This window comes from Triticum urartu, chromosome 6A (genome assembly GCF_056163025.1).
Source record: "Triticum urartu cultivar PI428250 chromosome 6A, HENAU_Tu73, whole genome shotgun sequence".
Taxonomy (NCBI): Eukaryota; Viridiplantae; Streptophyta; class Magnoliopsida; order Poales; family Poaceae; genus Triticum; species Triticum urartu.
In genome coordinates, this window is record NC_141878.1 from 443,333,767 (window position 1) to 443,405,165 (window position 71,399).

A 71,399-nucleotide genomic window follows, 5' to 3' on the forward strand; every position below is an offset into this window, starting at 1 on the left:
TGTGTGCTGGTTTGCTTTATCTCTAAGTAATTTTTATTTGTTGTTCTCTATCTTTAGTTATGGGTAGGAAACGCAAAATACCAAAAAAAGTTGTACCTACTGAACCAATGATTGAAGAACCACTCAAAATCTATCACACTACTGAAGCTTTTTACTTGGATCATCTTCGATCCCTATGTGTTCGTGCTGAAATCCCAACTAGCTTAGTTGAGGGAAAATCTTTAGATGAGCATGCTTATTATGTGCGACACCGCATATCTGAAAAAGGGAAACTTTTACTGGATCAAATTCATCGTTTGCAATGCTATGCTTGGAATTTATGTGAAATATATGATGTTACTTGTTGTTCTGAAAACCCTAAGAAACACTTTCCCTACCAATGTGAGTTTAGTGATAATGGAATCATATCTTCTATGATAAGGGTATTTATAATTACTACGATGTTCAACAAATCGAAGAATTTGTTGCTTTTAAGGGTGCTTATGAAATTGCTTCTTTGATTCAGAAGTATGATGCTACTCTTTACAAATCTGAAATTTTTGCCATACTTAAATATTGTTATGATAATTATGCTTCTAATGCCTATGTTAAACCACATATTGAGGACTCCTCCGCTGTCCAAGAAGAGACTAATATTTTGCAGGAGTCTATGGAAGAAGAAATTGATGAAACTGTGAGCTCATTGGATGAAAAAGATGATGAGAAGAACAAAGAACAAAAGGAGGAAGAGCACATTAGCTACCCGTGCCCACCTTCTAATGAGAGTAACTCTTCAACTCATACATTGTTTAATTTCCCTTCGTGCTTACCGAAGGATGAATGCTATGATTGCTATGATCCCGTTGATTCATTTGAAATATCCCTTTTTGATGAACTTGATGCTTGCTATTCTTGTGGCCATGATGCCAATATGAATTATACTTATGGAGATGAACTTGCTATTGTTCCTTATGTTAAACATGAAATTGTTGCTATTTGCACCCACGCATTATAGTCCTATTATCTATTTGAATTCTCCCAACTACACTGTATTGAAGAAGTTTGCCTTATTAAGGATTATATTGATGGGTTGCGTTTCACTACTACACATGATGATTTTGATAGATACAATATGCATGTGCTTGCTGCTCCTACTTGCAAGTATTATGAGAGAGGAACTACATCTCCGCCTCTCCATGTTTCCAATATGATAAAATTGCAAGAAATTGTTTATATTATGCATTGGCCTTTACTATATATGCATGAATTGTTCTTTTATGACATGCCGATGCATAGGAAGAGAGTTAGACTTCGTCATTGCTTGATATATGTTGCTTTGTTCTTAGTACTAAATGACAAATCATTGCTAATACAAATTGGCTTTGATATACCTTGGGATCCGGGTGGATCCATTACTTGAGCACTATATGCCTAGCTTAATGGCTTTAAAGAAAGCGCTGCCAGGGAATCAACCCGGAAGTTTTAGAGAGTCATTTATTTCTGTTCTGTTCTTTTATAAGGTTTAACAATAAAAATAATGTGCCAAGGTTTGCCTTTAGGATGTTTACATTGCTTGTTGGTTTGTGCGGTGCAAGACAGAAACTTTGGTTGTAGTGCGTGATTTTACATTTTTTACTGGAACATCAAACGGTTCCGAAACTTTTTGCATTGTCTTTCTATACAAATTGTTTATTTGTAATAATTTTGATAGAATTTTTGGAGTACCATAAGTATGGTGAATGTTCAGATTACTACAGACTGTCATCCTGTTTTTGATGCATAGTTTGCTTGTTTTGATGAAACTATCGATTCCTATCAGTGGATTAAGCCATGGAAAAGTTATATTACAGTAGCTATAATGCAAAAACAAAATCTGAATTGGTTTGCAACAATACTTAGAGTAGTGATTTTCTTTATTATACTAACGGATCTTACCGAGCTTTCTGTTGAGTTTTGTGTGGATGAAGTGTTCGAAGATCGAGGATGTCTCGATGTGAGGAGAAGAAGGAGAGGCAAGAGCTCAAACTTGGGGATGTCCAAGGCACCCCAAGTAAATATTCAAGGAGACTCAAGCGTCTAAGCTTGGGGATGCCCCGGAAGGCATCCCATCTTTCTTCAACAAGTATCTGTAAGTTTTCTGATTCGTTTCGTTAATGCGATATGTGCAAATCTTGGAGCGTCTTTTGCATTTAGTTTTCACTTTTATTTGATGCACCATGCTGGTATGAGATAGTCCATGGTTGATTTATAGAATACTCTTTGCACTTCACTTATATCTTTTGAGTATGGCTTTATAGAATGCTTCATGTGCTTCGCTTATATCATTTGAAGTTTGGATTGCCTGTTTCCCTACATATAGAAACCCGCCATTTGTAGAATGCTCTTTTACTTCACTTATAGTTGTTAGAGGGTGGGCATATATTTTGTAGAAAGAATTAAACTCTCTTGCTTCACTTATATCCATTTAGAGAGTTGACAAGAATTGGTTATTCACATGGTTAGTCATAAAATCCTACATAAAACTTGTAGATCACTGAATATGATATGTTTGATTACTTGCAATAGTTTTGCGATATAAAGGTGGTGATATTAGAGTCGTGCTAGTTGAGTAATTGTGAAATTGAGAAATACTTGTGTTGAGGTTTGCAAGTCCCGTAGCATGCACGTATGGTGAACCGTTATATAACGAAGTTGGAGCATGAGGTATTTATTGATTGTCTTCCTTATGAGTGGCGGTTGGGGATGAGCGATGGTCTTTTCCTACCAATCTATCCCCTTAGGGGCATGCATAGTAGTACTTTGCTTCGAGGGCTAATAAACTTTTGCAATAAGTATATGAGTTCTTTATGACTAATGTGAGTCCATGGATTATACACACTCTCACCCTTCCATCATTGCTAGCCTCTTCGGTACCGTGCATTGCCCTTTCTCACCTAGAGAGTTGGTGCAAACTTTGCCAGTGCATCCAAACCCCGTGATACGATACGCTCTATCACACATAAACCTCCTTATATCTTCCTCAAAATAGCCACCATACCTACCTATCATGGAATTTCCATAGCCATTCCGAGATATATTGCCATGCAACTTCCATCATCATCATATACATGACTTGAGCATTTATTGTCATATTGCTTTGCACGATCGTAAGATAGCTAGCATGATGTTTTCATGGCTTGTCTGTTTTTGATGTCATTGCTGCGCTAGATCATTGCACATCCCGGTACACCACCGGAGGCATTCATATAGAGTCATATCTTTGTTCTAGTATCGAGTTGTAATATTGAGTTGCAAGTAAATAAAAGTGTGATGATCATCATTATTAGAGCATTGCCCCAGTGAGGAAAGGATAATGGAGACTATGATTCCCCCACAAGTCGGGATGAGACTCCGGACTTTAAAAATAAATAAAAGAGGCCAAAGAAGCCTACCAAAACAAAAAGATAAAGAAAAGAAAAAAGAAAAAAAGAAAAAAATGAGAGAAAAGAGAGAAGGGGCAATGTTACTATCCTTTTACCACAATTGTGCTTCAGAGTAGCACCATGTTCTTCATATAGAGAGTCTCTTGAGTAATCACTTTTGTATACTAGTGGGAATTTTCATTATAGAACTTGGCTTGTATATTTCGATGATGGGCTTCCTCAAATGCCCGAGGTCTTCATGAGCAAGCAAGTTGGATGCACACCCACTTAGTTTCCAGTTTGAGCTTTCATACACTTATAGCTCTTAGTGCATCCGTTGCATGGCAATCCCTACTCCTCACATTGACATCAATTGATGGGCATCTCCATAGCCCGTTGATTAGCCGCGTCAATGTGAGACTTTATCCTTTTTTGCCTTCTTCACACAAACCTCCATCATTATATTATATTCCACCCATAGTGCTATGTCCATGGCTTGTGCTCATGTATTGCGTGAGGGTTGAAAAGGCTGAAGCGCGTTAAAAAGTATGAACCAATTGCTCGGCTTGTCATCGGGGTTGTGCATGATTTGAATGCTTTGTGTGGTGAAGATGGAGCATAGCCAGACTATATGATTTTGTAGGGATGAGATTTCTTTGGCTATGTTATTTTGATAAGACATAATTGCTTGGTTAGTATGCTTGAAGTATTATTGTCTTAATGCCAAATGATAGACTATTGCTTTGAATCACTCGTGTCTTAATATTCATGCCATGATTAGATATATGATCAAGATTATGCTAGGTAGCATTCCACATCAAAAATTATCTTTTTTATCATTTACCTACTCGAGGACGAGCAGGAATTAAGCTTGGGGATGCTGATACGTCTTCGTCGTATCTATAATTTTTGATTATTCGATGCCAATATTATACAACTTTCATATACTTTTGGCAACTTTTTATACTATTTTTGGGACTAACATATTGATCTAGTGCCCACTGCCAGTTCCTGTTTGTTGCATGTTTTATGTTTCACAGAAACCCCATACCAAACAAAGTCCAAACGGAATAAAACTGGACGGAGAATATTTTTGGAATATTTGTGAAATATGGGAAGAAGAATCAACGCGAGAAGGTGCCCGAGGGGGCCACGAGGCAGGGGGTGCGCCTGCCCCCCTGGGCGCGCCCCTAACACTCATGGGCCCCCGTAAGGCGGTTGCTGCTCTTCTTTGGCCGCAAGAAAACTAATTTTCAGAGAAAAATCTGGGCAAAGGTTTCAATCCAAATGGAGTTACGGATCTCCGGATATATAAGAAATGGTGGAAGGGTAGAATCCCGAGAACGCAGAAACAGAGAGAGACAGAGAGACAAATCCAATCTCGGAGGGGCTCTCGCCCCTCCCATGCCATGGAGGCCATTGGCCCAGAGGGAGAAGGTCAAGGAAGAAGAATAAGAAGGGGGTCTCTCTCCCCCTCTCTTACGGTGGCGCCGGAACGCCGCCGGGGCCATCATCATCACCACAATCTACACCAACAACTTCATCACCATCATCACCAACTCTTCCCCCCTCTATGCAGCGGTGTAACCCCTCTTTTACCCGCTGTAATCTCTACTTAAACATGGTGCTCAATGCTATATATTATTTCCCAATGATGTATGGCTATCCTATGATGTTTGAGTAGATCCATTTTGTCCTATGGGTTAATTGATGATCGTGATTGGTTTGAGTTGCATGTTTTATTATTGGTGCTGTCCTATGGCGATCTTAGTGTCACGCAAGTGTGAGGGATTCCCGCTGTAGGGTGTTGAAATACATTCATGATTTACTTATGGTGGGTGGCGTGAGTGACAGAAGCACATACCCGAGTAAGTAGGTTGTTTGCATATGGGAGTAAAGAGGACTTGATACTTTAATGCTATGGTTGGGTTTTACCTTAATGATCTTTAGTAGTTGCGGACGCTTGCTAGAGTTCCAATCATAAGTGCATATGACCCAAGTAGAGAAAGTATGTTAGCTTATGCCTCTCCCTCAAATAAAATTGCAATGACGATTACCGGTCTAGTTATCGATTGCCTAGGGACAAATAAATTTCTTGTGACAAAAAGCTCTCTACTAAACCTAACTTAGTTGTGTCTTTATCCAAACAGCCCCTAATTTTTATTTACACGCTCTTTATTATATTGCAAACCTATCCAACAACACCTACAAAGTACTTCTAGTTTCATACTTGTTCTAGGTAAAGCAAACATTAAGCGTGCGTAGTCAGTAGAGTTGTATCGATGGTCGATAGAACTTGAGGGAATATTTGTTCTACCTTTAGATCCTCGTTGGGTTCGACACTCTTACTTATCGAAAGAGACTACAATTGATCCCCTATACTTGTGGGTTATCAAGAGTCCCCAGCAGTGGTAGAGACACGGCGGGTCAGGGAACTTCTTCAGATGGTCGTGGCTCAGCAGGCGGCTTATTCTTATAGTCATGAGCGGATCCACTCAACCCCTCGGCCAAGCCGGAGTTACAGCAGGCACATTAACGAACCAGCGGTCTCAAGCAGTGAATATCGCCGTAACCCGGCGCGGCGGTGCCAATGCTCAGACCGTGGTGGATCAGGGCAGGGCGCGTCGGGAGGCCGAGTTGGCGCTCAGCAAGCGGCTCATCAACAGTCTCCGGTTTACCCGACAACCTCAGTGGAAATAGGCGTAACCTCTAAGACCTTGGGTGTGCCCTGTTTAGTGCTGGCTCTGCGTAACGAGTGCTTACCCAAGGATTTCAAGGATCCTCGCAAGGTGCCTAATTACACAGCAGATCAGCCTCCTAAGGCTTGGGTTGAAAGTTATGAGATGGCCATGGAAATGTTGGATGTTAGTGAAGCTGCATGTTGATGTCTACTACACAACCTTCTTCTTGTAGACGTTGTTGGGCCTCCAAGTGCAGAGGTTTGTAGGACAGTAGCAAATTTGCCTCAAGTGGATGACCTAAGGTTTATCAATCCGTGGGAGGCATAGGATGAAGATGGTCTCTCTCAAACAACCCTGCAACCAAATAACAAAGAGTCTCTTGTGTCCCCAACACACCCAATACAATGGTAAATTGTATAGGTGCACTAGTTCGGCGAAGAGATGGTGATACAAGTGCAATATGGATGGTAGATATAAGTTTTTGTAATATGAAAATATAAAAACAGCAAGGTAGCAAGTGGTAAAAGTGAGCGTAAACGGTATTGCAATGCTAGGAAACAAGGCCTAGGGTTCATACTTTCACTAGTGCAAGTTCTCTCAACAATAATAACATAATTGGATCATATAACTATACCTCAACATGCAACAAAGAGTCACTCCAAAGTCACTAATAGCAGAGAACAAACGAACAGATTATTGTAGGGTACGAAACCACCTCAAAGTTACCCTTTCTGATCGATCTATTGAAGAGTCCGTAGTAAAATAACACGAAGCTATTCTTTCCGTTCAATCTATCCTAGAGTTTGTACTAGAATAACACCTTAAGACGCAAATCAACCAAAACCCTAATGTCACCTCAAGTATCCGTGGGTATGATTATACGATATGCATCACACAATCTCAGATTCATCTATTCAACCAACACAAAGAACTTCAAAGAGTGCCCCAAAGTTTCTACCGGAGAGTCAAGACAAAAATGTGTGCCAACCCCTATTCATAAGTTCACGAGGTCACGAAACTTGCAAGTTGATCACCAAAACATACATCAAGTGGATCACGTGATATCCCATTGTCACCACAGATAAGCACATGCAAGACATACATCAAGTGTTCTCAAATCCTTAAAGACTCAATCCGATAAGATAACTTCAAAGGGAAAACTCAATTCATCACAAGATAGTAGAGGGGGAGACACATCATAAGATCCAACTATAATAGCAAGGCTCGCGATACATCAAGATCGCACCACCTCAAGAACACAAGAGAGAGAGAGAGATATCAAACACATAGCTATTGGTACATACCCTCAGCCTCGAGGGTGAACTACTCCCTCCTCGTCATGGAGAGCACCGAGATGATGAAGATGGCCACCGGAGAGGGATTCCCCCCTCCAGCAGGGTGCCGGAATGGGTCTAGATTGGTTTTCGGTGGCTACGGAGACTTCTGGCGGTGGAACTCCTGATCTAGGTTTCTTTCTGAAAGTTTTGGGTTATATAAGAGGTGCTGGAGTCAGGGACAAGTCAGGGGGGTTCCCGAGGCAGCCACGAGGCAGGGGGTGCGCCCAGGGGGGGTATGGCGTGCCCCCCACCCTCGTGGTGGCCTCAGGACTCTTCTGGCCCACCTCCGGTACTCCGTGGACTTCTTCTGGTCGAAAAATGATCTCCGTGAAGTTTCAGGTCAATTGGACTCCGTTTGATTCATCATACGTGGCATCTCAATCCCATGATTTAGCTAATACTACATTTTTTTAATCCTCAAAATTCAAAGACCACCATTGTTTCTTTTTTACACAACATTTAAATATTCAATTGATCTTACATTCTCATTACACGTCAAAATATAATTGTATTTTCTGGAAAAGAGAAAACTTTATGAAGGGTATATTACCATTCAAATTCCTTTTTTTAAGAAAAATATTCAAAGATGTACGTAAAAAATCATGATACGTATATCAAAATATAATTGTATTCTCTGGCAAAAGAAAACTTACACAAAAGTGTATTACCATTTTCAGGCAGAGTATATACGCTTGTATGTTACGTCAAATTTCCTTTTTAGAAAAATATATTCGAAGATATATGTATCTTTTTTCTATTCGGAGCATACACATTTATGTTTGTATTCGTTCGTATGTCTAGCCTCCGCAAAAAGAAGAAGATATCATGTAGAATTTGTATCTTCAAAAGGCTATAGTATTTTTCTGCAAAAAATCAGATAGTATTATTTACCTATCATACACAAAGGGTTATACGTAGATGTGCTTCTTTGATTGCTTGTATAGCCGGCCGACAGTTTTTGGTCCTATTTTATTTCCTTTTCTACGTCCGCTTGTACACAATTATTAAACTAAGAGTCCGCAGTTAGAAAGAAAAGAAAAAAGCATACTTCGACTATACCTATTTGTGCATGATGAGTTCCAAATTAATACGATTGCTTCATACTTCTATCACCGTACTAATTAGATGCGTCCAACCGGCCGGCCGAAATGCCGATTGATTTGTTCTCACGTATCCAATACTAACCTATATATCTTTTTTTGTGGGTAATAGTATACCTTTTTTGACAACATAAACTTTTTTGCAAATCTGTCAATGATAAAAGTTGTACGTTCTACTGTTGAACGTAACTTTTTAGATCTTTTAATCTGAACCACTATATTGTTAATCAATGGAGTATACATTTTTAGCAACGTGGATAATTACCATCGTATGAAGCTATCCAAAATATTCAGAGATTAGTGAAAGATATTATAATTCCCAACATGACATTTTTTGAACTTATTCCATACGTATATTAATTTTGCTTTTGGTACTCCTCACGATAGTTCACTCAAGAAATTAAAGAAGAAGAAAAAGAGGCATATGTAGTCTGGTTGTATGTTGGTTTGCTTATGGAGACGTGGTGGCACCTAGTGTCCGGATGTCTTTTTTTTGAGGGAGTGTCCGGATGTCTATTGGTTTGCCCAAAAGTCAATGGTTTTGTTAGTTTTCAATATATGTACGTACGATTGAGGAATCCTTATGGTCGACGCCTTCTTTTTTTCTACTTCGGTGCAAGTTGTATCTTTTATTTTTGCATCTAACGTGACAACTTGAAAGTGCAATACTGCTGCATACATATATTATTCCATGTTACATAAAAATCTTTAAATCTCAGCCCTTGTTATTCTAATCAAACAGCTTAAAAAAGATTAGCATATGTGGACGAACGTGATGGCTTGTTTGACTCTTGTTTTAAGTATAAGTATATAATAGATAGCATGAATACTTCATAAATTATAGATACGTTGGAGACGTATCAACAGGTTCGTCTGGGTGTTGCACAGAAGCCTGAGATAACGGATTCTGCTGCTCCGGTTCAGGAATTTTGGGGTCTTCAGCCGGCTTAACCACCTTAGGCTTCTTACTAGGCTTTGCCTTTCCACTGCAAGGATTGTGGGAGGTTAGTACAGATATAAAAGTGTAAACCAGTAGGAAATAAAATAGTTGCCCAGGGGCAATCTTGAAAGCCAGAAGATTAGTCTGTGATGAGTCGCCAGAAGAGGAACGAGAAGTCCCCTAATAGTTTGAATTGAAAGAATTAAGTGGCTGACGAATAAGACCTGCCAAAGGATAAAAAGAGTTTAAGTTTGGGGGGACCTCATTTCGACGTTTCCGCGGTGCCGGAGTATTTGGTAAACCGGAGGAAATTCTCCACCTCCACTGGTCCGGGTTTGTCGCCGGTTCTCATGCTACTGTTGCTTCAAAAGAAAGTGGGGATCCAAATAAGCTAACGGGTGAGAAAAGCTTACTTTCCGGGTTACTCGTCGAAATTTCTGTCTTGGCAAAGGCTCTGAGTTGGAGGAAATAATAGTTACCTCTTGATCGCCCGCTTGACTGGCCCCGTGTCATCCTGATGATAATCAGTGTCAATAAGATAATTGAAAAAGGAGCCAAGGGAGTCAAGTGCTACCTCCGAATCAGTGTTGTTATCCAGGTCAAATAGCTCGGAAGTACTTGATTTCCTTTTATTCCTCTTGGCGGCTCTCTTGGTGGCTTTTGCTTTGGCCTTGGCTTTCTTGGCAGCTTCGTGATCATACTTTTTATTCCAAAAAGCGGATCCAGCCTGTGAAGATTATCAAGGCTAGGTTAGCAGAACATGTAATTAATAAAGTAAAATGAATGAATTGGAGACTCACGGCGGGTGGCGGGTTAAGTGCGCAGAAAGGATTTAATCCCACTTTGTTGCAGCTTTCCAGGCTCTCATTGAGAAGGGTTATTGTCATCTCATTGATTGCGTTATTAGTTAAACGCGTGGAACAGTAGCGCAGGGGATCTTTTGTATCACACATATAAGCACACATTAAGCCGAGCCGACGGCTCAAGGGTATGATCCGCCAGGCTACCCAGCACCGAACCAAGTCAATACAGGTTAACCCATTTCCTGGCAGGGCTCTGACCTTTGAAAAGGTAGGTGCAAGCTTTGCACGTTCGGCATTGGTAAGCCGTTCGGTAAGATGATGTTTGGGGTTGAGCCGCTGGTCGCGATAACCCGGCAGAGGATTCTCATCAGCTGGAGAAGCATCTTTATAGTAGAACCATATTTGGTTCCAATCTTTGGGGTGACTGGGCAAGTGAGCATAGTGACGGAAATATGCCCTAGAGGCAATAATAAAGTTATTATTTATTTCCTTATTTCATGATAAATGTTTATTATTCATGCTAGAATTGTATTAACCGGAAACTTAGTACATGTGTGAATACATAGACAAACAAAGTGTCACTAGTATGCCTCTACTTGACTAGCTCGTTGAATCAAAGATGGTTAAGTTTCCTAGCCATACACATGAGTTGTCATTTGATTAACATGATCACATCATTAGAGAATGATGTGATCGACTTGACCCAACCGTTAGCTTAGTACGATGATCGTTTAGTTTCCTGCTATTGCTTTCTCCATAACTTATACATGTTCCTATGACTATGAGATCATGCAACTCCCGAATGCCAGAGGAACACTTTGTGTGCTACCAAACGTCACAACGTAACTGGGTGATTATAAAGGTGCTCTACGGGTGTCTCCGATGGTACTTGTTGAGTTGGCATAGATCGAGATTAGGATTTGTCACTCCGATTGTCGGAGAGGTATCTCTGGGCCCTCTCGGTAATGCACATCACTTTAAGCCTTGCAAGCAATGCAACTAATGAGTTAGTTGTGGGATGATGTATTACGAAACGAGTAAAGAGACTTGCCGGTAACGAGATTGAAGTAGGTATTGAGATACCGACGATCGAATCTCGGGCAAGTAACATACCGATGACAAAGGGAACAACGTATGTTGTTATGCGGTTTGACCGATAAAGATCTTCGTAGAATATGTAGGGGCCAATATGAGCATACAGGTTCCGCTATTGGTTATTGACCGGAGACGAGTCTCGGTCATGTCTACATAGTTCTCGAACCCGTAGGGTCCGCACGCTTAACGTTCGGTGAGGATCGGTAATATGAGTTTATGTGTTTTGATGTACCGAAGGTAGTTCGGAGTCCCGGATGAGATCGGGGACATGGCGAGGAGTCTCAAAATGGTCGAGACATAAAGATCGATATATTGGATGACTATATTCGAACATCGGAAAGGTTCCGAGTGATTCGGGTATTTTTCGGAGTACCAGAGAGTTACGGGAATTCACCGTGGAGTATATGGGCCTTATTGGGCTTTAGGGGAAAGAGAGAGAGGAGGTTGCGCGCCCCTCCAAGGCCTAGTCCGAATTTGACTAGGGGGAGGGGTGGTGCCCCCTCCTTCCTTCTCTTCTCTTTTCCCTTTCCTTCTCTCCTAATCCTACTACATGGAAGGGGGGAATCCTACTCCCGGTGGGAGTAGGACTCCCCAGGGCGCGCCATAGGAGGGCCGGTCCTCCCCCTCCTCCACTCCTTTATATACGTGGCCAGGGGGCACCCCATAGACACACAAGTTGATTGTTCCAAGCCGTGTGCGGTGCCCCCCTCCACCATAATCCACCTCGATCATATCGTAGCGGTGCTTAGGCGAAGCCCTGCGTCGGTAGCAACATCATCACCGTCATCACGCTGTCGTGCTGACGGAAATCTCCCGTGAAGCTCTGCTGGATCGGAGTTCGTGGGACGTCATCGAGCTGAACGTGTGCTGAACTCGGAGGTGCCGTACGTTCAGTACTTGGATCGGTCGGATCGTGAAGACGTATGACTACATCAACCGCGTTCTCATAACGCTTCCGCTTACGGTATACGAGGGTACATGGAAAATACTCTCCCCTCTCGTTGCTATGCATCACCATGATCTTGCGTGTGCGTAGGAATTTTTTTGAAATTACTATGTTCCCCAACACATAGGGGAAGATATCATCTCTCTTCCATTGAATTGAGACCCCACCAAGTTCTAAGCTAGGTCCATCAGTAAATTCATTTTACCGGTTCAGATAAAAATATTCCCTGAAGAGGTTAACGCTAGGCTCCTCTTGAAGGTATACTTCATAGAAGACTTGAAAATTGCAGATGTTTGATACGAAATTGGGTCCGATGTCTTGAGGATGAAGTTGAAAGAAGTGCAAAACGTCTCGGAAAAATTTGGATCCAGGTGATGAGAAGCCTCGATTCATGTGATCAGTAAAAACAATGACCTCACCGTTTTGTGGCTGTGGTCTTACTTCACCGGGTTTGGGAGCGCGCCAGTGCATGATGTTCTTTGCTGGTAGAAAGCCGATTTTAATAAAGTCCTCGAGCGTGTTTTCGGTGACAATGTAAGGAACCCAATTACACGAGGTAACTGTCTTCGTCATCATAAGGAAGAATGCCTAAAAAGAAGGAAATATTCCCGGTTTAAGCATTTTCGTTAAGCCGGAGGTGAGCACTACCACATATATGCACATTGGCGGCTTAAACGGGGCCTAATGCCATATGACTAGTTGCAACCGGTGATATAAGCCGCCATGACGGTGTCGGTATTTAATAATCTATCAAGGGCGAATTCTGCTAAGTATTGGGAAAACAGGTTTCACGGATTGGTGCACTCAATTTTGGATCTGACGCTATTCGGAAAAGAAAGTAAAATCAAAACCTAGTACTGCAGCAGATAAGGAACTACCATATTAGCAGGATTTATGCATCTGAGAAGGGTATCCGGTGATTAAGAGAAGGCACAGAAACAGATTCCGCATGTTTTAAGTGCTACTTTGGGTCAAAGTTATGATTAAACAGAGGTATAATGAATAACGATGACGAACTCCTAAAGAACTTCAGAAAACCCTAATGGAAATCTACAGTGGGGAAAAGTGAGGTGCTTACTGGGTCTGCCGAGCAACAGAGAGACGATGCACTTCTCTGGTTTCGTTCAGGTTGATGCAGCGGCCGGGGTCGAGGAAGTTGACGAGGTCGGCGGCGGCGGTGCTCAGGAGTACAGATACGTTGCGAGAGAGAGAGGTTGAAGACGAGAAGGGGAAGAGTGAAAAGGCTGCCTAACCCTATTTATAAGGAACTGGGTAACAGGCGGGCGCGAGAATCGAGGAGGTCAAAGAATGATTACATCAGTTCGGGCGCCTCGGTTTTCGGGGTAGTTATTAAAGATAAGGATCTATTAAGATGTGCTGGGCGTCGTATGAAATTAATGACAGCCCACGTCACGACGGGTTTCCATATTCCCAGGAGATGGTGTCATGGTGGGTTACAAGATCTTGCAACAGCAGGCGAAGAAGGATTTTTTCTAAGTGTGGAAAGATTGATATGAACAAGTTCACATCAACCTGGGGCCTAATGTTGGGGATATAACTACTGGGTATGGCCCGCCCAGGAGGGGCCGGGTCATACCGCTGGCGGTTCATAAAATACAAAGCCCATAAAGATGCTGAAGATGGCGGTTCACGAAGCAGGCTACTGAAGGCCCAAAGCTCAAAGGCGACTTAAAGCCCACATGTGTAAACCGCCATATATGTATGACTTGTATTGTAAGGCATGCAGAGTTAGTCGTCGGGTCAGACACGTTTTGTATGAGCCGGCCGGGACTCCGTGAGCCGTTGGGCGTCAACCTGTGTATATAAAGGGATGACCCGGTGACGGTTTAGGGCAAGAAACAAGAGAGATCGAAAGTAGGTCAAGCGTATTCGCTCCCTAGTAATCGAAACCCAAGCAATACCACCTCAACTGGATTAGGCTTTTACCTTCACCGCAAGGGGCCGAACCAGTATAAACTCCCGTGTCCTTTGTCCCGTTTAACCCCTTTAAGCTAACCTAGTTGCGATGGCTCCACGACTAAGTCCTTCTGCTAGGACATCTGCCATGATAATTCCACAACAAAATCCGTGAAAGGATTGTTGAACTCACACATATGGAGGCGTGCATTCTTGAGCCGTGAAAAGTATGAAACTGACATAGGTAGATGCATGTCTCACACATAGACAAATGTATCACTAACCTACCTCCGCAAATTGGCCTTCATGCCAATAGTAATGACCTTTCGTCTAAAAGAGGCATATGTTGGATGGTCAATCTGCCCAATATCAAGAACTATGGAGAGTACTCGCACATTCTGGGTAGAAACATCATGGGGCGAATCATGGTGGCCATAATGATAGCGTTGGAGTAATACACAAGTTGATCCACATCGACTAATATATTACAAAGTGATGGAGATGGAGCGTTGATGATGATGATGGCGGATGGTTATGATGCCCTCTTGATGCTGCAATTCGGTGGTGAAGTCCTTGGATCAATTCCCCCTCGGGAATCCTTCCGGAGGCTAGGGTTCTTCGTTCTGGGTGTGTTGCTGGATGGGATGGTTATGATGCCCTCTTGATGCTGCGATTCGATGGTGAAGTCCTTGGACCAATCCCCCGGGGAATCCTTCTGGAGGCTAGGGTTCTTCGTTCTGGGTGTGTTGTTGGATGCATTTTGTCTCTCCTCTACGACCTAGTTGCACGGGGGGTGAAGTAGTTGACAAGGCAGAGGCGGTGGCATGCGGTACGACCACTGATACGAGCGCCTACACTCATACCAGACGTCGTCTTTGGTTGTGGAGCCTTCTGCGTGAACTATGTATTCTTCCCTTTGTTTCACCTTTTATGGCAGAGTTTTATCACAATAATTAGTGTGATTCATCACCATAAATCAGCCTTCTTTCCTTAGACTCTAAATAATCCTCGTGCATGAGACCCTGGTGAAACATACAAAAAAAGGTGCGCGAACGCGGTAAAATTCGAAGAACCCTAAACTACAGAACAGAATAAAAGGAAACAAATAATCACATAAATTATACTCATCAAAAGGACCCTGTGCACTTGCAGGTCATCAGGATTCAAGGCACGTGGTCGCACTCGTTGCCAGAACAACCATTTTCCCACACATTTCATAGTCAATTTAGTTGGATCTAATATGTGAGTGTGGAAAACCCTTTTCATGGACATATCCCACTACATCATCTGCATGCTTCAATTGTTTCTTTATGGCATACATAGCCCCTATTTAGACTTGCTTATGATGATATTCTCATGCACACTCATGGACAATGTTCACAATCAGGCCGGTCTCCTGATTCCATGCAAAAGGAAACAAAATCTCCTCGTCATCCTCATCCAGACATTCTTCCTTGGAATTGTCAGAATCTACATCATACGCCAATCCATCATGGCCCTCCTTCACCATCACTTTCTTCATTTCCTCCCTTGCCTCGTCCCCATCAGCTAAAACACTACCAACAATTATTGTCGGCTTACTACTTTGTCCCGCTCCACGACCATTATAAATGTGTGGCACATAACATCCACTGGTCGTGATCCAGGTGGATCAATCTCACCAGTATGTTGATTGCCCTGGCCGAGTTCATACCTCCGCCTCCTTCTCACAAATCCTCCTCCTTTGGCACAAGGATCACCAAGTCATAAGAGTGAGTCATCCGTTGTATGCAACACCTTAACCAGGCCAACCTCTTATGGGTCCTATCTATCATGCTCAGCTCCCACAAAATGTTTTATCGAATTTCGTTCACACTGCATGAATACTGGCAAAGCACACGTTAGGATCAACGACCAAAACTTGTTGTCAACCAGTATTTCAACGACCTAATGTTCACTCTTTACGGGTCTAGTAACGTCATTTCCACATACCGAAACTCACTAAGATCAACTCCCAACATATCTGGTCGAACATTAACATGACCATATTAAATAGTTCAATTCACGGATCAAACATGTCACCTACCATACAAAACCATATTGCCATCAAACCCATAGAGCCAATAGTCGCTCTTAACCCCATCAATTTTCCATGTAAGTTAATCTACCAAAACACTAGGACACACTACCACAGTAAGTACTACCTCCCTGTCTGTGAACATATATGCACACTAACATAACCTTAACTAGTAACAGTGTATACTAAACCTAAACAATGACATACATATACGCTAACCAAACTTTAACTACTAACAATGTAGACTAAACCATAATTAGAGGATAATTTAACAAAAAAATGTTATACCATAGAGGCGTGCATCGCTGGCTTCAAGCTGATGTCATCTCAGCACTGTGCCTTGCGGGAGCTCCGTGCATAGCAAGCCGAAGACCACACCGCGCCCATCCACCACCATGCAACCCACACCTTGTACACCTCCACAACATTAGCCAACAACCATCACCCCTTGGCAGCAACAAAGAAGGCATGTGCGACCCTTCCCAATCTCCTCTCCACTGGAGCTCCTAGTGCCAATGGAGCCTGCCTTGCGTCCAAGCCCCTTCGCCTCTATCCCATGGATGAATCAGAATCTTAGCCACCAGGAGAGCCTCCATTCTAACGGATCTGACCATGGGCTACCCCTTTGACCGAAAATGACCTGGATCGGGCAAGAATAGAAAAGAACATACACACACGCGCGCGAGCGCGCACACACACAGAGAATCAACATGCCAAAGGAAGAAGAAGGGCCCAAGCCTGTTTCGAAACCCTACTTCCCCGCAAAAAAATCATATTGATGTTAATTTTTTATTTCATGCAATATTTTGAATTTTGATACTCCCTTCATTCCAAAATATAGTGCGCCCGCGCTTCCCGATGTCCAACTTTGACCATAAATTTAACCAACGAGACCAACTGCGGCGGGAGAAAAAATTATATAATTGAAAACTTCTTTCGATTACGAATTTACTGATATAATTTTTGCTCCCGCCGCAATCGGTCTTGATAGTTAAATTTACGGTCAAAGTTAAAGCATGGGGATAGAGGAAGCACTACATTGTGGAATAAAGGAAGTATGAAATTTTGTGACAACATACCTTAATGTTGTGTCGATGTGCTGATTTTTTTTCCAGATTTTTAAAATATTTTAAAATGCACTGCGGAGTCCGGTGCACGGGTAGCACACCTTTCTGCACGGCAACGACGGGGTGATAAAATGAAATTTCTGAAAAGTGAGGGAGTAGTAGAGAAAATCACACCGACGAGCCAAAGTGCTGCTCTGCTCTCGAGTTCAAATGGGCTGCCCGCAGACAGCACAGCATTTAACTGCTCCTGTCACTATCCACCTCGCGCATCCAGAATGCGCAGCTCGTGGGGCATCCTCGCCGCCGTCTCCGGACACCTCGCCGGCCGTCAAGCTTCAGCGGCTCCTGGTCACCACTCCCTCCCCGTGCGCACGCTCCAAACCCTAGCCCAGAGGGAGCCTGTGCGCCTCAAGAAACTCTCCGCCCCCGACAACGGTCCGTGATCGCTGAATCTGACCCCCCGTCCCCCCTACCTCACCGTCTTCTTTAAGACCCTCACCCCCTCCGAGGCAAATTGACTTAAAGTCTCCACTTCTGGTGGCCCTAATCCTGTTTGGGAGCAGGGATCCTGGAGCTGACGCTGGAGCGGCCAGAGGTGAAGAACGCCATCAGTTGGGAGTTGATGACAAGGCTGCGGGGCGCGATCCACAAGATTGAGGCCGACGCGACGGCCAAGGTCGTCCTTGTTGCGAGCTCCGTACCGGGAGTCTTCTGCGCAGGCGCCGATCTCAAGGTCTGTTCTTGCTCAGCTTGGTGATGCGGTGGTTATTTTAGACTGACACCACAGGGGATTGTGTGAGTGTTCATTTCTGAGTACGATACATGAGACAACACCGGATGATAACATTCACTAGCGGCTCTTGTGTAAAGTTTTCGGAGAAATGGACTGGTGATGTGCATAGCTGAAAAGGAATACAAATATTAAAAATCTGTGTCACGAAGAAATTGAAGATGCTCTAGTAATAAAATAGGTGGGTTGTCAAAAACAGAGACTCGTGGCTGGGAGAGAATATGAAACGAGTGGCATCTAGAAGAATTTCTAAGTACGAGACAAGAAAGATAATCTTGCTATTTGGCTAGGAAGGACATAAAGGTAGTGGGGTCAATGGCTAGTCGACGGTGTGGCTTAAAGAGGAGCAGGTATGAATTATCAGATGCATGATTAGAGGCATTTTCAGCATGGCCCTAATCAGTTGAGTAGCAGTTGATGAGATATCATCGTTGCGCAGGACAGTTGATATTGATTTCTCAACCAATTTATTTGACCTATCATAACTAGCATGCTATGAGTTGCCAGTGTCACATAAGTTTTTTTCTTCTCATCAGTTAAAGAATTATAAACACCAACTTTGTCCTTTACCGTACAATGACAAATATTGAGACCATGCGAACACTCAAATTATGTAATTTGTACATCTGTGATATACATTTGTTGCATATATTTCACATGGAAAATATCTTAGAGCATTTATTTACTCAGGAAAGGAGGCACATGAGCTCTTCACAGGTTAAAGAATATGCTAATTCCTTAAGGTCTACATTCTCGTACTTTGAGGTTTGTACCTGGATCCATACCTTAAGCATGCTCTTTTGCCTCCACATATAATTGTATATCAACAACATAAGTAATGATTACACATTTAACTATGTTTCCCTCTGATCCATATTAATTGTCATGGATTGGAGGGAGTACATTATATTCAAATTATGGGCATGACTCATTTCTCTTATCATTTTTCATTGGTTGTTCTATATGTTAAGTTGTTCTTACATCATGCGGCTTGTTTGAACAGGCACTCTCCATTCCAACAATTGCTGTCATTGAAGGAGCTGCTTTGGGTGGTGGGCTGGAACTTGCTCTGTCATGTGATCTGCGTATATGTGGTGCTGCCTTTAATATTCAGTAGTATATGCTAAACATTTTCACCTTATGGAGCATAATCTTGCTGCAGTTCTTTGAATGTTTGAATGCATGTCTTCCTACTGATTCGCAGGAGAAAATGCAACCCTTGGACTGCCAGAGACAGGACTTGCTATCATTCCTGGGTATGTGGCCAAGTGGCCAACACAGATACACAGTGCTCTGCTTTCGGCAATAAATCGGTTGAAAAGTTACAAAGATGCCCTGAAAGTGATATGCTTCTCTCCTTTGAATCGTTCGTGCTTTGCTGAGGAACGCGACTCTAATCGAATCCTGTCACGATTCAGAAAGAGGAGTCCTACCTCCTACCCGCTTTAGAATTAGGAATCCACCTCTGATAAGGGGTCTTGAATTTTTCTTTTTCATACTTACCTGCATATTGGAATAATTTAAATAACAGGACAGCCTTAATAATATCAGTTGCTATCTTAACGACGAGCCACGTGTACCAAATTCATTTTCTAGTGGAATGAAAAACGGCACCTGTAATTATGATGAAAACTGGTTGCATGCATTTAACTGCCGTAAGTATATCTGCTTTCTTTTACCAAAACTAATAGAAACCTTCCTTCAAAACTAGCTTAAATAATATTCTTCAGTCAATGGATAACCTCCCTTTGCTTGCCCTAATATGCAGAGCCGGGGGCACACAGCGTCTTCCAAGGATCATCGGAAGGTCCAGAGCGAAGGAGCTGATATTCACAGGCCGCAGATGCGACGCAACTGAAGCTGTCTTGATGGGTAACACTAGCCTCATCGTGTTTTCCTCCCACCATCATCAGTTCCTCAAAGAGCACTTAAAATGCATCTCTGCGCCCCAGGACTGGCAAACTACCGCGTTCCAGCAGGGGAGGCCTACGGCAAGGCTCTTGAACTCGCCCGTGAGATGACGAAGAAAGTAAGAACCATTTTCAGTTTTGAACATTCATAGAAAATATTATCGGCGAGAGCATGCTATCTGTTTCAGTATATGGAGCCCAAAATTCAGTGTAAGCATATCATGAGGGTAGAGTTGTGTTCGATCATTTTGTATGCCATGCAACATAGGTATGTATAAGGTCCATCGTTGTAGGTGTTCTGAAGCCGATTCTTTGTGGCAGGGCCCTCTGGGGGTAAGAATGGCGAAGAAGGCCATCGACCGAGGGATGGAGGTAGCAGACATGCGCTCCGCGTTGGCAGTCGAGGGGGAATGCTACGAGCAGCTGCTGCACACGCAGGACCGCCTCGAGGGCCTGGCTGCATTCGCCGAGAAGAGGAAGCCCGTGTACACTGGAGCGTAATCAGCGCCCGATGTGTACACAGGAGAGCAGTGTTGATGTGCCGTGACAAGAACAAGATCGTCTCCTGGACTCCTGCCACTCCGCGTGGTGACGCCAAAGGGAATGATGTTTCGGGGTTGAATATTTTACCGTGGGCCTGGTTGGTTGTTCCGTTCTTCATCTTGGCCGGACCGGGCCGCCGGGCTAATGCGACGGGCCTCTCTTCTTCTCTTGTCCCCGCATCTGCGTGCCATCTTATCGGCGGCGTAAGCGCATTTCCGGAGACCGGCCGGCGGCGCGCACGGCGTCGTTTCCGGCTGGTCACGCCCCCAGCGCCCTATGTCTCACGCGACAGCGACAGCGGATGAGTCGGTGGAATTTGGCCGTCTCCTCACGGGCGTGCTACTGACCTGCCACGAGAGCAATGTCTATCCAAGCGCGACGGTTGCTGACGCTGCCTCTGCTCTTTCCTCCGCCCGGCACCAGTCTCCCACTCTCGCCCGACTCTCCACTATGCGGAGCCTCGGGGGCCTCCGCGCCGTCTCCGGCCACCTCGCGGCGGCGAGCGGCGCCTCCTCGTCTCCCCACTGCGTCCTCTTCGCCCGTGCCCTCCAGATCCTCGCCCAGCCGGAGCCCGTCCGCCTCCACAAGCTCTCGGCGCCCGACTCCGGTCCGTCGCTGACCACCGCATCTTGTTCCTTCTTCCTTGAGCTTCTGGAATTTGTGTTCTCAACTCTCAAGGTGTGGTTGGCTTCAGGGATCGTGGAGCTGAGGCTTGAGCGGCCGGAGGCCAGGAACGCCATCGGGAAGGAGATGCTCAAGGGGCTGCGGAGCGCCATGGACAAGGTGGGGGCCGACCCGACGGCCAACGTTGTACTGGTAGCGAGCTCCGTGCCCAAGGTCTTCTGCGCGGGCGCTGACCTCAAGGTGCCACCTCCACCACTCCTATGCTGCAAGTTTGATAAATTTGTGCTCTGGCGGTTCAGCACTTAATTTCATTTCAGGTTGATCTGTAGTGAAATGAAATATGTTTAAGTGTCTGTTCAAATTTTAGATGATAGGGTAGCTGGCAAGCATGGTTAGTAACATAATACAGTAGATGTGTGAGATTGCCACATTGGTACAATGGTGAATAATGCTATGGAATTATTGGCTAATCCTCCGAGGTCAGTCAAGAGCTAACTGATTCAAGAAATAAAACATGTCCTGGTTGGGTTCAGACAACATATGGATGAGCTAGTTTCTCAAGGAATGTCAGTTGAGCTAATGCCAAAACATTCATCTGGTTTGCACCTTCTGAAAGTAATAAATTGATAAATTATGAGGTTAAGATCAGGCTCTGACTTATAAAGAGAAATGTAAATATGTTTAATCAGGTGGATCACAGGAACGCTGTAAACTCTAATCAGTACAATACCAACTAATGAAATTGTTGTGTTGGTGCTATTTGCCTATGAAGCAGTTCGTTTGAACTTTGAAATGGATGCTACTTTGTGGCATACATCATAAGTTATTTAACTAAAATTATCAGACTCGTTGCATAGAAAAATGGTGAATGCCTTGGTTCTACCTCCTCTATCTTTTCCTTTGTGTTCTACTGATCACAATCCATTTCCTGATTGCAATATATGGTACGTTTGACAGGAAAGGAGGTTAATGGGCCCTTCTGAAGTCCGGGAATTTGTTAATACCTTGAGAGCTACATTCTCATCCTTTGAGGTTTGTAACAGGATGAAACATTTTAATATAGCATGTTACATCCAGTGTGTTAGTTAATATTATGCTATTTGGTGATGAGAGAAAGCACTGTGTATCGCTGTTCAAGTTGTATGCATGCTCGTCTTCCTTATTACTACCTAATGGTTCGTTGAAGCCTCAGCGTACATGTTATTTTATCTAGTTTTTCTTGTGTGAACAGGCACTCCCCATTCCTACAATAGCTGTTGTTGAAGGAGCTGCTTTTGGCGGTGGACTAGAGTTGGCTCTTTCATGTGATCTTCGTATATGTGGTATTGCTTTTATTCTGCAGTGCTCAAGTTTCATACATCTTATAGAAACCAGTTTTGGCCCCTCCTTTCAAACAGTTGAATGCATTTCTTCAACATGTTTTGCAGGGGAGAGTGCAACATTCAGCTTGCCAGAAACCGGCCTTGCTATTATTCCTGGGTACGTGTCCAGGATGGCGCTTTACTTTTGTAAGTAAATTATGTGTGTTGACGTTGTCTTGAATTATCAAGTATTCATCGCCTTGCAAATTGACCTAGCAGTTATTCGCCAAACATTTTCATTTTATGCAATATTCACTTCGGTGCATTACTCCATACCAGTACAAATTTAAGTGAGGAATTGCATCCTAAAAGATGCAAAGATGTTATGTGGATTATTGTCCTTGAATAGCATGCCATATCCGAACTGGTTCGAGAATTGCTGGAATCTCTTTAGTGAAATGATATGCTTCAGCTGTTAACATCTACCTCTTACAATACATAGAGCTGGAGGGACACAGCGTCTTCCAAGGATTGTTGGAAGGGCCAGAGCAAAGGAATTGATATTCACTGGCCGTAGATTTGATGCGACAGAAGCTGTAAATATGGGTAAAGGCCAAACTCGTCAGGTTTCTGCATGTTGTTATGGCTTCTTAGTACTTGAGAGAAGACTTTATCACCTCATTAGAAGAATCTGCGTGCAGGAGTAGTGAACTACTGTGTTCCTGGTGGTGAGGCTTATCAAAAGGCTCTTGAACTTGCCCGGGAGATAAATCAGAAAGTAAGACTTTTTTCTGAGCATATTCTGTGCTTCATTTGATATGGTTGTGGCGCAATTCTTTTTCGCAAATTTGTGACCATCTGCTTTCCTTGGAAATGCAGTTCCCAGTTTGAGCCGCAATAATGAACTGTCTTTGGCCATTCTAGATGTTCTGATAATAGTTCTTTTCTTTCAGGGTCCGTTAGCGATAAGGATGGCGAAGAAGGCCATCAATGAAGGGATGGAGGTAGACCTGTCCTCTGCGTTGGCTGTCGAAGAAGGGTGCTACGAGCAAGTTCTGCACACTCAGGATCGCCTCGAAGGTCTAGCTGCATTTGCCGAGAAAAGAAAACCTTTGTTCACAGGAAAGTGAGGCCGTACTGAAGTCGACCCTCTTGGCCTCTTATCTGCTGATATCCAGAAGGTTCGCAAGGTGTATGCACATTCCTTCATTGCACTGTGAATTCCAGATAACAAAATGCGTCTGGGATGCTACATTATTTGCAGATGTATCATGGATGTGCTACATCTTCATCGTGTCATGATCGCCTAAAACTGAAATGAACCGCACCCCTGTAACTGTTTCGTAGTACAGCTAGCACGCGGTTTTGTTTTATCATTGCAATTTTCTTGGATAATCCAGGCTTGGGTAGAAGATAGACTGGACTTCGGAGTTTGCTGGCTGTACCTTTTCTTTCATAGTGGTCTCTGCATCTGAATGCATGCATGCGCACTGATGTTTTCGTCCGATATTTAGTCTCACTTATCGTGTGATGTGCTACTCTCCAGCGTATCAACAAAAAAAGAGGAGAGCACGCCGGCTCAAACCTAGTACGTGCAGGAGAGAACACAGACAGAGCAGGCCCTGTCTGCCATGCACGCAGGCCGGCCATGATGAGCTTCCAGAGGCAAGAACACAAGGCATACCACGCCAGCCAGGGCCGGCTTCCCTTGGCTTGTCAAGTCGTCATGGTGCAGACTCCAGACTCTTTTAGCAGGCCGAAGCAACCGGACATCATTTCGTCCATGGCCAGGGAGCAGCAACAGGAGACGGCCGGTAACTGTTTCTTATGTCGGGGTAATATAATCCCAATGGCAGTAAACAATCTACCGGCCGCAAGATGCTGCCGCTGCCGCTTCCGAGGGCCGCCATGAGCGTATCGAAAGTCAGAAGCATGGACAGGAGCCTTCGACCCCAAAGATACTGGAAATGGGAAGCCGTGCTGCCGCACTGGCCAGTGGGCGTGGTGGAAACTTGAGACAGATTGTGTGTACATCTCTCCTAGGCATTCAAGCAGCGACCTAGGTTCCCGGTTTACTTTAGCTGGTCAGAAGGTAATTTGGAGGCCTAAGTGTTACGGCGAAGTAATTGGCTGTCTCCGTTAGGGCATCTCCAACAGTCGTATGATTATCGTTGGTTAAATTGCCACCTAAACTATTTTGATGATATGATACATAATAAAAGAAGAGAGAGAATGGAATCGTATGAATCTAAACCAACGCTCCAGGCACAAGCTCCAAGACAAGTCTGTTCATTTTTTCAACATTTAATGGACCCACTTAATTATTTAACATACGCTTAACATACATCCCATTAAAGAGCATGTATGATGTGCTGTTGGCTGCTGATGTGGACAATTATACCAACGATTGAACATACAAACTATTGCAGATGCTCTTAAAGTTTAGCATGCGCCACTGCCGTGCGAAGAAACGGATGGCGACAAGAGCCAGACACATGGGCCCAGCGTGCTTAAGCACCAGGCCGTATTAAGCATGGCAGTTGGTTCATTTTAATTGCAGCTAACCTGCTCTCCGTGGAGCATTTCTCTTAGCTTCCTTACCTTCGTATTGCCTAAAAGCCGCATTAAGCATGGCAGGCAGTTAATTTGCGCGGTAGCATTTCCACTTTTGCTGCTTTTTTCTTTTTTTGAAAAGGTATTTGCTGAAAAAGGCTTTCACCGCACTTTATATATAAAGCAACGATCAATATACAGAATGCATGCAAACCCAACATCACACTCACGCCTAAGGCAGATGTTGTTGAGTATGTTAGCAATTTCTCGATTAACTTAATCCAAGAAATAAGCATGAACATGATATTAATAGGGTTAAACACATGCTAATATTTGGGGCGAGACGATGGAAGTCAAGCTCATAGAAAAATAGTAGAACCCTGACAAAGGGGTGGAAGGGGAAACTAGACCTTGGATGAGATGGGAGACGAAGACGACTCGTTACCACTTTCGAGGCACAGGGATGGCGGAGGCTAAATAGACCTCGCCTGTGGCCACGGGAGGTCAGCATTTCACCATGACAGGAAGGTACCCATCGGCTTGAAGCTCGATGATGGTACCGGTGGTGACATTGGAGGGAAGCCATTGCCCCTCGTGTTGGCGGCCTCGGATGCCGGAGCAGCATCACCTTTCCCCTTGCCGGCCATCTCTTGCGGTGGAGGAAGAAAGTGGGGAGGAACGGGGGCGAAAGGCGGATCTCGCAGCGCTTGAGCTTGCGGGAGTTCTTGGCAATGGAGCAAGGAATGAGAGCGTGGGTAAAGGCCAGTAAAAGACCAAGGGTCATCGGGTCGCACAGTAAAAATCACCAGTTCCCGATATATCATGTAGTATATGTGTGCGGGGATCAAGGCGTTTCCGATGATGATACCGCTAAAAATCCGGAGCACGACCTCTTTGTATATAGGACGTGCCATTGGAAACGGCCTTGGGCCACAATATACTGAGCCATAAGAGCATGGTTAATAGAAGAGCCGGCTACGGGCTCTATACCAGTGCCATGTCACTTGTAGCTTTCAAAAAAGAAATCTCATACACTAGTGCTGGCTGTAGACGGGCTACTCCACTGGCCAAAACAATTAATGTTCGCATGCAAGGAATGGAGGGAAACGCAGCTGATTGGATCGGAGGAAGCAGCACCAGCTTTTACTGCTTGCATGCTCACCTTTTCTCTCATGAACTGAGCTATAGCCGGGCGATAAGTGAAGCGCCGGCTCCCTTCTCTTTCCTCCTTTCTCTCTCCTCCAGCTGAGATTTTGCTGACTTGGAAAGACTTACAGTCCGCTGACAAGGATCTATTGTACCTGCTCTAACTAATGAAGGGACGATTCGGCTCTGGCATAAGTGGTGACGTTTCGGTTCTCGGCTAAAAAAAGTTATCAGTGTTTAACCCAGCCGATCCACGGCAAGCCTTCGTGGCTAAACTAAGGAGGTCTTCGGACCCACAAAGAAATAATAATAAGTTGCACAGTGTTGGGGATATGACAAGCTAATCATCGTAGCGATGGCCTCACACCTAAGTCCCTTCATTAGGGCATCTGCCGTGACAAAACCACGACACACAGGGAGGGCCCTTGTTAAAAAGATAACCCCTATTACCCGGGATGAATTGCCGCACCCGTCGGCATGCCCCTTCTGTGATCAACTGCCAGAGAGATTGGATCATTTGCTTCTCGGATGTGTTCTAGCACGACAGGTATGGGCCAAGATCATGAACACTTGGAGTAGGCCGGAGTGGACGCCATCTGCAGATTCAAAACTAGTTGAATGGTGGACAACACTCAACCCCTAGAAGCAATTTCGGAAGGAGGCGTGGACGGTGATAACACCAGTGCTATGGATGTTGTGGAAGCACCGAAACGACATTGTTTTCAATGGAGCGTTGCCATCGGTGGACGACCTGCTTGTTAAGATCGAGTTAGAGGTTCAGGACTGGAGAGCGGCTGGACTACTGCGTGAACGTGGCTCAGTCATTTGTATGGTAGATAGGTGGGACGAGAGCGAGTAATCCGCATGTGGATTCTTTAGGGCTCTAGCAGCCGCAGGGTTGGTTGTACTAATAACAATGGCCTTTTCTTTTGAACACCCATTCTATCTATGATCTTGATGCGTCAACCTTGACGCATCCCTTGAAAAGAAATGCCAAAAGCCAAAAAGACCTTGGATCCAAATATATCCTCAGATTTAGAAGACGGCGTGGAAGATAGAACTCGCCTACGAAGCCGAAGATCAGGAAAGATGAAGTTGTTCCGAGGAAGAAATCAGTGTCCTCGGCTTGAAGACTAGTTCAGGGGCTACTAAGGGTATCCTGAATTATGGGGTGCACACCACGTCGGCTTGTCATTCATGGGCCGGGCCGAAGACACGCCAACAACTGAAGAATGGGCCATACGGCGTAATCAAGATAATCCTCCGAAGACTTGGCGTACATTTCAAGGCACATTCAAATGATCGGCATGTTTATCCTTAGATTGCAACCGACTATGTGTAAATCTTAGATACCCCCAATGTCTATATAAGCCGAGGGATTTAGTCTGTAGAGGCACGATTTCAAGGTTTAGAGGTTAGAACTTAGAACTAATACATATGATCTCGAGGTAGATCATCATGTACTTTGTACTTCATCCACAGTCAATATAATAAAAGCATGACATAGGGTTTTAGCTCTTCGAGAAGGTTCAAACCTGGTAAATATTGTGTCCATATTCTTCATGTTACCATCGTGCCAAGATCACCAGCTCGGAACCCCCTACACGAGGTCCGCTGGTGCGCCCAACACGGCTGACGTAATTTTAGTGTGTCAATTTAGAAAAAAGAAAATACTTATAAAATTAGGGCTTGCAAATAAGTTAAACATAATTATACATTAAAAATGCCAGTCAACCGCCAGCCAAAGTTCACTTAATACATAATTAAACATTAAAAACGCCTCCCAAGCGCCCAATTGCCCATCATGTAGCCCTGGGCGTCGCCATCGTCCTTCCTTGGAGCTGGTGAGGTCGACGAAGTCTAGCGGCGACATAGCCCACGAGAAGGCAGCCTGCCACGCCGCCCTCGCAGCCTCTTCCACCGTCTGCTGCGCCAGCAACTCTGCTAGGGCTAGGGTTTGTTGTTGCCATGGCTAGGGTTTGCTGTCGCTGGCGAGGAAGCAGGCGTGGCTAGACGTGAATGGGGGTGTAATTGGATGAGGCCACCTCCCTCCCACGCTTGCATTTAAAAAAAGACGTGGATTCCGGAGGCATCCACACGTTGCCATGTGGCCCAAGGTAGGTGGGCACATTGACCACGACGGTTGGGGTAGTTCTGCGGTCGACAAGTGAACCGAAATCAGACGCAAAAATAGACCAAAAATGCGTTCAGACGAAGCGAGCGGATGGATGTTAAATTTAAGTCGGTGTGTTGGACCGGCATTTTTTGTTCGTGATTCAAACGGACACGCGTGGACCATTTGCATCGACGAGTTAGGCCAACTCCATCGCGCAACCCTATCCTGTCCGCGCGCGTCTGTTTGGGATAAAACGGTCGAATCAAACGGCCCAGCGCGCGGCGCAAACAGACTTTTGTCCGTTTTCTGTTCGCTTTCGACCCATCCCTGGCCCAAGTTTGCGCCGCTTTTGGGGTGAAACGGACAGCACGCGGACGCGCGGGCCGTCTGCGTGTGTCCTCCCCTGGCCCGCCCATCGGTGGCACATGGACGCCTTTTTCTATCCGCCCCCTCCCTCCCTCCGGCCACACACCCTCCACTCTTCTTCACTCTTTCCTCGCCGCTGCCGCCATTGCAGCTGTGCAGCTCGGACGCGCGCTCGCCCAGCCCCTTCCCCTCGGCGCCCCCGAGCTACCCAACCACGGCCACCTGATTTGTGCACCCGCCGGCCGGATTTGGGGCGGATCCGGTCGGTCTTGAGCTCGCCCGGCTGTGGGAGGACGCGCCGCGCCATGGACTGGTCGGGCACAGGCCACATGCAGGCAGTGGCTCCTCCTCTAGCCGCTCGGATCTACACCGTCGGTGGTCCGCCGGCAGATACACGTATGGTGGTCGGCCGGGCTCGGTGCTAGCCCAAAAGCTCGTCGGCGCACCGTTGCCACTCATTAAGTGTGACCACTGCCCAAAGAAGGTCGTGAGCCGCGTGTCTACAACGCCGGAACATTCCAGATGGGTGTTTATCAAGTGCTTAAACGATGGGGTATGTGCTCTTTTTAGCTTCCGTTTGTGCTCTAGACTTGACTAGTTATGCTAACTTCAAATTTTATTGTATAGAATAGATGCAAATTTTGGTATTGGGAAGAAGAGTACATCGATATATTGATAGAGCGCAATTTAGTAGATGTTCGTGCACTTTTAGCTAGTATATAGGCTGTAGATGAGACAAGTGCACTCACGAGACTAGATGCGAGGAAGCAATCTTTACTTCTTTAGACTCGAATAAGAAAGAAGCACGCAAGATCGAGGCTCTTCCGCAGATCAACAATGAATGCATTGAGAAAACATTAATCCAACTTACAGGAGCAGTTATGGAAGTTGGATATCTTCTAAAATGTATTTTTGTGATTCTTGTTTTCTTTGCTCTTACTTTTCTAGTCAAAATTTGGTGATGTATTCCCACGTACCAAAAATGAATGATAAAAAAAATTAAGGGCTTACAAAGAAAAAAATATGCGGATAGGATGCGTCCGCGCGTTGCGCGCACGGCCACCGCATCCAAAAAACAGCTCGGATACGATTCCATTGTTCTATCCAAACGGATAGAATTCGGTCAAAACGAACATCTATTTAGGATTGCGCGGTGAAGTTGGCCTTAGCTCTAACGCCGCCAACAGATAGAGTGATTGCAGTTGCAGTTTTCCGTCCTACTTGGACGCGTCCACCCTTTACAGTTTTTCCCTTCCCCGCTTCGGTCTCCTCGCGTCACGGGAGTGCGTGGTCTGAGTAAGAAGCTACTTACTCGGGACTAGCAGCAGAGGGTGGCGGGGAGAGCCAAACAAAAACCCTGGATCTCCATTTTAGTTGTTTATGGTGTGGTTTCCCTCTTTTCCCCTCCTGGTCTGTATGTGTCCCGTTCTTGTTTCTGGGGGAAGCTGTCATTTTAGCTATTTTAGCTCTGGTTTCTTTGCTATGTGGGGAAATGTCCCAATGCGCCTTTGTTTCGCTGGTCAAAATCTGGGTTCTTGCTTGCTTTGGGGAAGGGCTTCCGGATGCTCAGGGTTGAAGAAATTTGGTTTCTAATTTGGTGGTTTTGGAGTGTACTCCTCAACAAATTCATGTCCAGTTTGGCGCACTAAGCCTCTTCCCGTGTGTTTATCTGCAGAGTGGAGTGATTCACTGCTTCGGGCTCCTGCATTTGCCCTCTTGCTGGAGCAGGGTGGAGAAGTCTGGATCTTGGTGGAGCCATTCCAATTGCAGAGAAATTGCGGGCCTCCCTGCCCCTGGAGCTCCGTTTGGTGCCAAGAAAAATAGAAGGCAAAAAACATTATCCCGAGTTTTAATCCTGTCGATTGTTTGAAGAACTGCCTCATTTGGTGGACAGAATCGCCCAGGGGCTACCGCATCTTGCTGGTGATGGTTTGATGGAGGTGGTTGACAAGATTGCCGGGCCAGAGGGCCCTTGGGTGGCCACTGCCCAGCAGCCAAATAATTCAGAGTTGCCAGCATCAGTAGTGATAGATGCAGCTAGGGAAGGGGAGGGCACGGAGCAGCCCGATGAGAAGGACCCGTCGGCACAAGGCGGGGAGAGCTTCCGGTTCCGGGGCGAGGAATCGTCGGGTGAGGGTGGCCGGAGTTCGTTCTCCGGGGCGAGCCACCCTCCGGAGCCAATCGATGTGGATGTTATGAGCACCGTGTATGTTTCGGTTGACGAGGAGAAGACCGGGCCACCGGGGTGCTTGCTGCGAGGCCCGTCAGCCAAAGCACCGTCCATGGAAGACATTTCTGTCCATGCCGCAGACCTGGAACCCAATGTGGTTGCTTTGGTTGAAGAGATGAAGGTGCCCGGTGCCCCTGTTCCAGAGCCTCCTGGCGAGGCCGTGCCCTCAACTCAGTCGTCGGAGGAGAAGGATCGCACCAGTGACAGCGCCGGTGCCACACGCATCAGGAACAGCTGCACAAGCACACGCAGAAGCGGATCCGTTGCCGGTGAGCCCGCGGTGACCGCCGGGAGGACGCAAGACAGCGCAAAGGGCAGCTTCCGAGGCAGCTCAACGGAGAGCATAAAGACCAGCGGGAGCCAAGCGAGCGACAGCAGCGACGACAGCGGCCGGAGCAACAGCGTCACCGGAGCCGCCAGCAAGCCCCACAAGGGGAACGACCCTCGGTGGCGGGCGATCCTCGCCGTCCGGGCCCGGGGCGGCGCGCTGGGGATGAGCCACTTCAGGCTGCTGAGGCGGCTCGGGTGCGGCGACATCGGCAGCGTGTACCTGTCGGAGCTGAGCGGGACGGGGTGCCACTTCGCGATGAAGGTGATGGACAAGGCGTCGCTGGCGGGGCGGAGGAAGCTGAGCAGGGCGCGGACGGAGAGGGAGATTCTGCAGCTCCTGGACCACCCCTTCCTCCCCACCCTGTACGCGCACTTGGAGACCGACCGCTTCTCGTGCCTGCTCATGGAGTTCTGCCCCGGCGGCGACCTGCACGCGCTGCGGCAGCGCCAGCCGCGGAAGCACTTCTCCGAGTACGCGGCGAGGTAAATCATCCATGTTCCGGTATATCAGTTTGTATTATTATTAGGTGAAATGAAAATGCTTTTCTTCCTGGTTATGTTTATGCTGATATCTTATCTTGTTCTCTTTAATTTTGGAATTCGGTGTACATGTTTGCTTAAACATTCTTTAGTTTTGAAAATAATAATACTCCCTCCGTTCACTTTTGTAAGTCGTTTCAGACAATTTAAAATAGGCTGTTTTGTACATTGTCTGAAATGTCTTCAAGATCTTATAAAAGTGAACAGAGGAAGTATGGCTTGATCAAAATAAATTCGAGAAATGGTACATGAGGAGGAGAAGTCGGAGAAACAGAAGTTCAGTACAGTATTTATTTTCTTTCTTTGCTGAAAACCGTACAGTATTTATGGACATACGGTCCCTGAGCTCTTCTTACACGGTACTGCACTGCGATCTCCACGGACCAGGACACATCGGTGCATATATATAGTACAGTTACGGCATTTACAGCATGGCAAACAACCGAGCACGCTCAATTCTGTTTCAATTCACAGTTACAATGCTAGCATCATCGTCTGTTAAAAAGTAATTACCGCTACTAGTACTGATCATATTGCCATTAAGCCATATTTAGATTCTCTCTTACAGATGAAATGCTGACGTGATTAGTGCGTGTGCTGTGCTGGGCAGGTTTTATGCTGCGGAGGTACTCCTAGCTCTGGAGTATTTGCACATGCTGGGGGTGGTGTACCGGGACCTGAAGCCGGAGAACGTGCTGGTGCGCGACGACGGCCACATCATGCTCTCCGACTTCGACCTCTCGCTGCAGCAGTGCGCGGTGTCGCCGACGCTCGTCAGAGCGCCGGCGTGCGACTCCGACCCCAGGAGGGCAGGCGGCGCCTTCTGCGTGCGGCCCTCCGCTGCCTGCGTCCAGCCCGCGTGCTTCATGCCCAGGCTGTTCGGCCAGAGGAGCAGGAGGCGGCGGCGGTGCTCCGAGCCGGGGCAGGGCGTGCCGGGGCAGGGCGTGCCGGAGCTGGTGGCGGAGCCGACGGCGGCGCGGTCGATGTCGTTCGTGGGGACGCACGAGTACCTGGCTCCGGAGATCATCAAGGGCGAGGGCCACGGCAGCGCCGTCGACTGGTGGACGCTGGGCGTCTTCCTGCACGAGCTGCTCTACGGCCGGACGCCCTTCAAGGGGGCGGGCAACCGCGCCACGCTCTTCAACGTCGTCGGCCAGCAGCTGCGCTTCCCGGAGTCACCGCCGACGAGCCACGCCGCCAGGGACCTCGTCAGGGGCCTGCTGGTCAAGGAGCCGCAGCAGCGGCTCGGCGTCAAGCGGGGCGCCGCAGAGATCAAGCAGCACCCCTTCTTCCAGGGCGTCAACTGGGCGCTCATCCGGTGCAGCACGCCTCCCGAGGTGCCCAAGCCCGTCGAGGCCGAGCCGCCAGCGAAATGCGGAGCAACCCAGCAGCCGACGGTGATCGGCGCCGCCGAGGTGAAGTCCGGCGGCAAGTTCCTCGACTTCGAATTCTTTTAGACCACAGAGTTTGTCCCTGGCTCTGATTCGACCAGTGCTATTTAAGCTTGCGAGTTTGTACAAACAACACTATGGGAACCAGGGCAGGAGATTTATCATAGTATACTGGTATAACTGAGCCACTGAATCACAACAACAGATGAAAGCAGGTCAGGTGCATCGACAGACACTGGATGATCTTATTCCTATCACAACACACCCTTTCTAGACTGGCTGGGGTTTTATATGACCAATTTTGGTGGCTATGCACCATCTTATCTGTAAGAGATCTGTAATGTCAACTAGACGGCACTGTCATCAACTTACCTTGCCACCCCCACACATCATTTACACACTACTCCCTCTGTAAACTAACATAAGAGCATTTAGATCACTAAAGTAGTGTTCTAAACACTCTTATATTAGTTTATGGAGGGAGTACAGGTTAAGCTAAATAAATGACTAATTTAGCCTAATCTGTGGCGGACTCTCCAGGCAATCGCTCATACAGCCGATAAATCAGCCGCGATTTCGTCATCTGAGGCTCCCTCTCCAGGACGCAGATTACATCCTTCACAGAAACAGTACGCTGAGGCCCATGCGAGTGGCGATTCGCAAATGAACCCTTGCCTTGCCTTTCCGTGCCTCCTGAAATGGACAGTATGATGTGTGCCCTGAGTTTACAACACTCTAATTGAGAATGCGGAGGGAAAATGATGCCAGAATGCCTCTTTACCAGTTCCGAAGGCCGCAAGATGGCTCCTCTTTGAAGCCTCACTGCGTTCTGCAGACCCTTTTCCAGATACATGGGATGGTCTTGGAGCTGGTGCCCGCTTCTGCTTAGCTTGTTCGGCCATCAGCTGCCACTTTGAAAACATATCACTTCCTCCAACTGCCTGCCGAGCAGCAACATTTGCAGCTGTTGTTCTCATTTTATCGTCTTCTTCTTTGTTGGGCTGCAAGAAATTAAGAATATCAGGAAATAAAGACATGTCAAACTAGAGAGATCACATCAGATACTTACCTTTGCATTCTTTGGACGGCTTTCCTCTTTTTCTTTCTCCAATTCTGCGCCACCACTGCTCCCATCCTGCACGCAAGTCGCCAACACACTTCCATGAGATTTTGCTATATAAAATGAGTGCATACATCTTCTAGTACGAAACCGGGGGCACACTTATTACCCAACAGTCTTGTTCAGTTTAGAGAATCATCAGTACGATAAAGATACCAAAATTGTAATCCAATATAGAACAGCTAGATTGATTCGACTCATATTTATTTTCTCCTTGGAATTTTTTATCAAGACACAAATCGTAACTGCCAGTCTCTCGAGGATTTAGAACTAACCAACATGCGTATAAATTCCAGAAACACATGGATAAACACTTAATCCTTAACTTCGGACACCATGCAAGTAATCATCTAATAGCATGATATTTTAACAGAACAAGCCTTTCCTGGTTGACTGAAGCAACTTGCATTCAGGGAATGTCTGGTAAGGCCGGTTGCCTTGCAGTTTCACCTTATCCCCGGGAGATGATTTTACTCGATATATATATTTAACACATTTTAGTTTGTAGGAAGATTCCCCGCTCTGAAATTTTTTCTATTTGGAGCTTCTTCCAAAGAGGTTGGGATTCTAGTTTCAATTGGATGTGTCCCGGTAAGATCGTTAACGACTGATATACTGCCTGAGACAGGGCATGCTCTCCCCTCTGCGTATCGAGAGAAAGAAACAACTTCCTGATTCCGTCATCCAAATTGAATATGCGTAAAATGGAGATTATGTAGCACCTCAGTCATCGGACACCATGCAAGTAATCATCTAATAGCATGATATTTTAACGGAACAAGCCCGTCATCCAAATTGAATATGCGTAAAATGGAGATTATGTAGCACCTCAGTCTGTTTCTTGTTCTTGTCAGTTTCTGCTTGCTTTTTGTCCCATTCTTCTTTAGCTTTCTGGTTCATCTGCAAAATTTGACGGCCGACATCTGAAGTAATAACTAGTCGATGACCAGTCTTTTCTGCATCGGTTCTCTAGCAACAAGACAAGAATGGTTAGTATCTCATGATACCCAACTATACCACAGCCCGATAACTAAATGATGTGAAATGACTAACCTGCTTTGAAACTCTTATGAGAGTACTTATGAATCTTCGCAGTCGCTCCTCCACACACTAAGTAAGAGTTAAGCTTCAGACATAGTGCCACAAAATTCTGGCGGACGGTCCTATGAACAACTTACCATTGATAAACAACGTCCAACATCAGCGCCGGCATTCTTCAAGTTAGATTTAAGAACTGCCAAAAACATGTCATCAGCCAGTGTTGCTTTAAATATTTATGGTGTATGTAAATACAGTTTTATGGTGTCAATATAAGTTCAAAGGGATTAACCGATTTCTGCTAATTTCTTCAGAAGAGGGCCCTTCTGCAGAAAGAGGTTTTCTTCCTCCTCCTGTACGATTCTCCGTGCTGCTTCTGTGGCTGGGCTCTCTTCCTTGGGGGCAGAGAGCAGTTGTTCCTCTTCTTCCTATTGAAGTAAAGAAGTACCAATAAAATATAAACAAGACACACAAGCAGTATTAGAAACCAAACATCAACCAGGAAGATTCGTACCCTAAGATTAACACCACTAACAGCTGTGACATCATTAAGTTGATCGATGCTTTGTTCCTGGAAGGCTCCAGCTGTCTTTTGTCTTTTGCTAGAAACAGAAAGGAAATCAGATTGGGGTTATCCATAAAATGCAACTACTCCGTAAGCTATAATGCATTCAGAATCAGATAATAAAACAGAACAGGTGGGATGACGTGAATTATGAAACCTGGTTGGTGGTGGTGCTGAACCAGCCGTTTCCAATGATTTCTTCTGGCCACCCGATTTCTTAGTCCTTGCAGCAGGTGGTGTAGATGTTTTAGGGGCCGCCTGACAGTTAAGCCAGATGAGTAGATGCACAAATTATATTTGAAGGAAGACATTTTAAAATTGCGAAGTTCTGAGGTATGAGAAAAATGCATAGCGCCACAAATCCCCTAATTTTTCTCTCCTCATTTTTAACTAGATTACATGGCTAGGCGCATGGGGGCGGCAGAAGGAGGTGAGAGCGAAGGCGGGGTGCGCCGCGAGGTAGCCGGCAGCGTGAGCGACACAGAGAGACAGATGAGGGTTCAAAGAAAGATGCAGCCTCGCGAGAGAGGAGAGTGAGGGAGTAATAACCCGTGGAAGAGGAAATTTCTTGACTCGTCAGTTACGGGAGGCAGAAGAGGAAGCAGCTGCTCGCTTCGGTGACCGTGGGATCGTATGCGTGGAGCAGAAGAGAGGAAACAAAAGAATGAGAAGAGATCAGACGGCTGCAGATGGCTGGGCTATATTGCATCAACGGCTAGAATAATTCAGATGACGTGGCTCACTGAGGCTGCAGGGGCTCCTATTCAGATATAGTAGATTACATGGCGCTCACTGAGGCTGCAGGGGCTCCTATTCAGATATAGTAGATTACATGGCGCTCACTGAGGCTGCAGGGGCTCCTATTCAGATATAGTAGATTACATGGCTAACACTCATTTAAAAAATGCATAGCAAACAAACCTTGCGCTTCAGCTGATCCAAGTCTGGATGAAGCCTTAAATATGCTAATTAAAGAGTGGAACTTTATATATATACACTATAAAAAACGAGCATTTCTACATATGCTATTATAGAGCGTCTATTTTCATAAACATTGCTAACAAAATATTCCCAGTACTAAATTTTACACGGTATTAGTTACAAGATATTTGTGGATATGCATATTTTACTATTCAGGGGCTTCTTCCCTAAATTAATTGTTACTATTGTTGGCTGGTACAAGACCAAAGGGTAAACTTGTGGCACCCTGGTTCAAACACATGTCCAACAAGGAGTGGGTAAGGGAGAAACGAGCTTCTCTCTAGCGCCTTAGTATCCTTCGCATCTTCTCGTCCGTCCGTAGTGTCCACCTGATCCAACATGCAACAAGAGGAGTGCTGCTCCAACGAAAGGTGAAGAGATCTAAAGTCCCAACCCTCTTAGATTAGGTTCGTAACCTAAGAGAGGGATGGGCCAATGTGATTCGTAGAGAGCTAATTTAGCTGGGCCTAAGACCTTAACTGACCCATGTGTCTGCCATGTCTATCCCCAGCAACATCCAACAACACCTGAACAGGTATTTTTGCAGATTGCACCTACCTAATCATTTCCATGAAAAGTGAGATTTCACAGCACCTAGCCCCAACCTATTAGATGATGAGGCGTAAACGGGGTGATGCCTTGATAGCAATTGTCTTGAAACTATATATGTGGCGACTAACAACCATACCTTATGAAGTAGATGCCCAATCAATCCACATTGTCAAACCATTTGGTGTCAACAAAACTAAACTCATGAGAGATATGATGGTTGGGCCGGGAGGTCTTGTGTCCCGTAATTAGATGGTGTGGGTGGTGCAGCGGCTAGGGCAGAGGGAGAGAGACTGGGAAATCCTATATATACCTAAATAGTTGGTCCCCGCTACTTCCATTTTTCTCAAGATGCACACATCCCACCTCACAATGCATGTCATGTAGTTCATCATCAAGTACATAAAATCCCTTCATATTCCATTTTCCGCCACATGCATTCCCTCCACATCATCAAGCATATGCAGGCCTTCCATGTCATCCTTTTTTTTATAGCAACAAATCATCCCCCCGGAGCCAGAAGGTAACGATGCATTATAATGTGAAGTCTACCCTCCATTTACTGCTACCGTTCATATATCGCAAAAGTGGAGGGGCATTATTCTCATATATTCTAATTTTATTCTTGGAAATTTATTGATATAAATTCCCACAGCAAGGCGCTAGTTATTGGTAGCTTATTATTATCACCCTATTCAATAGCTCGTATCCCATTATACAGATGGAGACACCCCAAACCTCCTTAAGGACTCCAAACTCTTTGGTAACATTCTGGGAAAAGGAAACCTACACCTTGTTGCACCATCGGCTTGCCTTGTGCGCACCTAAGGGCGGCCCCACCGCTTATACTACTGCCCCCGCATAACAGGGGGTAGATCAAAGGGAATTACCAAGTGAATTGGTATGTATTTAGTGTAAATCAATACTTCAATTCCAGTGTAACAGATCAACAACAGTTCTATTTTCTAATATACATAAATGCTTCAAAAGTTCATTCTGGCAAGATGCTAATACTCCCTCTGTAAAGAAGTAGTGATCTAAACGCTCTTATATTTCTTTACGGAGGGAGTACAATAGAAGTGCCAAATATCCTAGAAAATAAAATGAAAGCGCTCACGGACATGTGAGATTTCCTTTTCTGTTTGTTCTGGTATTCATAAAAACGCTGCATGTGAGGGGAAGCATATACTTCTAGGAGTTTATTTTCCTGCAATTACCCCTTGTATCATGTTGAACTTCATATTAAGTAGTTCAGATTATTCATAGGGAACTAAAATGAAATAAATGCACTGATATTTGGAAATCGGCAACAAGGGACTGTGTAACACAGAGGTGAGAGACTACTGGAGGACAAATTACCTGCTTTCCTTGCGATTTCGTCGAAGGACCTCCTGGGCCAACCTGGCGGGCCTTGCCTGCAGGCTCAGAACCTTGTTTTGTATTAGCACTTGGGTTATAAGCATTATTTTTTATATCCTTGTTTTGTTGCATTGGCCGTGCCGATGCATTCTGTTGCATTGTCGGATGAGTAGGAACGGTTCCGATTTTCGCAGGAATCCTTCCATGAGGATGAAAGGGAGGTCGTGTTTCAGGCGCTTGACTCTGTGGTCTAAGAGGCATCGAACCACTGGTTGGCCGAGGGTACGACTGAGGGGTGTTAGTAGTTCCATATAATTGCTGTGAGGCTTGCTGGATTTCTGTGGGTTGCAGCTGTTTGTTACTTGTCTGCAGTGGAATTGGCAAGCTCATACCAGGTGGTCGATTCGGCACAGCATGCACCCCCTTTACATCTGGCTTTTGGATAGAATTATCATGAGCAAAGTAATGCATGCTGCTTTGCATTTGTGTGCCTGAAAGTGGCACAAAGTTCTGAGGTGAAGATGATGCCTGGCTTTTGTGACCCTGGTTAGGTGGGGTGGGCATGCGAACTAGCTGATCAGGCAATTTTGCTGATCCACTCGCAGCTGTAGATGCTAGAGATGACGAAGGATGTTGATTTGCATTTCCCTGGTTATTATTTCGTTGTGCCTGAGCTTGCATCTGCAAACAAGAGCAAATAAAGCAAATATAGGCATGAGAACACAAAATATTACTCAAAGAATTGAGTCATTCAATAAACACGGAAACTCAAACTGGCTCCACGCTTGTCAAGCTTGATGAATAGTTAGCTATCAAGGGGAAAAGGGCAGGGATGGTGTTAACACCATGCATTCACCTGTGCAAAAACTTTATGGGCCGCCTGCTTGAGCATTTGATCCCCAACGATATTCCTTATGACTCTTAAGAAATCATCTTTATGGACTTCATTACGCTGCAAACACAGCATAGACGATCTTAGTAAACAGTTTCTATGTTGAGGTGCCTTTGTTACTCTTCTTTCATCAGTTCCCTCAACTTGTGCAACAATTTGTAACAAGAATGACAATCTGCTCTTTCAAAACAACATGTTCTCCTCTTCTGTTAGACAAGGAAACAAAGGAAAAATGCAGACTTTGCATTACTCTCTTCGCATTAATTTGATAAATAGATGCCTCGGAATCTTTATTAGTACTGATAGCATAATAAAGGGGCAGCATAATTTTTTGAGAAGTCAAACTTTGCAAGCTTTGATCAAGTTTGTAGAGAAAACTATTTATATCTACAATACCAATAATATATATTGTGAAACTACATCTTTATGATGAATCTAGTGATATATGTTTCACACTCTAGATGTAAATATTTTTCTCTATAAACTTGGTCAAAGTTTGTGAGGTTTGACTTTTAAAAAAATCTATAGGCATTATATTATGGAACGGAGGGAGTAGTAAATACTGTTGGTCTCCACTAGTGTTATTATGGCCTTTTGCTCTACCAGTTTTTGTAACAAATACACTTAACGAATCTATAGTGTCGTAGCTATACAAGAAACAAATAAATTTGACCAAACTAATAAATAAAATATGGAAATTTTCTCCACGCAATCAGTTTTCTTTTTATGAAACACATCAGCTAATAACAGAGTAATGAACAAAAACGCACCCTAAGTTTTGCCCATACAGATTGAAGCTGCATGTCTTTATCTCTGTCAAGATGCGCCTGTAGGATTGGAATCAACATATTAAATGGTATAGATGGCTGATATCCCCTCTTCCTTGTTTCCTGGGCACCATGCGGTGCTTGCTGACCGACAACTGGATTTACATGCTGCTGATCTCCTGAAGGCTGAGCGACATCTACCATGGAGCCTGTCAAACTCTGTTGACCAACATAGTCTGTTCCTTTTTCTGCCAACTGGAAGCTATTTGTTTCTGCTTGCTGCAGTTGATTCTCACAACGTGGCTGCTCTTGTTCTGGCTGGTAATGGTGTTCCTCCTGTTGGATAAAGTTTTCATTTTCTGAAACTCCAGTTTCCAATTTTGGTTGAGACAACTGATATGATGGATTCATATGTGGTTGTCCTGGCTGCTGGCTTGACTGGGAACTTGCTTCCTGATCTGCTGCTTGCAGCTGACCAACTGTAGATTTGGACACATCACTTATGTCCTGTGGCAAAGTACCTGGAGTGCAGAAATAGAGATTGTTCATGTTTCACAGAGACTCAACAGCAAAAGGCAGGGACCATCACATTACTGAATAGCTAGGACACCCAGAATCTCTAGGAATAGCAAGTTGCAAATAAAAGCACATAGTTGAAAACGCAACTCCTTGAAACTAAACAAGAAAAGAAATAGTGGTAAAAAAAGAAAGACAAGAACCATTTTATCAGAATCAGACAATGACTCATTAGGTAGGCATAAGTATCATGAATTTCTGACATATTTCATGAAATGTTTTGCAAGGTCCGATAAGTGTGCCATAGGAAACAATTATTCTTTCCACCCATATACGAGCTGCTGAAACTTTTCCAAACTACTGACTGACATGGATACAGGATGCAGAACTGTACCGATACGGGCGACTCAAATGCTACAAATAATCCTTCAAATTATGAGCAATTCATTCGCAATTTCAAGTTTTAACATGCTGTGCTTGCTGCACCAATTCCTACGCTCTACCCTTTTTGCCAAAAACAGCAGTAGCTCCATAAAAATCTTGGCTTTTTCAGTAGACCTGATTTCTTCCTTATATTTATCTTATTATGTATTCCCCAGCATATAAAAACAAAATAATATCCATTAGTCTATTTGACAAAATAACATTGTGACTGTTAGCAATTTTTTATCCATTTATCAATATCGTACAAAAACATTTATTTCCAATTGTTGACCTTCCTCGACAACCCGCCAAACTTTCAGCATTGGTTTTGCAGAGTTACCAATGCCCTGCAGGATTAATTTCACAAGTTTGCGGACGAGCGAGGTGCCCATAACCCAAGATAAAGATTTCTTCCATGATGCCAAATAATCCGCTTAGTAACAAGACAGCTTGAAAGCCAGCCACGAATTCTTGCATGCCTCCACGCCAAAAAAAGGGGGAAAAGGCAAACTTGCATGCCAGCATGCAGCTGCGAGTGAATTACAAGCTCAGCAGGTTCCCACTACATCATAGCAGACAAACCTTGCATGGAGACAGATACTAAACTCCGTAGGCATCGAAAAGCAAATCAAGACAAACCTAATCGTGACAAATAGACCAAAACCTGGTCTTCGGAAGCTAATTACACAGCACTATGATACAAACGAGGGAGGGGGGATGATGGCTGATACCGCTGGATGAAGGGGCACCAGCGTCCCCCACGGCTTCCGGCGGCGGGGAGGACATGGAGGCAGCAGGCAGCGGGCCCGGAAACACGAGCCGTACGCGGCTCCGGCGTTCTAGGGTTTCGCGGGGCGGCGACGCTTAGGCCGCCACAGAGGCACCGGGGAGCGCTGCCGTACGGAGGCCGCGGCGGAGCAATCGAGGGGATCTGCCACGTTTCCTCGGCGGCGAGGTGGAGACGCGGTGGGGACGGCGGGGGGCGGCTGCGCCGAAGTGTGTTGACGCCGGTCACGGTCTCGAGCCACGGGCCCACGCGCGTCGCGTGCGGCGCGGAGGGGTAGGTAGGATGGGGCGGCGGCGGTGCGGCCTGCTGGGCTTCAGTTTACGATAGACTGGGCTGCGCCGCTCGACGCCGAGTTTGGAAAAGGCGAGAAAAGGATAGGGACTTCCCAAACGGGCCGGGCCAAGCAGACCAGCCCGCGAGCACGCCAGCACGGCCCGCAATGGACAAGGCACGACACAGGCTAAACAGGCCGGGCCCGGCACGCGACATGCCTTGGGCCGTGCTTGGGCTGCTAGGCTGAGCACACGGGCCGGCACGGCATGACCCGATTATCTTTTTTATATACTAGCAAAAAAGGTTGTGCGTTGCAACGGAAGAGAAAACATAACACACGCTCTTAACTCAACAACCATCAGTCAAGACCACAATAAGTCCATCTTCTTTATTTTTGCGAGGCATTGTATTTATGTTGCCGCTTATCCTCCTTCTCACCCTCGCCGGCGATGGCCTTGGTGTCCACACAAAACAACAAAAAACGTGTGTTGAATATGGTTAATCCTAAGGTGTCTCTCTCTCCCTCTCCCTCTCTCTCTCGCTTTCTCTCACTCTTGCGATGAGAAATCTGTTGTTTTCCCTGCGACATTTTTCAGAGGTATGCATTTGTAGTTATCGATGTTTTCTTTTTCGTATATGGTTATAGTGGGGTGTTTATTTGCAATCTGGATCGTCGCCGGTATGAAAAAAAACAAATCTTGCACTGTAAATTATAAGTTTGCTTTCATAAAAATATTTAAAAATATTTAACAGGTAAAATTAAAATCATATCTAGATTCCACACATTTTTCTAATAAAATTTCATATATAATATGTTAAAATCGAAGTTACGGTTTAAAAGATACAGATAATTTAGAAAATCATTTGGTTTGACTCAAATATATTCCAAAATAATATTTAAAAATATTTAATAGGTAAAAATAATTTCATATTCATATTCTACATATTTTTTAATCAAATTTCATATATAACATGTTTAAATTGGAGTTACGGTTTAAAAGATATGGATGATTTTAAAAACCATTTGTTTGACTTAAATATGATCCGTGAATGAATTACCTAAAACATTAGGGGGGTTTCGAAAAATGTAAAATAAAGATTCAGGGGTGACTTAGATCCGGATGGCGGGTTAATTTCAAGAAAAGACAGGGACTTTTGTTTAAAATACGAAAATAACGATTCGTTTTAACTTAAAACAGGACTGCGGGTTGAATTCTCTAAAATAGAGGGACTTTTCTAAAAAATGCCATAACGGATGAAAGAAATTCAATTAACTTTATTATTAGGTAAATATTTTTTATTTTTTTATATACCTATATAAGGCCTAATACTAACCCAATAAGTAAAAATAGGCTAAAAACGCCTGGTAGGCCAAACAACATGCGGCCAGTTGGCCTGGCGTGCCAACGGGCCAACCCGATTAGCAACTGGACCGTGCATGGGCTGTAAGGTGCAACATACGGGCTGGCATGGCACGACCCCGTAAGTAATCATGCCTCGACGGGCTGGGCCGTGCCAGGCATGATTACAATCAGCCGGACCAGGCTGGATCGGGCCGGGCCGGCCCGTTTGGCAGCTCTGCTTGGAGTAGGGGGGCCGTTATATAGCGCCCGCGAGTCTCCTGTTACACGCGCACCGCGTAGAGTAACGTTTTTTTAGCAGAGTAACAAGCAAACACCATCGCCAAAGGGAGCTCCTACTTGACGCTCGACTTTTGCACAAGCACGTCGCCGCAGTGCGCCGATTGGGCCGACCCATTTGAGTGCGCTGCAAATACAAGGTGATAATTTGCAAAAAAATAACAGAGCGTGATAGCTGGGAATCGAACACAGCACTGCAGACTTACACTAGCACCCTACTAGCCACAAGGATGGAAGCGCTCAGTTGACCAAACTACAGCGGAAACCTACAAGAACTAAAGAAAGTACTGTTTGAAAAACATCCTTTACGATTTTCCAAATAGCAAAAACAAAACGTGAATGTTTTATCAAACACGAACATTATTAGTTTTTTTTTACAAATTTTGAGAAAACTCAAACATTTTTCAACACACAAACGAATTTTGGAGACGTGAACATACCTTTTAGAACGCAAACATTTTTTAAACTACCCAAAAACCTGAACAGGAACAATTTTTCAAATTTGGAAACACAAACAACTTTTGAATTTCCCAAACATTTTTGGAATTTGTGACATTTCTTTAAAGCACAAACATTTTCTGAATCTTGAGAACCAATTTTGAAATGGAGAACAAATTTGGAAGCACAAACAATTTTTTAAAGCACAAACATTTTTTGAGTCTTTGGAACAAATTTGGAAATGGAGAACAAATTTGGAAGCGTGAACAATTTTTAAAGCACGAACATTTTTTCAATCTTGAGAACAAATTTTGAAAACTCCTAAACAAATTTGGAAGCGCAAACAATTTTTTAAAGCACGAACATTTTTTAAATCTCGAGGATAAATTTTGAAATAGAGAACAATTTTGAAAAATCCTGAACAAATTTGGAAGCGTGAACAATTTTTTAAAGCGCAATCATTTTTTTGAATCTAGAGAACAAATTTTGAAATAGAGAACAATTTCAAAAAATCCCAAACAATTTTGGAAGCGCAAACATTTATGAAATCCGGTATATTTTCTGCATTTGGAAAGTTATTGAACTTTTGTGTAACGGGAACAAATTTTGAATTGGAGAAAAAAATTGATAACTGAAAATTTTATGAAAATACGAATAAAATTTGAATTTTTTCAATTTCTTTTGAGAAAAAGAGAAGAAAAAGAAAAGGAAAAAGAAAGAAAACAAGAAAAAATCAGGAACATTTTTCGAAATTGTGAACAAAATTGTGTAAATGTGAACACTATTTCAGAAATATGAACAATTTTTGACAAAAAGAACATTTTTGAAAATTCTGAACCATATTTGAACTTTTTGAAAAGCTTACAAAGAAAAAGTAAAAAAAACAGAATTAAACAAAGAAAATGAGAAAAAAGAAAGACAGAATAAGACTAAAGAAAAAACAGTAGAAGGAACAGATGGTTTTTTCCTCGGTTTTAGTTTCTTTAAGTTTAGCATTGCTATTATAATAGATCCATGGGCCAGGCGCTGTGGCTAGCGCGGTGTGTTCCGCTACTGGAGGTCGTAGGTTCGATCCCTAGCGCGATCTTTTTTTGCGGTTCATCTCGCGAGTCGAAACCACTAAAATGGGCCGGCCCAGGGTGAGCTGCGCCCTGTGCGAAGCAGCGACTACTTGCCGCAGTAAGCGGCGAATAGGGAATTCCATCGCCAAACTCGCTCAAGTGACCGGCCCATATCCTAGTCCTGGACGATTTTTAGGGGTCAGATGTGACACATTGGGCCCAATTCCTCCACCCTAAGAAAACCGAAAATCTGGCGCTTCATGTAAAAAAATTGGCGCGCGCTTTTTATTTTGAAAAGGATGGGGGAATGAAAACAAGAAATCTGAAAAGTGCTCTATAATTTTTTTAAATGTTCGTTATTTTAAAATAAAAATGAATTTTAATAGGTGTTTGCAAATTGAAAAAAATTACACACGCATCGCGCAGAGTAACGAGGAAACTACAACGCGCACTCGATCAGGTGGGCCTGCCCAAATCCTGGTCCTGGACGTTTTTCTTTGGTTGATTTGGTCGGTTGTAGCACATTTAGTGTTTGGTCCGGTTTTCAGGAAGAAACTGGAGCAGAAGTTAGTACCATATATAACCGCAGTAGTAGCGGACGCTGCTGAACTATAGGCGTCATCATGATGGTCTTCGAAACAGACTCTCAACTCTCGTTCAAAGCTTTAGATCTACGAAATCTTGATTCCTCACGTTATGTTGTCATTGAGGACATGAAATTCCAGCTAAAGATGTGGCTTTCAAAACAAAGCTTCACGGTTCGTAGGCGTGATGCAAACTCGTTAGCACATGAACTAGCAAAAGCTGGTCGTATGTGTTTACCAAATAACACCATTAGCTAGAAATCTATTGTACCGCTTCAAGTGGTTGTTTGTATCTCATGTGATTTACCTGGACACCGTTAAATTATAAAACTCTGCTTTTGCTCAAAATAATATAAGGGACATGCTATTGGGCCAGCTAATTTTGTAATATATATATATATATATATATATATATATATATATATATATATATTTCACAAATGAGGGAGGTGAAAATACGAAATTAAAAAGGTTTTCAAGGTTTTTTAAAAGATCATACACTTCTAAAGGTGTTTTTAAGTTGAAAAATATTAATCGATTGCTCTTCAATTTTAAAAGATGTTCACAAATTTTAAAACATCATGCTTTTAAAAAATCTGAAAAATGTTTGCAGATTTTAAAAATATTTTAGAATTTCTGAAGGTGTTTACCAATTTTGAAAATATTTAATTTTATAAGAAAAGTTCAATAATTTCAAAAAATGATGGCCAATGAGATACGTTGACTGTGCACATGCAGCGGCCCCATTCCGTCCTTGCAAATGATAGTTTCAGCAAGTAGACTATGCAATCTAATCAGTGGAAATTGGATCCCATGGTTTGGACACAAACATAGAAAACTAAAAAAAGCCACAAAGTTGTATTCGTGGCACAAAACGACGGTGTCAACTACGATCTAAGGGCATGTTCGTTAGTCCTCTGGCTTCACTGGATCTGTAAATCTCGCTTCTGTTTCTTGATGCTGGCTTCTTTCACGGGATCATGGTTGATGGAAACCGTTCGGCTCGCTAACTCCAGCTTCTGGTGCTTGCCAGCAGGCCAACCTGCATGGGCGGACTGGAGCCCAGCTAGCTCAACACGTAAAGTAGCCTTAGGCCCGGTCGGGCATAGGAGAAGAGTGGTTGGGCTTGGCCCAGTATAGAGGGAAAGGTAGCGATCTCTCCACGTCGCCCCAAGAGGACGTAATAAGACGGGAGATAGAATGTAGCGAACCGATACGTGCCTCTCGACTCACTTCGTGGTGGCACTCCCCTGTAATTTCGCCTAACTCCTGCTTTCCTTTTTCTTGGATCGCAAGAAGTGCTCCTCCCGTTTTTTGTACGTAGATTGTGGTCAGATCTGGGAAGCCAACCCGTTCGGCCCAGCTCCAACGAAAATTTGATGAAGCTGGAAGCTGAGCAACTACCGAACAGGCCCTAAGAGCATCGCATTTACGCATAGGGAAAATGACATACCATGGTTTAGACATCAATTTGAGCTGGATGTCGGACATGTATAAAAAATATCCATGAAGACAATGAAGTATTTGTTGCATAGTGAAATCAACTCATGAAGTGTATCAATCCTAGACTATATGTTCTCATGAATTACTACTAATGAACATATGTAAAAATACAGACCAAATCATGTGATGATCTTGCGGACTACTCGCCAAGACACTCCCTGGGGTCACATTTAATAATTTGTTCGAGCAATTAGAATGGGAATACTTAGATGAGTGCATATTCGGATGAGCAGGGGGCTTCACATGTCACACAAAGTATGGTAGTGGACATCACATGTCAAACAAAAGAATTGTTCCACATTACAAGCAACATCGCTAGTGCTTTCATGTGGCGGGGAGTTAGCGAAGTTGAAGGAAATATGCCCTGAAGGCAATAATAAAGTTGTTATTTTATATTTCCCTATATTATGATAAATGTTTATTATCCATGCTAGAATTGTATTAACCGGAAACTTGATACACGTGTGGATACATAGGCAAAACACTGTGTCCCAAGTAAGCCTCTACTAGACTAACTCGTTAATCAAAGATGGTTAAGTTTCCTAACCATAGACATGTGTTGTAATTTGATGAACGAGATCATATCATTAGGAGAATGATGTGATGGACAAGACCCATCCGTTAGCTTATCATGTTGATCGTTCGGTTTCATTAGTATTGTTTTCTTCATGACTTATACATATTCATTTGACTATGAGATTATGCAACTCCCGGATACCAGAGGAATACCTTGCGTGCTATCAAACATCACAACGTAACTGGGTGATTATAAAGATGCTCTACATGTATCTCTGAAAGTGTTTGTTGGGTTGGCATAGATCGAGATTAGGATTTGTCACTCCGGGTATCAGAGAGGTTTCTCTGGGCCCTCTTGATAATGCACATCATAATAAGCCTTGCACGCAACGTGACTAATGAGTTAGTTTCGGGATAATGCATTACGGAACAAGTAAAGAGACTTGCCGGTAACGAGATTGAACTAGGTATGAAGATACCGACGATCGAATCTCGGGCAAGTAACATGCCGATGACAAAGGAAATAACGTATGTTGTCATTGCGGTTTGACCGATAAAGATCTACGTAGAATGTTGGCAATATGAGCAATTTACGAAATGATTTTATTAACAAAAATATTAGATAAAGCATGACTAATATAACAGTGACAAAACTAGTCATGCGATCTGACAGAGAGAAGGTAAATAGCATCTACATATAGGAACTGTAACCAAGTTTCTCTAGAGCAGATAGTAGGACAAGTTTCATATATGAAGTAGGACCTAACATATCTAGGGCAAACAACAGAACAAGGAACTGTGGCAGGACCTCGAACAGGAAGGAGAAGAACACATACGGGACAGCAGCAGTAGTAGCACTGGACTTGGGGTCGGTGTCCTCGCCGGCCATGTCGTCGAGGAGGTTGTCGACGTCAGGGAAGTAGTTGTCGGAGTCCGGGGCGTCCGTGACGAAGAAGTCTGTAGTCGCGCTGAGCGCTCCCCAAAAACCTTATCACCCTTCTCCCGTACAGGACTCAAAGAGGTGCGGTTTCGGAGGCCTACTGTCCCGACTCACGGTGCACGCCGCAAGCCGGGATGAGGAAGACAGCAACAGCTCAGAGATTGGAACCGGTGGCGAGAGGAAGAAGTTCTGGTGTGTCTCTCTAAGAGGAGCGACCTCCCTTTTATAGGCGCAAGAGAAGGAGGCAAGAGGCTGTGCCGGGAGCTGAAGGGAACGAGGGAGACAAAACGAACAGGCAGCAGCCGAAGGGTGCAGCGTTCGTATTCAATGTCCACTACAACAAAAACTTTCCAGCTCTCGAGTGGCCTTTCGTATACCCGTAGTGCGTGGCAAAAATTTAGACATCGGCTCGGCTCATTCCCGCAACCCGTGGCACGTCGTGACGAGGTGTGGCGTGGCGAGGCGGGCGGTGGAGAAGGAGCACGCGTGGATGTCCCTCTTGTTCTCATGCTCATACAAGTGGGGAAAGAACCTCTCTTATAAGAAGGTCCAACTCCCTCTAAACTAGCAATGTGGGATTAAACTTTAGTTCCACCTCTTACCTTGCACGAATGGGCTGCGTGGGCCTCTAGGATTTATTAGGAATTTCTGAAACTGCTATTGGGCTAGGCCCAAAATAGACAAAATTCCAGCAATCCCCCACCAGACCCCAGAGGCACACAAAATTTGCCTTTGGTTTCAAAACACTGTTTTATATACCGGTGCTTCAGTGGAGACTGTTAAGTTGAACTTCTACCTAGAACTCTATGCTACACTAGTAAGCAACTTGAATAGTGGACTGGGCCTTGAACTGCAAGTTTTCTGTGAATCTAGCTTCACATAAAGCCTTGACTGATACTAGGCTACCGCAGGTCTTCCCCGCGGGTGGAGCTTATGCGTCATACTCCATGACCTTTCATGAGTTTACTAGAGAGAATCCTACTCTCATAGATTGTGACGTTTGACAATCAGACTCGTATAGGTGTGTTCTTCAAAAGATATTCTGCAGGACAACATCTCTGCTTAAATGAGCTACTTAGAACACATTAAGATATACATCAACCTGCCATGCAGATTAGGAGAGTATTGCATCTTCATGGAGTGGTATTGTTAATAGTAAGGATACTCTCCTCTCAGTTGACCAACAGCTTGTCTTCCACATCTAATTCACGGGATCTCCGATCACAAAGAATAGGTTACCACTGTGAACAACTCATATTGTGGGTCTCATACCCATCTCCCTCGATGCATTATCTATCAAATTACGTGATAGACCCTTAGTAAAAGGATCTGCCAGATTTTTAGACGTTTGGATATAATCCAATGCAATAACTCCGGAGTTTTTCATTTTCCTGACAGACTTTAACCTTCTCTGAACATGTCTTGATGACTTCATGTTATCCTTTGAGATGCTCACTTTCTTGATCATAGTTTGATTGTCGTAGTTCATAAGGATACCCGGTACAGGTTTCTCAACAACCGGCAAGTCATTCAAGAGCCGGCGAAGCCAATCTGCTTTGACTGTAGCTATATCTAGTGCTGTGAGTTCTGCTTCCATTGTTGACCTTGTTAAGATGGTCTGCTTGCAAGACTTCCAAGAAACAACGCCACCTCCATGAGTGAATACATAACCGCTTGTGGCCTTCATCTCATCAGCATCTGAGATCCAATTTGAGTCACTATACCCTTCAAGCACCTTTGGGTGCCCGGTGTAGTGAATTCCATAATTCGCAGTGCCTTTCAAATAATGCAAAACTCTCTCTAGAGCTTTCCAATGCACATCTCCTGGTTTTGAGACAAACCGACTCAGTTTGCTAACAGCAAAAGAGATGTCAGGCCTTTTAGCACTAGCTAAGTACATAAGCGAGCCAATAATCTGAGAATATTTCAATTGATCTTTGGCAATTCTTCGATTCTTTCGAAGTAACACACTCGCATCATATGGTGTTGGAGAGGGCTTGCACTCACTATAGCCAAAGCGACTCAAGATCTTTTCCACATAGTGAGATTGAAGCAATGTAATTCCACCATCATTGTCGGTGTCAAAACCGGCAGATCTCGGGTAGGGGGTCCCGAACTATGCGTCTAAGTCGGATGGTAACAGGAGGCAGGGGACACGATGTTTACCCAGGTTCGGGCCCTCTTGATGGAGGTAAACCCTACGTCCTGCTTGATTGATATTGATGATATGAGTATTACAAGAGTTGATCTACCACGAGATCGTAGAGGCTAAACCCTAGAAGCTAGCCTATGGTATGATTGTATGTTGTCCTACGGACTAAACCCTCCGGTTTATATAGACACCGGAGGGGGCTAGGGTTACACAGAGTCGGTTACAAGGGAGGAGATCTACATATCCGTATTGCCAAGCTTGCCTTCCACGCCAAGGAAAGTCCCATCCAGACGCGGGACGAAGTCTTCAATCTTGTATCTTCATAGTCCAACAGTCCGGCCAAAGGATATAGTCCGGCTGTCCGTAGACCCCCTAATCCAGGACTCCCTCAGTAGCCCCTGAACCAGGCTTTAATGACGATGAGTCTGGCGCACGGTTTCGTCTTCGGCATTGCAAGGCGGGTTCCTCCTCTGAATACTCCATGGAAGATTTTGAACACAAGGATAGTGTCCGGCTATGCAAAACAAGTTCCACATACCACTGTAGAGAGAATAATATTTCCACAAATCTAATCTGCTACACGTTTTGACAGCATGACATCACGTCATGGCCCGGTCATTATTCGAACCGTTTTTCTCAACCAGCACCGGACATATCGCGATGCGGTTTTCTTGACACGTCTTGTCAAAGCAAAGATCGTGTCCCCCTTATTACGGGATTCTCATCAATACGGACGTGGGTAACCCAACCGCGCCATCAATTATGGCGCTTGGGGAATAAGCGATTTTACCAGGCAAGTGGGGAGGCGCATCGCCTCTTCCGCCCTTATAAAGGGACAAGGATTCACCCTTTTTACCCATGCCTTCTTCCCCCTTGCTTACCCATTCTCGCACACTCGAGCTCCAGCGCCCAAGTTCGCGTCTTTCTTCTCAAACCACTCCAAGCATGTCCGGAGCGGGAGGCAAGTGGATGGTTTCCTCCGTCACGGAGGAGAACATCACAAGGTTACGAGAAGCCGGATATCTGGCCGCGGATATCGCGCACCGGCTGCCAGATGCAGGGCAGATCATCCCTACTCCTGAACCCCATGAGAGGGTAGTTTTTCTTACCCACTTCGTCCGCGGACTGGGATTTCCCCTCCACCCATTTGTCCGCGGGCTCATGTTCTACTACGGGCTAGATTTTCATGATCTATCCCCCAATTTCATCCTCAACATCTCGGCGTTTATCGTCGTGTGCGAGGCCTTCCTCCGCATCAGGCCCCATTTCGGCCTGTGGCTGAAGACCTTTAATGTCAAACCGAAGGTGGTGGTTGGCCAGCAAGCAGAGTGCGGAGGCGCCATGGTGGGCAAAATGCCTAACGTCACCTGGCTCAAAGGCTCCTATGCGGAGACCATAAAGGGGGTGGCAATCGGGGTGGTTCTACATCACCGAGCCGCGCGACACCAACTGGGTGGCGGCCCCCAAATTTCGATCCGGAATCCCCACGTGGCTCACTTCCTGGAAAGAGAAGGGCCTGTCCTGGGGTTCCTCGATAGAGCTGACCGGACTCCAGACCTGTATCAGGAACATGATGAGCAAGAAAATCAAGCTCGTCAACGTGGTCCAGGTCATGCTCTTCCGCCGGATTCTCCTGTGTCAACGACGGGCATTCAATTTGTGGGAGTTGGACCCGGCCAAGCACTAGACGCTGCGAGAGCTCTACGACACGACGCACAAGGATGTCTGGAGGGTGTTGTTCAAGGGCACTGAGGTACCTCCTTCCCTCACTGAGACCACGGACTCAACGCAAAGCGCCATGCCAATCCGGTAAGTTTTGATATCTCACAGGGTATTTATTTGCCCCAGTTAAATCATGTGCGGGATCTAAGCTTCCACGTCATTAACAGGACTGGATAAAGACAGCGGAGGAGCTCGATTGCCCAGCCCCCTGCCTGAAGATCCTGTAGATGCTCTCCTAACGGAGATGCTGGCTCCGGCACCTTACGAGGTGCTGGTGAAGAAGACCAAGAAGAAGGCCACGGGGACCCGAAAGGGTCTCCGGTGCAAGGTTGTATCAGACTCATCGTCTGATGACTCCGACGCACACTCCTCCCACGAAAACGAGGAGGAGGAGGAGGAAAGCTCTCCCTCCCCCGCCGGGGGGGGGACAAGAAAAGGAAGGCCGACCCAACTGGGGAGGCCGAAGGGTCCAAGAAGGGAAGGACCCTCCTTCCGAACTGCTCCACGACGGCCGCCTACAGCGGCGACGAATGGTTTCCCCGGGGAAGCCCCTGGCGAAGTCGTAAGTATCCAGACACCATAGTAATTCATGGTATGTTTTACTGCACTGTTTCTCATTACGCCGCATATGATTATGTAGTCCATCCCGAGCTCATCTCGACGTAGATTCGTCGGACGGCTCATTGGACTCGTCGGATATGAATAGTGATTCACTTCCGACCGCCTCCACCCCTTGCCCTATGGACAACGTCGAGGTGTTGTCTCGAAAGGCACCGAGCCGAGGGGAGGTAGTCCTGGGGGCGCCTCGAGGCGACCTTCCAGACCCTAGGCGCAAAGGGAACAAGACTCCCACGGGCTCCAAGTTCGGCCCCCAGCCGAATACTACCCCGGAACCTTCGGCGGTTCCAGACTCCGGCAGGCGATCCCCCGTTAAGGGGGGCAAGCCGCCCGTGCTGGTGTCATCTGTCCATACAGAGGCACCGGACAACTTGCTGGAAGCGCTTCACGGCACTTCCATCGATGAAGAGCACCGCACTATCATGAGTGCGGTGATCGAGAAAGTTCAGTCTGCCAAAAATGGACTGAGCGAAGCTTGCGCCAGCCTCCTAACAGGCTTTGAGGTAAGCAATCAAAATATAAGAAAATATTACCGCATAGACAGTAGCCCATGATGCTCTGTTCGGCGTTCGCGAAGAAAGGCCGAATAGAGGATCAAATGATGACCCAGGAGTCTAATCAGAATATGTCTATGTGTATGTGCAGGCTTCACTGCTGGCCGCTGCCGCACGTACTGCGGAGGTCTCTACACTGAAGCAGGACCTGGAGCGGTCCGAGAACAAGCTCGGCCTTACCAAGAGGCAGCTCGAGGAGAGCAAAGGTAAGCAATACCTTGTCTATATATTTAAAAGGAAGTTCGGTTGTGAAGTAATAGGATCATCATGAATTTGCCAGGGGCCACAACCGAAGTGGTGACCCTGAAGAAGGCGTTGTCCGAGGCCGAAGATAAAGCGGCCAAGGAGCGCATTGAGCGGGAAAAGCAAGAAGCCCGAGTAGGCGAGGTGCAGCAAGAGCTTGAGGCTCTTGCCAAAAAACATGAGTCCTTGGAGCTTGACTCTAAGACGCGAGAGTCCGAGCTTGCTGAGGCGCTTGAAAGCGCACGGAGTGCCAAGGCTGAAGCCCACAAGGCCCTCCAGGAGATGAATGCGGTGAAGAAGATAGCAGCGGGTAAGGCATTCATTATGCAAAGCAAGCATGTGAAGGAAACTTTCCTTTTACTTACCCGAGTTCGGAGCTCTCTAGGAGCGTTCCAAGATCTTCCCCGCAGTGTACTGAATGCCACGGAGTTTTGCCGAGCTGAGGAGGGGAGCTCAACGGAAAAGTTGTTCTGGTCTCAGTATACTGGGACCGAACACCCAATGCCCTTGAGCGACCAGCTGAAGCAATTGGTCGAGCTCCACAAGGCGGTCGAACATGCCATTAAGGGTCTTATTGTCCGGATATGGCCTGGCGAGCCCCTGCCCGGCAGCTACTTCGGTCTGGTGAGGCGGCTTGTGAATGCCTGCCCACGGCTTGAAGTCATAAAGCGGTCCGTCCGCATCGAGCGTGCGCGCAGGGCTTTTGCCCGGGCGAAGGTGCACTGGGCGAAGCTGGTGAAGGAGGGGCCGCCGGAGGGCAAGGAGCATCGCTGCCCCGAAATGTATTATGAGAGTGTCCTGAAGGGTTCCCGCCTTGTGGCGGATGAATGTGCCAGGGATGTAATTTTTGAATGAACATGCTCATTTGATTCTGTAATGTGAAACGAGTTCATTTATGCTATGCAACGCTGTTTTAATTTAAAATATTACCTTCTGTGCGGCCGTTTATAAAATCTGAGAGTTGGCCAGTCGTCGGCTTCTGCCCCCATGTAACTAGTACTGGGGTGTTCGGGATAAACCTGAGCACTCTTTATCCCAATTTTGGGTCCTTCGAGGGAGGTGTTTAGCACAACGAACCAGGCAATCGGACTATAAGGCTTTATCACTCTCACTTAGCCATAGAAGTCTACAATTTTAAATTTTGGTGAAGCCCCTAGTATTCGGAAGGTCGAATTTGGGGCACTATACACGCCTAAGTCGGGCAAGGCTGACTCCTTGCCCGAAGCGGAAAAAGTCTTTAAGGACTTGAGACCTCGCGAACAGCGACCAGCTCTCGCCCTATCATGACAGTCACCTTTCGGCTTTCTCTACTGAGGTGCTCGTCCGGAAGAACCGGGACACAATCGCAGTAGTTCTCCCAGCGCTACCTTAGTCGATATAGCGGAACGTAAGGTACCAAAGCATGGGAGTCACCCAAACCCAACTATTGACCCAAGACATGATTTGGAGCTGATGCATATAATGTGAAAGTGCAACTATCCCTAGGTGGTTTTGGTAATTCATAACAACATATAGCTCATTGAGCTAATGCTATTCCAAGATGATTATTTCAGGAAAGCTCAATGATTGGCATGACATGGATGTGAAAGTGGAACCCTCAAAATGCTAAGGACAAAGGATTGGCTCAAGCTCAAAAGCTCAAGACTCTTCATTTTATATTTTAGTGATCCAAGATCACATTGAGTCTTTAGGAAAAGCCAATACTATCAAGGAAGGATGAGGTGTTGCTTAATAAGCCTCTTGCTTCATGTGCTTAGTGATATGCTCCAAAACCCTCAACTACTTTCCCATATCCACATATGACCTAAACCCAAAGCCAAACTCGGTCCTACCGATTCTTTCTATCCGGCGCCACCGAGTTTCATTTGTCATAAGCCACTGCCAAACCCTAGCAAATCGGTTCTACCGATAGGGATCTCGGTCTCACCGAGATGGGATTGCAAACTCTCTGTTTCCCTTTCGTAACTTTTCGGTCTCACCGAAAGAGCGAATCGGTCCCACCGAGATTGCAATGTAAATTCAGTGTTTCCTTTTTGTAACTTTTCGGTCTCACCGAAAGAGCAAATCGGTCCCACCGAGTTTGCCTGACCAACTCTCTGGTTAGCTAATTACCAAAATCGGTCTCACCGAGTTTGTGTAATCGGTCTCACCGAGATTATGTTATGCCCAAACCCTAACCGTATCGGTCCTACCGAGTTGCATGTCAGTCCCACCAAAAATCTCTAACGGTCACTAGGTTTACCTTTTCGGTCCGACCGAGTTTGTTGATTCGGTCCCACCGAGATTGGAAAACTGTGTGTAACGGTTGGATTTTGTGTGGAGGCTATATATACCCCTCCACCTCCTCTTCACTCGTGGAGAGAGCCATCAGAACACATACACAATTCCAACTCATATGTTCTGAGAGAGAACCACCTACTCATGTGTTGAGACCAAGATATTCCATTTCTACAATATGAATCTTGATCTCTAGCCTTCCCCAAGTTGCTTTCCACTCAAATCTTCTTTCCACAAAATCCAAATCCTATGAGAGAGAGTTGAGTGTTGGGGAGACTATCATTTGAAGCACAAGAGCAAGGAGTTCATTACCTACACACCATTTGTTACTTCTTGGAGAGTGGTGTCTCCTAGATTGGCTAGGTGTCACTTGGGAGCCTCCGACAAAATTGTGGAGTTGAACCAAGGAGTTTGTAAGGGCAAGGAGATCGCCTACTTCGTGAAGATCTACCGCTAGTGAGGCAAGTCCTTTGTGGGCGATGGCCATGGTGGGATAGACAAGGTTGCTTCTTCGTGGACCCTTTGTGGGTGGAGCCCTCCGTGGACTCGCGCAACCGTTACCCTTCGTGGGTGGAGCCCTCCGTGGACTCGCGCAACCGTTACCCTTTGTGGGTTGAAGTCTCCATCAACGTGGATGTAGGATAGCACCACCTATCCGAACCACGGGAAAAACATCCGTGTCTCCAATTGCGTTTGATTTCTCCAAACCCTTCCCTTTACATTCTTGCAAGTTGCATGCTTTACTTTCCGCTGCCAATATACTCTTTGCATGCTTGCTTGAATTGTGTGATGATTGCTTGAATTTTCCTACAATAGCTAAAATCTGCCAAAAACTAAAATTGGGAAAAGGTTAAGTTTTTATTTGGTCAAGTAGTCTAATTACCCCCCTCTAGACATACTTTCGATCCTACAAGTGGTATCAGAGCTTTGGTCTCCATTTGCTTTGATCTCCATAGCTTTTGGTGGTCATAGCCTTGGTTTCACAACCTAGGAGAGTATAGCGTCTAGCGAGGGAAATTATCACCGTAGAGGTCCTTACTTTGATGGTACTAACTTTGCTAGTTGGAAGCATAAAATGAAAATGCATATTCTTGGACATAACCCCGCCATTTGGGCTATTGTGTGTGTTGGTTTGCAAGGTGACTTCTTTGATGGAAAGAACCAAACCGTGAAGCTACCGCGGATGAGTTGAAGATGTTGCAATACAATGCTCAAGCTTGTGATATTCTCTTCAACGGATTGTGCCCCGAAGAATTCAACAAAATCAGCCGTCTTGAGAATGCAAAGGAAATTTGGGACACTTTGATTGATATGCACGAAGGTACCGACTCCGTCAAGGAATCCAAGTTGGATGTGCTTCAAAGTCAACTTGACAAGTTCAAAATGAAGGATGGTGAAGGTGTCGCTGAAATGTACTCTAGGCTTGCTCTCATCACAAATGAGATTGCCGGCTTAGGAAGTGAAGAGATGACCGATAGATTCATCATCAAGAAGATTCTAAGAGCCTTGGATGGAAAATATGATACCGTGTGCACATTGATCCAAATGATGCCCAATTACAAAGATCTCAAGCCAACGGAGGTGATTGGAAGAATTGTTGCTCATGAGATGTCACTTAAGGATAAAGAGGAACTTCACAACAAATCAAGTGGTGCCTACAAAGCCTCATGTGAAGCCCCTACATCATCAAGTGAGAAACAAAACTTCAATGAAGAATTGAGCTTAATGGTGAAGAACTTCAACAAGTTCTACAAGAGTAGAAGCAAAGATAGAAGCTTCAAGTCAAGGTCCTACAATGACAAAAGATCTTCTAGTCGAGAGCGAAACTGCTACAGTTGTGGAAGACCCGGACACTATTCCAATGAGTGTACGGATCCCTACAAGAGAAGAGAAGATTCTCCAAAAAGAAGAAGCAAAGAATCACCACCAAGAGAGAGAAGGAGTAGAGATGATCGTTATGAACGAAGATACTCACGGAGAAGCAAGGATTCGGAAAGGAAGGAAAAATCATCAAGGAGCTACACAAAACGAAGACATCAAGCTCATGTTGGTGAATGGGTATCCGGCTTCGACTCCGACAGCCACTCCGAGAGAAGTTATCACTCCGACTCCAAAGATACTCAAGATGAAGGTGTTGCCGGTCTAGCACTTGTGTCAACCAACTCCTACGACATATTTGACTCACCAAATGAAGGAATTGGAAGATGCTTCATGGCCAAAGGTCCTAAGGTAACACACCCCGAGTATGTTGATTTCAATAGTGATGAAGATGACTTGTTAGGTGATGATTTGCTTGTTGACAACTCTAGTGATGAATACTATGATGAAACGTCAATTAATCATGCTAATCAAGATAAAACGAATGACAATGATAAGGAGAAGATTGAGGCTCTAACTAAAGAACTAAACACTCTCAAGTTAGCTCATGAAACTATCTTCGAAGATCATCGAGAACTTTTAAGAGCTCATGAGAAATTACGCTTTGAAAAGCTCAATCTTGAGCAAGAGCATGAGTTCTTAAAAGCAATCAATGATGATCTCCGCAAGAAAAGTTCTTCTTACATTGCCAAGCGTTTACTCTTATCCACTTACATGCCTCAAGTCAAGTCTAGTAACAAGAACAAGAAAGATTCTTCCTCTAGCAGTAACAATGATCATGCTAAATCCAATATTGTTGCTTCTAGTAGTTCTCTTGATTCCACTAATGATTCTCTTAGCCAAGTTACACTTGAGCAAGAAAATAGCTTATTGAAGGGAATTATAGAGAAAGGAGTGTACAAAAGCCTTGCCGGGAGTAAGCAATTCGAGGAAATTGTGCGCAAGCAAGGAATGCACCGGAAGAATCAAGGTGTTGGTTTTGAACGAAAGTTCAATGCCAATGGAGTTGAGTGGGAAGAAGATCAATACCCCAAGACAAAGTTTGTTCCTCAACAAGAGAAGTATGATACTTCTTTCAAGGGGACACAAGATCAAGATGATCTTCCACCACAAGACTACAAGCAAAAAGGCAAGGACAAGCTTCAAGAGGAAATTGATGCATTTGAAGAAGCTCCTAAGACCTTAGTCAAGTGGATTCCCAAGACTACTTCAAGTTCCACTTCATCAAGTACGACTACAACTCCAAGGATTCCCATCAAGATGGTGTGGATCCAAAAGAAGAAGAACTAGAGAGTTCTTGAGGGTGACTCCGCCAACATACTTCACTCTTATCATTTTGGCAAGAACAAGTGCAATCAACTTCCACATCTTGCACTAGTTCAAGGAGTCACAAACCCTCTTGTTGGTAAGACAAGGGACAAGGTAACCTAAAAGTTTTCATGGACATCATCTTGTGTGTGCATCACTCTATGTCTATGGATATCCTTGTTTGTTCCTTGTGGGACTAACCCATGTAGGTATTGAAAGTGCAATTCACTCAAATGGATAGCTCCAAGTGATCTACATCAACATTGAGCATCCACATCTTCAACATCTACATGAAGTCATCATCGACAAAACCCGAGGTTAGTTCATCCCTCTAAGGGGGGATATCACATCTAGGGGAGCTTTACTCTAAGACTTGAGCTAAAGCAACTCTAAAGATGTGAACACAACAATGCTTTATGTAAAAGTGGTAACCCCACTTGAGCTTAAACGATGAGTATGACCTATGATCAAGTGTTCTCACTTGACTCCTAAGTCAATATACTCATATATAGATGACCTTGTCATCGCAAATTGCTTGGTAGATGCTAGAATTGGTTGTGCATGCCTTGTCACATATTTCATTTGCCATCTTATTGTGTGAGCATGCTGGTTGCATATTTTACTCATTCGAGGACATCCACTTGTTGTTTTGATTGTTTGGTTTTATTTCCTTTTGCCAAGTGGATGGACAAGAATGCCTAAGAACCTCCTCTAGCTATCTATGCTTTTCTCGTCTCAAACTCTATTCATGCTACATCACAAAATTTGATCAAGTCAGATTCGAACTACTCTGTGTGAGGAGCGCTCGGAGTCCCCGATTCGTCACAGACTTAAACTTCCAAAACCTCTTTATGATTCTCGGTCTGACCGATACCCCACTTTCGGTCCTACCGAGATCATTAAGTTGATCTAGGTTTTCGATCTCGGTGCAACCGATTTGAACCTTTCGGTCACACCAAGTTGCAACAACTGTATACAGTTTTGCATCTCGGTGCCACCGAGTTGTTCCACTCGGTCACACCGACAGGGTCGGGCTATATATAGCCACGGGCAAAAATTTGGAAATTTCTCCGAACCCCTTCGCCCGCGCGATAGCCTGCTCTGCCAACGTGGTCTCCGGATCGTCTCCTCGCCGCCAGCCCCCTTCAGTCGCTGGTCTCCGTCGTCGTCAACGGGAATTCTACCCCGCCGTTGCCGCCGTAGCGAGTCTCCGCCGAACTAGGGTATGGACTCGATCTTTGTGCTATTCCCCAATCCGATTCTTAGCACATTGTGATCATCATGATTCTTGCCACGATTGAAACACTCCTATCCAGTCAATGCGCTCGTAGATTAGGTTTGATTCGAAAATTTTAGGGTTAGGTTTCCGCCGAAACCATCTCGGACCCACCGAGTTGAAAAACTCGGTCCCACCGATTTGGCTTATGCCATTGCACAAGTGAGACTCAGTCTGACCGAGAATTACTTATCGGTGTGGCCGATTTTGGAACTTTGTGAAACCCTAGCAGTCTCGGTGCCACCGAACTGTGACTCGGTCCAACCGAGTTCACTAGTTTAGGTTCCAAAACTGCTTCGGTATCACCGAGTTTGAAAATCGGTAGATCCGAGATTATTTCAGTGGGAAACTAAAACTAAGTTTTTGAGTCATTCTTTTGCAAAAATCTCTGCATTTTGTGATGCTCATCTATTCTACCTCATCTATAAACTGTTCACAGGGTCAGCAGTCAGCTTGTTCATCATGTCAGACCAGAGTGATAGCCAGAACATGTCAAAAGAGCAAGTGCAGATGAGTGAGGGCACTAGTCCCTCAAGCTCTTCAGATGATGGCAGCAGAAGTACTCCTAGCAATTTGCCAAAAGCTGTCACCAGACAGAGGAAGAAGAGAACTTCAGATTCTGAGGTTGAAGATTATGTGGCAGAAGAGGAAGCAACTTCCAAGAGAGTTGAACCAGCTCAAGGCACAAAGCCAGGGATGAAAATCAAAAGGCCAGCAGGCAGGCAACCTATGTCAAAGGCCAAAGCTTCAACTGAAAAGCCTGCACCCAAAGAGCCAGTTGCTGCTGAAGGAAATAAAAGGAAGGAAAGGGTCAAGAAGACCGTAGCCAGAGTGCTTGGAAAGGCTTCCATCATGGAAGAGGAAGAGGAAGAAGAGGTTGCTGCACCAGCACCTAAGGCACCTAAGCTTATGGGTGATGCTATCAGGACAGGGGCTGCCACATCTAAGCCCAAAGAAACACCCAAAGCTGCCTCCAAGCCCAAGTCTGCACCAAAGAGAAATACAAGGAGCATACCTGCAACTGAGAAGAACAAGGCCCCAGTGCCTGAAGCTGCAGAAGAAGATGATGAAGAGCAAGTACTCAGAAAACTCAAGCCCAAGATCCCAGACCACAACGATGCTCATCCTGTGGCTGAGGATATGAAGCTCAGGAGAGACTCAGGGCTCAGGAAGTGGAGAGAAGCAGATCCGTATGCTTCAAGGAGAAGAACTGCTGTGGATTACAGATTTCACACCAAGGAACAGCAGGACTTCTATGAGACAGTGCTGCTTGATAAGAAGCCAATAGTCTGTGATATGAGATGGGTTGACTGGCAATACATCAAGGACAACGAAGAGCACTACCCTGGAGTGCAAGACAGCTTTAGTGCTTGTGGAGTTGCAGACTTTGTTGGGCAGAAGCTCACAAAGTGGAATGAGGAGCTTATCATGCAATTCTACTCCACAGCACACTTTTATCCAGATGGTAGGATAACTTGGATGTCTGAGGGTACGAGGTACCAATCTACAGTTGCTGAATGGGCTCAGCTGATCAATGCCCCTGAAGAGCAGGAGGATGACTTGGATATCTATGCCAAGAAGAAGATGGATCATAACTCAATGTCCAATATGTACAAAGAAATTCCAAATGAAGCTCTTGAAACTTTCAAATTTGGCTCAGTGCATTATCTTCTGTCAGGGCTGCCAACTATCAATTGGATCTTGAGGCACACCTTATTGCCCAAATCTGGAGATCACAAGATGATCTGAGGCCATGCAATCAATTTGCTTCATGTATTTGATGTACCTCAGAAATTCAAGGTCATGAGCCTCATAGTAGAGACAATCAAGAGGACAACAGCAGACCAAAAGAGGAGCTGTGGATATGCCCCACAGATTCAGGAGCTCATCAACTCAAAGATGGGCACAGGCATATACTCATTGGACAAGGAACACCTGCCCATCCATCCAGATTTTGAGGATAATCAAGTGGTTATGACCGAGAATGAACCATCATCAGCACAAGCACAAGCAAAGAAGGAGAAGGCAAGGAAGGAGAAAGCTGCCAAGATGCCAACTCAAGAGGAGGCATCTGAATATTTCTTGAAAACTAAACAAGAGCAGCTTGGTTACCTAATTGCATCCACCCCGCGGATTGAGAAAGGACTAGCCACCCTAACTCAGAATCAGGCAAGCCTAGAGAGAATTATGGAACAAAAGTTCTATGACTTGGATGTCAAGGTGACAGAGATTCAGACTGCAGTGGAGCAGCTCCAGGATGACATGCATGAGAGGAGAGGTAGGACTACAACTGATGCCTTTGCCAGAGTGCCACGAGGTCCAAGGTCGTCTGCAGTGCCAGTTGCTGACACCAGAGCCACCACTTCTGCACCAGCTACAGCCTCAGTTCCACCAGCTCCAGCATCTACTTCAGCCCCAACTCCAGCGTCTACTTCAGCGTCTACAGAAGCCTTCGTCCTTGGAGTGATCCGGACTCCACCACCACTTGAAGATCAAGCCTGAGCGTCGATCTAGCACTATGCATTTTCTAGGAACTTTTTGGTAACTTGTTGCCAAAGGGGGGGGGAATGTATAGATCATAGGCTTCGAGAGAGAGAGAGAGTGTTGCTTTTTTCTCTCTTGCTTTATTTGGTGTTTTTTTCGAACTTTGTTTGCTTTTGAGTGCTTGAGATACTATGTCATTGCTCGTGAGACATTGATGATCATGTGTTTGATCATAAGCTGCACTTAATGTTTGCTTAATGCTATTATCTTATCTATCTTATGTGATCATTCACTATTCTTGGTGATGAGTGCATGTATTTCATTCTTATCATTTTAAGCGCTCCACCAAGATGTATGTGACATGGAAGAGTAACCCATGACTCTAACTCTTTGTGCATTTGCAGACCAAAGCAAATTTTAAATATGCACAAATTTAGGGGGAGCTCTTACTTATCACATACTTCTCAAAGCGACGATACATTTCATGCTTATTATCATTTGTCGAAGCTTTGATCTATATGTTGTCATCAATTACCAAAAAGGGGGAGATTGAAAGTGCAACTATCCCTAGGTGGTTTTGGTAATTCATAACAACATATAGCTCATTGAGCTAATGCTATTCCAAGATGATTATTTCAGGAAAGCTCAATGATTGGCATGGCATGGATGTGAAAGTGGAACCCTCAAAATGCTAAGGACAAAGGATTGGCTCAAGCTCAAAAGCTCAAGACTCTTCATTTTATATTTTAGTGATCCAAGATCACATTGAGTCTTTAGGAAAAGCTAATACTATCAAGGAGGGATGAGGTGTTGCTTAATGAGCCTCTTGCTTCATGTGCTTAGTGATATGCTCCAAAACCCTCAACTACTTTCCCATATCCACATATGACCTAAACCCAAAGCCAAACTCGGTCCTACCGATTCTTTCTATCCGGCGCCACCGAGTTTCATTTGTCATAAGCCACTGCCAAACCCTAGCAAATCGGTTCTACCGATAGGGATCTCGGTCTCACCGAGATGGGATTGCAAACTCTCTGTTTCCCTTTCGTAACTTTTCGGTCTCATCGAAAGAGCGAATCGGTCCCATCGAGATTGCAATGTAAATTCAGTGTTTCCTTTTTGTAACTTTTCGGTCTCACCGAAAGAGCAAATCGGTCCCACCGAGTTTGCCTGACCAACTCTCTGGTTAGCTAATTACCAAAATCGGTCTCACCGAGTTTGTGTAATCGGTCTCACCGAGATTACGTTATGCCCAAACCCTAATCGTATCGGTCCTACCGAGTTGCATGTCAGTCCCACCGAAAATCTCTAACGGTCACTAGGTTTACCTTTTCGGTCCGACCGAGTTTGTTGATTCGGTCCCACCGAGATTGGAAAACTGTGTATAACGGTTGGATTTTGTGTGGAGGCTATATATACCCCTCCACCTCCTCTTCACTCATGGAGAGAGCCATCAGAACACATACACAATTCCAACTCATATGTTCTGAGAGAGAACCACCTACTCATGTGTTGAGACCAAGATATTCCATTCCTACCATATGAATCTTGATCTCTAGCCTTCCCCAAGTTGCTTTCCACTCAAATCTTCTTTCCACAAAATCCAAATCCTATGAGAGAGAGTTGAGTGTTGGGGAGACTATCATTTGAAGCACAAGAGCAAGGAGTTCATTACCTACACACCATTTGTTACTTCTTGGAGAGTGGTGTCTCCTAGATTGGCTAGGTGTCACTTGGGAGCCTCCGACAAAATTGTGGAGTTGAACCAAGGAGTTTGTAAGGGCAAGGAGATCGCCTACTTCGTGAAGATCTACCGCTAGTGAGGCAAGTCCTTTGTGGGCGATGGCCATGGTGGGATAGACAAGGTTGCTTCTTCGTGGACCCTTTGTGGGTGGTTGCTTCTTCATGGACCCTTTGTGGGTGGAGCCCTCCGTGGACTCGTGCAACCGTTACCCTTCGTGGGTGGAGCCCTCCGTGGACTCGCGCAACCGTTACCCTTTGTGGGTTGAAGTCTCCATCAACGTGGATGTAGGATAGCACCACCTATCCGAACCACGGGAAAAACATCCGTGTCTCCAATTGCGTTTGATTTCTCCAAACCCTTCCCTTTGCATTCTTGCAAGTTGCATGCTTTACTTTCCGCTGCCAATATACTCTTTGCATGCTTGCTTGAATTGTGTGATGATTGCTTGACTTGTCCTACAATAGCTAAAATCTGCCAAGAACTAAAATTGGGAAAAGGTTAAGTTTTTATTTGGTCAAGTAGTCTAATCACCCCCCTCTAGACATACTTTCGATCCTACATAATGCTATAAGTTCTGGGTGCCGCACTGTCAAAAGTGTTCGGACTTCTCACGCCATATTATGGGGTAAACGAAAGCCACTGGCGTACTGACCATACCAGAATGTACGGATCCAAGTTGTCATAAATGAACATATAAGAAAAAGGGATGAATAATGCAATAATATACTAATGCTATGCATTGGTGTTTGAATAATACGTCGAAGCGTACTGATACAAGTAGTGCAATAAGCAGAAAATAGGACTATTTGACATGTCCTATCCAAGGGCAAGCTGCATATGAATAGTAGAAAGCGGGTATATCGGTTATTATTCGACACCACCTGGGGGTTCCCGTGTACATCTTAGCTTCTTGCCTCCTTGGTTGTTCCTTCCCGTAATGTGTCCGGCAATCGTACTGCCGGAAACGACATTCAGAGAGTTAGGTCCTGAAAGAGAAAAATGATAAAGGTATACAACCCCTAGGGCGGTTAAGCCGCATTGCGGGACGTGCCCTGCTACCTCTTGAGCACTGCGTTGGTTTTCCCCGAAGAGGAAGGGATGATGCAGCAAAGTAGCATAAGTATTTCCCTCAGTTTTTGAGAACCAAGGTATCAATCCCGTAGGAGGCTACGCGCGAGTCCCTCGTACCTGCACAAAACAAATAAATCCTCGCAACCAATGCAAATAGGGGTTGTCAATCCCTATAAGGCCACTTACGAGAGTGAGATCTCATAGATATGATAAGATAATATTTTTGGTATTGTTATGATAAAGATGCAAAGTAAAATAAAGGCAAACTAAATAGCAAAGGAAATAACTAAGTAGTAGGAGATCAATATGATAAAGATAGACCCGGGGGCCATAGGTTTCACTAGTGGCTTCTCTCGAGAGCATAAGTATTCTACGGTGGGTGAACAAATTACTGTTGAGCAATTGACAGAACTGAGCATAGTTATGAGAATATCTAGGTATGATCATGTATATAGGCATCACGTCCGAGACAAGTAGACCGACTCCTGCCTGCATCTACTACTGTTACTCCACTCATCGACCACTATCCAGCATGCATCTAGAGTATTAAGTTAAAAACAGAGTAACGCCTTAAGCAAGATGACATGATGTAGAGGGATAGACTCATGCAATATGAAGAAAACCCCATCTTGTTATCCTTGATGGCAACAATACAATACGTGCCTTACTGCCCCTACTGTCACTGGGAAAGGACACCGCAAGATTGAACCCAAAGCTAAGCACTTCTCCCATTGCAAGAAAGATTAATCTAGTAGGCCAAACCAAACTGATAATTCAAAGAGACTTGCAAAGATAACCAATCATACATAAAAGAATTCAGAGAAGATTCAAATATTATTCATAGATAGACTTGATCATAAACCCACAATTCATCGGTCTCAACAAACACACCGCAAAAAGAAGATTACATCAAATAGTTCTCCACAAGAGAGGGGGAGAACATTGTATTGAGATCCAAAAAGAGAGAATAAGCCATCAAGCTACTAACTATGGACCCGTAGGTCTGAAGTAAACTACTCACACTTCATCGGAGAGGCTATGGTGTTGATGTAGAAGCCCTCCGTGATCGATGCCCCCTCCGGCGGAGCTCCGGAACAAGCCCCAAGATGGGATCTCGTGGATACAGAAAGTTACGACGGTGGAATTAGGGTTTTGGCTCCGTATCTGATCGTTTGGGGGTACGTAGGTATATATAGGAGGAAGGAGTACGTTGGTGGAGCAAGAGGGGGCCCACGAGGGTGGAGGGCGCGCCTGGGGGGGGGGGGGGGTAGGTGCGCCCCCTACCTCGTGGCCTCCTGTTTCTTTTCTTGACGTAGGGTCCAAGTCTCCCGGATCATAATCTTCCTAAAAATCACGTTCCCGAAGGTTTCATTCCGTTTGGACTTCGTTTGATATTCCTTTTCTTCGAAACCCTAAAATAGGCAAAAAAACAACAATTCTGGGCTGGGCCTCCGGTTAATAGGTTAGTTCCAAAAATAATATAAAAGTGGACAATAAAGCCCAATAATGTCCAAAACAGTAGATAATATAGCATGGAGCAATCAAAAATTATAGATACGTTGGAGACGTATCAAGCATCCCCAAGCTTAATTCCTGCTCGTCCTCGAGTAGGTAAATGATAAAAACAGAATTTTTGATGCGGAGTGCTACTTGGCATAATTTTAGTGTAATTCTTCTTAATTGTGGTATGAATATTCAGATCCAAAAGATTCAAGACAAAAGTTCATATTGACATAAAAATAATAATACTTCAAGCATACTAACAAAGCAATTATGTCTACTCAAAATAACATGGCTAAAGAAAGTTATCCCTACAAAATCATATAGTCTGGCTATGCTCTATCTTCACCACACAAAATATTTAAATCATGCACAACCCCGATGACAAGCCAATCAATTGTTTCATACTTTTGACATTCTAAAAACTTTTCCAATCTTCACGCAATACATGAGCGTGAGCCATGGACATAGCACTATAGGTGGAATAGAGTGGTGGTTGTGGAGAAGACAAAAGGGGAAGATAGTCTCACATCAACTAGGCGTATCGACGGGCTATGGAGATGCCCATCAATAGATATCAATGTGAGTGAGTAGGGATTGCCATGCAACGGATGCACTAGAGCTATAAGTATATGAAAGCTCAAAAAGAAACTAAGTGGGTGTGCATCCAACTTGCTTGCTCATGAAGACCTAGGTCATTTTGAGGAAGCCCATCATTGGAATATACAAGACAAGTTCTATAATGAAAAATTCCCACTAGTATATGAAAGTGATAACACGAGAGACTCTCTACTATGAAGATAATGGTGCTACTTTGAAGCACAAGTGTGGTAAAAGGATAGTAACATTGTCCCTTCTCTCTTCTTCTCTCATATTCTTTTATTTGGGCCTTTTCTCTTTTTTGTGGCCTCTTTTTTTTTCTTTTTTTTCGTCTGGAGTCTCATCCCGACTTGTGGGGGAATCATAGTCTCCATCATCCTTTCCTCACTGGGACAATGCTCTAATAATGATGATCATCACACTTTTATTTTTCTTACAACTCAACAATTACAACTCGATACTTAGAACAAAATATGACTCTATATGAATGCCTCCGGCGGTGTACCGGGATATGTAATGACTCATGAGTGACATGTTATGAAAGAATTATGAACGGTGGCTTTGCCACAAATACGATGTCAACTACATGATCATGCTAAGAAATATGACAATGATGGAGTGTGTCATAATAAATGGAACGGTGGAAATGCCGTAATAGGTAGGTATGGTGGCTGTTTTGAGGAAGGTATATGGTGGGTGTATGATACCGGCGAAAGGTGTGCGGTATTAGAGAGGCTAGCAAAGGTGGAAGGGTGAGAGTGCGTATAATCCATGGACTCAGCATTAGTCATAAAGAACTCATATACTTATTGCAAAAATCTACAAGTTATCAAAGCAAAGTATTACGCGCATGCTCCTAGGGGGATAGATTGGTAGGAAAAGACCATCGCTCGTCCCCGACCGCCACTCATAAGGAAGACAATCAATAATTAAATCATGCTCCGACTTCATCACATAACGGTTCACCATACATGCATGCTACGGGAATCACAAACTTCAACACAAGTATTTCTCAAATTCACAACTACTCAACTAGCACAACTTTAATATCACCATCTTCATATCTCAAAACAATTATCAAGTATCAAACTTATCATAGTATTCAACACACTCATAAAAAAGTTTTATTATTAATCTTGTGTACCAAGCATATTAAGATTTTAACCAAATTACCATGCTATTTAAGACTCTCAAAATAATCTAACTGAAGCATGAGAGATCAATAGTTTCTATAAAACAAATCCACCACCGTGCTCTAAAAGATATAAGTGAAGCACTAGAGCAAAATTATATAACTCAAAAGATATAAGCGAAGCACATAGAGTATTCTAACAAATTCCAAATCATATATGGCTCTCTCAAAAGGTGTGTACAGCAATTATTATTGTGGTAAACTAACAAGCAAAGACTCAAATAATACAAGACGCTCCAAGCAAAACACATATCATGTGGCGAATAAAAATATAGCTCCAAGTAAAGTTACCGATAGAAGTAGACGAAAGAGGGGATGCCTTCCGGGGCATCCCCAAGCTTTGGCTTTTAGGTGTACTTAGATTATCTTGGGGGTGCCATGGGCATCCCCAAGCTTAGGCTCTTGCCACTCCTTGTTCCATAATCCATCAAATCTTTACCCAAAACTTGGAAACTTCACAACACAAAACTTAAAGTAGAAAATCTCGTGAGTTCCGTTAGCGAAAGAAAATAAAAGACCACTTTAAGGTACTGTAATGAATTCATTCTTTATTTATATTGGTGTTATACCTACTGTATTCCAACTTCTCTATGGTTTATAAACTATTTTACTAGCCATAGATTCATCAATATAAGCAAACAACACACGAAAAACAGAATCTGTCAAAAACAGAACAGTCTGTAGTAATCTGTAGCTAGCGCAAGATCTGGAACCCAAAAAATTCTAAAATAAATTGCTGGACGTGAGTAATTTATCTATTAATCATCTTCAAAAAGAATTAACTAAATATCACTTTCCAAATAAAAATGGCAGTAGTTCTCGTGAGCGCTAAAGTTTCTGTTTTTTTACAGCAAGTTCAACAAGACTTTTCCCAAGTCTTCCCAACGGTTCTACTTGACACAAACACTAATTAAACACAAAAAACAAAAACAAAAGAGAGGCTAGATAGATTATTTATTACTAAACAGGAGCAAAAATCAAGGAATAAAAATAAAATCGGGTTGCCTCCCAACAAGCGCTATCGTTTAACGCCCCTAGCTAGGCATAACAAGCAAGAATAGATCTAGGTATTGCCATCTTTGGTGGGTAATTATTCAATGATGCATCTACCATCTTTAGGAATTTCTTTCTTTTTATTAATTATCAAACTTTTAGGCACAATATCGAAAAATTCATCCGTAACAAATGGTTCCTTAATGATAGCAAAAAGATTGGGATGAATACTTATAGATTTGAGATCCGCATCCTTACTAGAGGAGTCACCCTTATTTTTAGGAACGTACATAAGCTTGACAACTTTAGTGGAAGGACTTGGAGTATTCTTTACGGAAGAAAAAGCGGTTCCCAAGTTGGTAATAATATTCTCAAGTTTATCGATCCTAACGGAATCGTGATTTATTTTCTCATTAACTATGAGTTCCTTTTCTTTAATATCTTTCAAAGTAACTCCTACTTTAGATCCATATTGAGAGATTCGGCTATGGATCTTTTTATCCAAATTTTCAATTAACTCTACGGTAGCAACCTTATTTTCAATAATTTCAAGCCTTTGCATTACATGCTCCAAAGTTAATATAGTTTCATTAACCAAGAGAGGAGGTGAGCCAAACAAATCTAACATAGCATTATAAGAATCAAAAGTATGGCTACCCAAAAAAATCCCTCC

General features: G+C 44.6%; 4 protein-coding genes across 5 annotated transcripts; 3 read left to right on the plus strand and 1 right to left on the minus strand.

The window, feature by feature from the left end:
• The first annotated feature begins 17,523 nt into the window (after positions 1-17,523).
• On the plus strand, positions 17,524-20,646 carry LOC125528437 (putative enoyl-CoA hydratase 2, mitochondrial). Its single transcript, XM_087528278.1, has 8 exons — positions 17,524-17,757; positions 17,886-18,055; positions 18,803-18,877; positions 19,116-19,206; positions 19,317-19,368; positions 19,881-19,984; positions 20,065-20,141; positions 20,344-20,646. The coding sequence occupies exons 1-8, from the start codon at positions 17,598-17,600 to the stop codon at positions 20,521-20,523; spliced, it is 909 nt and encodes a 302-aa protein (XP_087384404.1). The 5' UTR covers positions 17,524-17,597; the 3' UTR covers positions 20,524-20,646.
• LOC125528436 (putative enoyl-CoA hydratase 2, mitochondrial) lies at positions 20,546-23,997 on the plus strand. 2 transcript variants are annotated; one of them, XM_087528277.1, is made up of 8 exons: positions 20,546-21,172; positions 21,260-21,429; positions 22,147-22,221; positions 22,421-22,511; positions 22,617-22,668; positions 22,993-23,096; positions 23,192-23,268; positions 23,444-23,997. In XM_087528277.1, the coding sequence occupies exons 1-8, from the start codon at positions 20,842-20,844 to the stop codon at positions 23,618-23,620; spliced, it is 1,077 nt and encodes a 358-aa protein (XP_087384403.1). In that variant the 5' UTR covers positions 20,546-20,841; the 3' UTR covers positions 23,621-23,997. The 2 variants fall into 2 exon arrangements, with proteins under 2 accessions (XP_087384403.1, XP_087384402.1); XM_087528276.1 differs by having other exon boundaries at positions 20,842-21,172; positions 22,421-22,668.
• A 5,868-nt stretch (positions 23,998-29,865) lies between these two features.
• LOC147965608 (serine/threonine-protein kinase D6PK-like) lies at positions 29,866-33,346 on the plus strand. The gene is made up of 3 exons (XM_087528280.1): positions 29,866-30,054; positions 30,347-31,714; positions 32,382-33,346. Exons 2-3 carry the CDS (start codon positions 30,606-30,608, stop codon positions 33,226-33,228), a joined length of 1,956 nt encoding a protein of 651 aa, XP_087384406.1. The 5' UTR covers positions 29,866-30,054; positions 30,347-30,605; the 3' UTR covers positions 33,229-33,346.
• Positions 33,320-42,465, minus strand: LOC147965609 (transcription initiation factor TFIID subunit 4b-like). Its single transcript, XM_087528279.1, has 13 exons — positions 42,104-42,465; positions 40,437-40,954; positions 39,631-39,726; positions 38,775-39,455; positions 36,043-36,143; positions 35,835-35,922; positions 35,613-35,748; positions 35,461-35,516; positions 35,336-35,392; positions 35,111-35,251; positions 34,232-34,297; positions 33,944-34,163; positions 33,320-33,855 (listed from the first exon to the last, which is right to left on the minus strand). Exons 1-13 carry the CDS (start codon positions 42,156-42,158, stop codon positions 33,680-33,682), a joined length of 2,391 nt encoding a protein of 796 aa, XP_087384405.1. The 5' UTR covers positions 42,159-42,465; the 3' UTR covers positions 33,320-33,679.
• Positions 42,466-71,399: the final 28,934 nt, after the last annotated feature.

Coding starts and splice junctions, on each gene's coding strand:
- LOC147965608 (XM_087528280.1), top strand. CDS start 30,606: ATGGAGGTGGTTGACAAGATTGCCGGGCCAGAGGGCCCTTGGGTGGCC. Junction 31,715..32,381: donor TTCTCCGAGTACGCGGCGAG/GTAAATCATCCA, acceptor TGTGCTGGGCAG/GTTTTATGCTGCGGAGGTAC.
- LOC147965609 (XM_087528279.1), bottom strand. CDS start 42,158: ATGTCCTCCCCGCCGCCGGAAGCCGTGGGGGACGCTGGTGCCCCTTCA. Junction 40,955..42,103: donor TGGTGCCCCTTCATCCAGCG/GTATCAGCCATC, acceptor TCTGCACTCCAG/GTACTTTGCCACAGGACATA. Junction 35,393..35,460: donor TTGGACGTTGTTTATCAATG/GTAAGTTGTTCA, acceptor ACTCTTACTTAG/TGTGTGGAGGAGCGACTGCG.
- LOC125528436 (XM_087528276.1), top strand. CDS start 20,842: ATGTCTCACGCGACAGCGACAGCGGATGAGTCGGTGGAATTTGGCCGT. Junction 23,097..23,191: donor GACAGAAGCTGTAAATATGG/GTAAAGGCCAAA, acceptor ATCTGCGTGCAG/GAGTAGTGAACTACTGTGTT. Junction 23,269..23,443: donor CCCGGGAGATAAATCAGAAA/GTAAGACTTTTT, acceptor CTTTTCTTTCAG/GGTCCGTTAGCGATAAGGAT.
- LOC125528437 (XM_087528278.1), top strand. CDS start 17,598: ATGCGCAGCTCGTGGGGCATCCTCGCCGCCGTCTCCGGACACCTCGCC. Junction 19,207..19,316: donor ATGTGATCTGCGTATATGTG/GTGCTGCCTTTA, acceptor ACTGATTCGCAG/GAGAAAATGCAACCCTTGGA. Junction 19,985..20,064: donor AACTGAAGCTGTCTTGATGG/GTAACACTAGCC, acceptor TCTGCGCCCCAG/GACTGGCAAACTACCGCGTT.